A 71,637-nucleotide genomic window follows, 5' to 3' on the forward strand; every position below is an offset into this window, starting at 1 on the left:
CCATCTATTTGTAAATATACATTATGTGGTTATTTGCATCATATTTCCTTAAAAATGCCCTACCTTCAATTTCGTTAGTGCACTGGATCATAAAAGGTTCTGTGTGCGAACACTGATGGATCCGTTTTCTCATTAACCACAGAAGAGGAATCAGATATGCATGCATACGCACCGTGTTAAATAGAAGCAAACTTTACGCATTTCAGGTAAGAAATGTGTACTAGTATTTGATGCAACGACACTGTAAAGTGACAAAATGCACTTTTGTCTGTAATTATGCTTTCCAATGAAATAACTGTGATATGTATGCCAAAATATGTACGTATATTTTATACAATGCTGCTCGGAAATCCCATCTGAACTTGTGTTTTCTAAAGTAAATAGATTGATACCGAGATCAGCACTTTTAGGAGACATTTGCCTCACATGTCGTTATCAAGCCATCTTCAGCGTTTAAAGATTTCTAAAATTCAGGTTTTTATATTTTAATTCCAGTTAAAACGTTAAATAATACTTGCATGGCTAAATTACTTACTTTCCTTAAATCTTGCCTTTATATCTATGTAAAAAAGATCAAAACGCAACCAATGTGGTTAATATCTTTCAAGTTAATGAAAACAGTTTTGAATTTTGCTACATTCTTAGAATAATATAAGTAAATGACATTTCAAGAAAGACTTTTAGCGCCTTTTTATAAGTTTATAAGAAAAACGAGAGAGTCGATTAGAATATAATTGCCATACAGGAATAGAATTCCCTTCTTAAACATGGCTAGACGACTTTTTCATTATTGTTAATCAAAGCGCTGATAACGCTGCAAGAACAGGGTTTTACAGATGTGGACAGGAGTTGATGACAGCGAAAGAAAAATATAAATATGTTATATGTTATATAAATATGTTATAAATATAACATATAAACAGTTTATGTAGATTATTACGGAAAACACTTCTTACACTACATTGTTAGAAATAGGAAAGAATAGATTACAGACACCGAAATTTTTCTTAGTCCGTGGTCAGATCTTGCATAATAATTTCATTGAACTATTTTCCAGGAAACGAACGAAAAACACAAATAATAATAGGAAAAGAATTTGAAAAAAAAAAAATGAAAATATTGGGATTCGAACTCACGACCGGACGTTTGGAAAGCTAGCGCGTCTCTGCTTACTGAGCTACAAAGCCTGTTAGCTTAATGATCGTTTTTTTTTAAAGTTTTTATACATTAATTGTCCGGCGCAGTAATTATTAACATTTATAACCATAATTCCTTGAAATGATGCAACCGTAACCACAATATATGATTCAACGTAATACAAACTTGGCTTTGTTTGTTTCATTTTGATTTCCTACTTGCACAAACATGTGTAATGAAACACCGTCGCAGAACTATTTTCGTTGTTTGGCGCAAGTTTTTCTATTTTTAAAATTGTTGCAAGCAACCCTGTTCAAAAATTACCTTTATTCGAGGAGGAATTCTCTCAATTACGAATTCGAGACATTTATGTGATTTTGTATTTTAAGGTATTAGGTCCCTAATAGTAATGTCTAAAAGATGGCACTTGCTTGGTATATTCTTACAGTTGACCGTGCTTTGCACTGTGTTGTAATTTTTTTTAAACTTTTAACGTGCCGTTTTTTATAAATTTTGTGTAACTTATAGTATTTCCTCAAGCTCAAGTAAAGACAAATTTCAAAGTGATGGCCTTTATCTAAATGTTTGCAGAGAATTCATTATACCATTATTTCTTATGAAGGAAACATCAAACTATTGGTTAACAATTATAAAAGTTAAAATAAAACTGTCAATACCATTTTTTTCTAGGGTGCCTCAAATAAACGGATTTAATTAGATAGAATTTTAACTCCAATATTGAAAAATTAAGGTCGAATCCTGCTGGTCTGTTTTGAATTGTGCTCACTTCATTCAAAAATAACTTTGGGGAAGAAGTAAAACCTACCTACATTTCTTCCACAATGTGTAATCTAAAGAATGAAGGCAAAATAGAGAACTTTTACCGCATGTAACTCAGTATTTTTAAAGATGTCTAACGCTACCACTTCTGTTTAAGAGTTAAATTCACTTTGAACAGCAAGAAATCGCTTATCAAATGATTTTTTTCCAGGTTTTTACAATAAATCAATAACAAGTCTTGAAAGAAGTAAAAACTTACTAGAAAAAAGGAAATTAAGGAAGAATAAAAATGGTCCCAGTGGGGCTTGAACCTACGCACCCCCCCCCCCCCCCCCCCCCCCCCCCCCCCGAATACTCTTCAAAAAGAAGGTACTCTATTATGAGCCTAATACCTTAAAAGAATAGGTTTAGGTCTTTATCATATATTTATATGTACGATGATTTTTAAACAAAATCATTCTCTAAAAGTTTATTTTCTAAAAGTGTGCTTAATTTTAAAAAATTGCTTTCAGTGGCTATTTACATTTTGGCAAAATAAAAGATCTTGTGTTACAGCATCAACAGTGTACTCGCATATACTTACGTGCCATATCAGTCGAGTTGTCCGTTATCAGTTTGTGTATGTACTTGTAAAATTCTGCAATAAAAGAACCTGTGATAAACACAATAGCTCACCTCGAGTACTTCATGCTCGGGTGAGCTAAAATGAAAATATAGCTAGAAGCATGAATCCCTTAATAATTATTAATTAGCATATGACTTGGGTCATTTATGGACGATTTAGGTTAATTACATTGTTAGCTGGATCCAAGAAACACACATTATGCTATATACAATAGTAAAAGGGAACCAGCTATTTGTTAGAGCAAGTACTCGTTGTAAAATACTATGTTCGAATTTGAATCAAGTTCTAAAAATAGCATCAATGAAAGCTCACGTCTGCTAAGGTATAAATAGGTAGATGGATGACAGAGAGATCATTCTGTATCCAGCGGTAGAAAAAGCCACATCGAGGATTCGACTAAAAATTTATCCCAGTACCTTGATAAGGAAGTTATTGCAAGTACATTGTCAGGGCGGATAAAGTATTAACAAGAGCGCCACTAAGCGGGACAATATACGCCCGAACGGTTACATCAGAGGATGGGAGCAAAACTAAAGAACTGGGCTGTTGAAGTCCAAAGGACATGAAAATCAAAGGGAAGAAATTCAAAAGAAATTCTAAGTCCACAAAAATCCTAACCAGGTACAGGTATGTCAAAATACACCTACAAATTGGAGATACCAGCGATGTTGTAACCACAAAAAAGTGGCCTCGGTTTTTCCCTACTGCCAATAATAAAAGAAGTTCCATAATAAGCTATTTATAGTAAAATGAAAGGCAAGAAATTAAAAGAATATTGAATGTGAAAAAGGGATCTGCGAAATAAAAACAAGAGCACTGCAATGCAGAGCAATATACACAAAGCAGTCATTTGTGACCTTTGATCCCTAATTGTGACCTTGACATTGAAGCGAGTCATCCGAAACATGCGCTCAGTGTGGTGAACATTTGTGCCAAGTTTCTTTGAAATCCTTCAAACAGTTCAATAGTTATAGAGCGGACACGAAACAAACTGATATGACATTTGACCACTAAGTGTGACCTTGAACTTGAAGCGAGACATCCAAAACATACGCTCTGCACGTCGTCTCTGTGTGGTGCGCATTTGTGTCAAGTTTCATTGAAATCATTCAAGGGGTTCAAGAGTTACAGAGCGGACACGAAATTGCTAACGACGGACGGACGGACACCGGGGGTATAACATAATACGTCCCTTCAGGCGAATAAAAAGAAAACGTTTGAGGTTCATAGACTAAACAAGAGTTGCAGAATTTCAACATGGTTTCGAGCTATAGGGCCAGCGCATAGGAGTTTTGCCTTAATGGATCGGAAAGCTGAGGCAGAGACATAGATTTTGGTGATCTACTAACTTAAAGACAGTAGGAAAGTTGTTCCAGCTTATAGACGAGGTTCAGCTTTATTGGCAAAGTACAGCCAAGGCATCGGGGTTATACCTGTATGGTAGTTGAATGCTGTATGTGATAGCATATAGGCGCTGAGCATCCAGGAGTCAGGACAAACATTGAATTGCAGCTTAAATTAAAAGGACATAGGCTGAGCATCTATGCGATAGGACTCGTATGTTGTTGATTCAAAGACTTTGTCTCACGGGAACTTCATCAAAAAGACCAAGATTGTTAGTTTGAAATATTTAGCAATTTGCCTGATCCCTGAAATTCTTTAGCTCCTAATAAAAATCATTTACGAATCATTGGTACACGAATCTTTTAGGCAAGGTAGCCAGAGGAAAATTTTATATATGAGATTTATGGTCTTACCAGCTTTACGTTTTAACAAAGGACATTCTACATCGTTTGTCAGCTAGTCTAAGACATAGTCACCTTAGCGATTGGACCCATTTCATCGTTCAAGGCACTTCCCTTCATCGTTCAAGGCACTTCCCTGGGTCATATAAAACGTATCCTGACATGCTTATTGTATTTATTCCCTGCCTGTAGGAAATGTTTCAAGTAATTTTGGTATGTCATTCTTTTCGTTTTTGCCCTTATATGTCATACATCCTTAACTATACAAAAGGGTCACAAAATCGAAACATTGTCTTTTGATTTCTCCTATACGTCTGTGACTTGATTCCCAGAAGCATGGATTAATTTATGCAGTGCTGTAAAACGTTTGGGTATTGGGGTTACCTCTAGTTGTAACCGTTTCTCAAAACTTTGTTCCCAACCAGTTTAGTCATTAGTCATATGGTAAATTTTGTTTTGACTTTTCAAATCTAAAAGACCTTTACAAGGAGTATGTTAACATACCTTTTAAATGTAATGACAGATAAGCAGAGTTTATTTTTCTTTAAATATTAGCAGACATATACTGTTCAGCAGAACTGGGTGTCGATTTGACTTTATAAAACACAGTTTTGCTTAAAGTTTGGTTTCTTATTATATGTCGTCAAAGGTTAAATGAAAATTAACTGAAATTGGTAACTTCCGAACGCGATGTTAGTTTAGTTTAAAATTTAACATTTGCTTCAAAATTTAAAGTGAAATGTACAACCAGTAAAATTAGATGATGCTTTCGTAGAAAAGCACATGAATCCCCAAAGCATATAATAGTAGTAATAGGTAAGAAATCAATAGGGGACAGGAGCGAAAGTAAAAGAGACAATGATGGTTGGCTTAGTGTCTGAAATGCAATAGGGATTATCTATTTGGCATGTCCAATAATCACATTTCGTTTCAACGTTTTGAGTCAAGTGATTCTCAAGTTATGGATCGGAAATGGTTTTCCATGGTCTGGCCTATCGGAAACGCTTTTCCAAGTTCTGGTCCCTGTGAACTTGACCTTTGATCGAAAACAATATCGGAAACAACAGGGGTCATCTACTCTGTAAGTCCTATCACCCTATGGAGTTTTAAGGTTCAAGGTCAAATGATTCTCCAGTTATTGATCAAAAACGATTTTTCATATTCTGGCGCCTGTGACCTTGACCCTTGATCAAGTAGCTCAAAGATCAATAAGAGTTATTTACCTGCATGTCCAATCACCCTATATAGTTTCAACATTCTGAGTCAGGTGGTTCTCATCTTATTGATCGGAAATGAAATGTGACGGACGGACGGACGGATAGGGTAAAAACAATATGTATTCCCCATTGTGGGGATGGAGGGAGAGACATAATTAACTACATCTCGAAATGTAAGCTCTGTGAACACTTTCTCGGAGTATTTACTCTCATAAAATTTAACATATGTAATTGCAGTTCGACTTAAAGTTTGATGTTCCCTTTCGTCTCGTTTAAAACACTTCGACTCAATGGCGTCATTTTCAGCAGCATAAAATACATTAGAAACTAATTTATGAATTTTATCAGACGATCGTTGGTACTTCCGTTCAGCGGCTGCAGACCATGGCCAGTGCTACAAATTATTTCTTGTCTACCATGGTAGATATACAAAGTTATCTGGATAGGAGTTAACCTTATTTTTCCCTAGGGAAAGAATAAGCTACACATGCGTATATTGACATCATAGTGTATAACGATTTTAGTCTAAAATATCTTTGGAAATATTGCTATGATATCAACGAAACGACAGGCAAGAAAAATGATCCAGCATGACTGCGTTAGTAAGAAAGGTGTTTTCCCAACCCTCGGGACAGCATGGATAAAAAACAACGCTTGCGCACGGTTTTCCATTCCACGCCGCCTCTAGGATTTGGAAAAAAAACCTGTCTTACACAGGCAGTTACATTTCGATTCAAATAATTATACAGAGCGCCAACTCAGGTTTGCTAGCAATTCGTATAACTGGTCTTCATCATTCTCTGCAAACTGCCTTAAATATCAAATCTAATTCGTCACTTTCCATGCTTAACAAAATGTGTGTGTCTCTAGCGCGTATGTTGTTAACATGGGAGAAAGGGAACTGGTGACATTTTTTATCTACAGTGTCCAGTAAGGGCCATCGTGCAATCGCTGCCGCCACTGGTAGGCGAGATACCACGACATACGATGACGCGATGGTGATGACACGACAGTAGAATAGCACGATGGTAACGAAGCGAAAGCACGATGACGAAGACGCGAAGTAATATCGCGTCTTCGTCATCGTGATAACCCAAACGTAGCATCGCTTCTTCGCCACGAAAGCGATAACTCGATAGCGACGACACGAAGGCGATAACACGACAGCGATGGCACAATGATGATGACATGACAGTACGATAGCACGATGATGATGGAGCAAAGGCACGATGACGAAGACACAAAGCAATATCGCGTCTTCGGCATCGTGCTGTTGTAGCATATCTCCACCACCATCGTGTCATCGTAGTATCGCGTCTTTGTCATCGTGCTTTCGCTCCATAACATCGTACTGTCGTGTCATAACGGTCGTATCGATGGCCCTAAGAGACACAGTACTTATCATTACTGTTTCCAGATTTGCCACTTTTTCTTTAGGGTGCTACATGTTCAAAATCAGGAAACATGTTTTGTCTGTGTATTTGCATAACTAAATGCCCGCACATTTACGTATTATGTTAAATATTTCATTGGCTATGATACACTACAGGTAGAAAGAATACATGGGTATCTGATTTATTTTTTGGGGTTGGAGGAGCGGGGAGTGGGGGTACCCTTCTGTTTTCATTCTTTGTCTATAACTTAGAAACTAATTTGTCCGAAACTTCTGTGAAAGCTCTTCTTCACAGCTTATGTGATTTTATCACTTTGATTTAATCCCGCAAGCATCGTGTCTAATAATAGGAATTCTGTTTTTTTTACAATGTGCCGAACACATGCTCTCTGAAGCAAGTGTGGATAAATCCTGAAATCCCATTCATTTTTCGTTCTTTCATACTTTTAAGATACGTTGAAAGTACATACACCTATTATCTGTAATTTTGAAAGGTATTCTACATCATTCAACAGATAAAACAAAACTAATGACAGAACTTATTACAATTATAATGGTCTGTTAAAGATATGTAATGTCGTACAAATCATAAATTTTTGAACACAGTAAGGTGTAACCCCAAAACATTTGCAATTTATATAGTATTCTCTGCTTGAGTAAACCTTGTCACAGATTGAAAGTATTATGTTACAATAAGTCATTGTGCCCTTTTTCACTGCACATATACGAGCTTAATATGAAATTGAAGACAAATATCAAAATATGCAGTACAACATTTGAATATAATGAGTTATTTCCCTAGCTTTTTTATTTGACAGTTAATTCGCTAATGTTATCTTGATCTTCGTGTAGTCGTAAAGATTTTGATGTATCTGCTTATAGGTTGAAAAAAAACCTCTCCAGAAATTTTATATACTTTCCAACTATAATTTAAAAGATGCAAACTGATAAAGATCTTAACTCATTAAATTTCATACCGTGTCTTTTTTATATTTCATTTCCGTTTAGAACATTAGACGAATTAATATAAGTCGAGTAGTGTGTTTCCTTCTTCATCTTCGATGTAACTATAAATAGTTCATTCGCTAAATAACGCTTTTCATGAAGAAGATGGTGATATAAACATTGTGAACTTTTGAAAATATCTGGTTTGATTTCATTCAACTGTTTACTTTTTCTTATACACAGTTGCTTTTCATTCAGTGAATTCAACTCAGTTACCAGTCGGAAAAATTAAGTTCCATTTGGTACATTTAATACTAAATGCAACAAAAATAATGGCAACAAACATTGATAACATATATGTGAATAGTGTTGATGATTTTGAGATTTTCTGTCTTTGCAGTAAGTAACAATCACAACATGTGTCTAGCATTTTATTTTTCGGTTTTTAACAAAATGTCAATATATCTGAGAACTATTCATCCCTCCATTGAAATGCAGCAGTTTCGTTGGGAGAGGCGCTTTTTCGAAATACTTCCATACATTACACTCCCACAGTGGTCTGTGTATTTCGAAATTTCAACGTGCATATGACAGTAATGTGGGTCGTACAATATTTTCCAAAAACAAGCATAACACATTTTACCCTAAATATGACACTGACCCTTGAGATACAAGACTGTTTTCCCTGTTACGAAGAATATTTGTTATTTATATCCTAAGCCAGTTTAAATTAAATGCTTTAATGTGAAATTACACATTTTTATGTAGTATTTGTAGCAAGTAAAATCATCATTTGCATCATGAAGACTATTTTAAAGTACAACCACGTGGACCTCAAACTGAAAATAAAACAACATAAACAGACAAAAAAAAACCTTTTCTTTCGAACATCAAAACTGACTTAAAGTGATATTTGGTCCACCCTGGAGAAACAAACAACCCGGTTGCCATAAAAAATAATTAGATAGCAGCAAATCACCAGAAACACTCTTGCAAGCAATGTCTAACCATTCAAATAAGATTGTCATATCATAAAACGCAAGATTTCACAGCTTGATATCACATGAAATAAGTGAAAATCTTAAACAACGTTCTTGCATTAGTTTAAAATCGTCGTCAGTGTTGAAGGTTTAAACCAAAAACCTGTCTGCGAGAATGTGTTTTTACAAAGAAAAGTTTATTTTATCTATTTTATTTCAATTTCTGTCAATTTTCAATTTTGGGGAGGTCATATAAGAAGAAAAACAAAGAAAAACAATCAACGTCATCACTTTTAAAATCGAAATTTAAGCCAATTTTACGAAGACTCCAGCCGCTTTTTATATTTCTATGACCTCTTTTTTTTCGTGATTTTAAGTAGGGCTATGACCTTTGAGATGATTGCCTGATTACTTTAACTCGTCTCAATATCCACATCCGCTTTCAGAAGCAATAGACAGTACATGAAAAACTATCACTGTGATCTTGCACTTTAAGCTTACGGTCTAAGGTTGGTTTGTGTATGAAACATCATCTTAATGCAAATGTTTGTGCCAGGGAATATTTATCAATGTACACGGGCGTTATAAACCGCACAACAAAATATGACAACATAGCTTTCACCTCTATGTATGACATTCCTTTTGAGCTAAGGATCTGGGTCTTGCACTCAACACGACACTACTTCTTGTTATGTTTGCCAAAAATTGTAAAATGTTATTTTGAAATACCTTCTACCACTACAAAGGTGATGGTTGATTTCGAATTGACTTACAACACTGTATTTTCTTTTCAAATTTGTGTGTAGTATTAAATGCATGTATGTGTATGTTTTTTTTTTACAGAATTCGGGAGACGGCGGTACTGAAAATAGATTCTCCCACATTTTTGTATAATGTACACTTTAACCATTATTCGTATGCTCTTCAAATATGCCTTTTTACCTATACTTACATTTTCCTGTGTAAATAATGACTTGCAATAACGAGGTACAAATTTTAAACGTTTCATTTTGGGTGAAAAAAAGTGCGGGGGTGGGGAGAAGAGTACAGGTTGCCATCCCAAAAACATTTAAAGTGGGGATCCGACCTATTCCCCTTCTCCTACGCCTAGGACCTTTCATTGAAAAACTAAGATTTATTATATATTTTTTTAATTTCTACATTTTTTAGCAAAAATGCAAACTTCATATGGCACAGAAATTCTTCTCTGGAAATATTTAAGACCTTGTGTGAATCTTACTGTATGACGCTCTCCATATCCTGCCGAAAATATATACGCCGTCTGATGTTCACATAACAACGGCAAATGGACACGTGATTTTACATCAATCATACAACTGCCACAATATAATATCATAAACGCGATTGATGACAGATTTATTGGTCATTTAATACAAAAATGACTATATAATAAGTATCTATGTGTTGTGAAGAGTGATATACACTACAAAAATACATTTTAATCTAAGGCCACTCCAAATTGATAAGTTGTTCATCGGATTTTTTTCTGAAAAAATTGAGGCGGCAAGCGAAAAAATAATTTAAATATTTGTTTAGGTTTTTGAGAAAATCAGGAGCGAGCGAAGAGCGAAGAAATATATTTATCTTCATTTGGCTCTCGGCTGACTAATAAAAACCTTAAAATAGAATGCATAGCCCTTTTAAATTATAAAGTAAGTCCCCAGGGATTGAGAAAATCTGACCTGCAGACGCACAACAAAGCGAACTCGTGAAAAAAATGTATTAACAGTGTCATACAGTACACTGTAATCAAAAAATGCATGCGTCTGAAAATGCTGTTAGAAACTATGTAATAAACAACAATGCATAACCTTACACCATACTTATCACATACATATGTGACTTGAATATTTACTGCTATGAAAATGTAGCATTCTTAGCTGACTTTACAAAGTTTTTGATACATCAAATATTAAGTTTTATATAATGACCAATAGCTCTGTACTTTCAAAGCTTCTGACTATCATGCCCCTTTTACTGGCAAAGCCGTCTAATTCAGAAAAGTCGAGCATGATGTCTTATTGTACAGCTCTTTTTCTAACTTTAAACTTTCATAACATATTAAATTTGTTGAAACAAAGTCTCAATTAAAGTCTGAAATGGAGATTAACGTGCATTAGCATTAACATTAGTCAACTAAATGATTGGAAAATTTGAAAATCGAAACGGTTCTGAAAACAACTCACAATGTAAATTCCTTACCCCACCAACTTTCGTATGCAAATACTGATCATTTGGACAGGAAAAACAGAAAACAGATAAGTGACATGCATCAATAAGTATTTACCCTTCCCAAAATAATGTAGATTGATGTTATCAAATAAATTAGTAAGCTTTTCTTCATCCAGTTTTCAATGAAAGAAATCGATTTTTTAGCAAGTAAATTGGTAAACATTTGAAGAAAATGGCGTAACTGCATAAAGGGGAAACAACTTTAATGCAACTAAATATAAGTGTTATGATTTATTATAGACGATGTGTGCGTAGTATGTATTTATTTTAATTAAAATCCATTTGAGAACATTCTAGGACTGGAATTATAAGCATTTATACACTTTTACGTCCGTAAAAAGTAGCGCACCAAAAAAGTTTGGATTGATTTTTTTCAATGGGGCGAGCGCAAGCCAAAAACAAACAAAAAATATTTTTTTTTGTGTTTCTGAAAATATACGAGCGGCAGACCCGATGAACAACTTTTTAATTTGGTGAGGCCTAACAGAACACTTTCTATTTTACCAATATACCCACTTAAATTCAAGTATGAAACACTTTTTTATTCAAAAACAAATAAAAAAAACATATATTAATTAATAGAAAATTATGCTTTAATTTATTTGATAGAATGACAGCAAATTCATAAGAAGCAATCACATAATTTTAGCGGTTTAACACTTTAATCCATTTTTTAAAGTCGAAAAGTACGCATACATAAATTAATAACATTTATGTAGGTAACTGGAGCACAATGCTAGTATTTATTTAGATTGACGCAATACTGCGTATCATCTGTCTCTATTATATAACTACAAATGACATATGGCAAGTACAATAGGGTTATTATAACAGTAGCACCATCTGGGATGCTGTATTCGGCTCGAGATCGGATCTCACGAGGCGCGCAAGCGCCGAGTGTGATCCGACCTTGCAAAATCCACTAGAGCCGAATACTTTTATCATATACCTCTACCTTTTTGTTTGTTGTTTTGTTATTGAAGTAAACCTTCAATGTTGATCGATATTAAAATGAAACTTAGTGAAGTTTTTATGTGCGCTATTTAAAGAACTGTGTCAGGCCATGCATATTAATGAAAGTAGCCCGGCAGCATACAATACGTAAGGTACAATACAGAATTTAAAAGGTACAATACGGAACTTTTTTCTGCCTGTTCATATTTAATTGTGAAATACATGCCGATCTTTTTCAGAATTTATATAGATATATAATAAATATACATATACTAGAAATTGTAAACATATTAGTACAACGTCATTTATACCGTATAGTTTTACCCCTATCTCTTAGCTGAAATGCACTAACAAAATAATTTGAGAGTCGATGTAACAGTACTTTATTATTACTATTTATAAAGTTTAAAAACGTGAACCGTATAACGAGTGGTATATATCGGTTACTAACTGTCTGTATGCATCATATGCAGGAACAAAATGGTATTCGTCCTTAATCCTCTAAGTCATTTCTTAGGAAAATATGCAACCTTCTATCTTTTCTTGGAATGTGCGAAGGGAGTCCAAGTTTTATAAGTGATTATCCTATGTTTAAAATTGTAATTTGAGATGGTTATTCTGACACAACTTTTAGCAAACATAACCCCGTAAAGTTCAGAATGTTTGAAAGTAGCATCCCACGAAGCAGACAACACGCACATTTGTATTTGAATTTCTCGTTTTATGGTATTCTTTTAAGTTATTTTCCAATATCAGAGATACATTCTACATCAGACAATGAGTGTATAAAGATTTGAAAGTGTATTTGTGTATCTTTAAATAGGCGAATTGTTTTTATATATGGATTTTAAAGCGCATAAACTGACTTTTCTCAAATATATAATAACACACATTATTTTCTAGTTTTTACCGATAAACGGTGTTATTTGTTTGTGCGCCAAAATGGAATTTAGTTTTTACAGAACTGAACTGCAATATTATTTATGTATATATGACCTTTTGTTTTAATAAAAAAGTAAAAAAGTAAAAAAGAATTGGACTTTTCGTAAAACTGATAAAATTACATTGCGATATAAATTAACTTTGTTGAAAATTGTGTGTGACATAAGCAATTCTGTAAACATATGCCAAACTTCGGGATGCTTCTAAGACAACAGAAAAACTCGAGTAAGGAAATCTATTAATTGCCTATTTAAAAGAATAGTTATAAAATATTTAAATTGTACGTCACTGTAACATTGATTTTATAAAACAAGAGGGCCAAGATGGCCCTAGGTCGCTCACCTGAGAAACACACCATAACACAAAATAACAGTGTAAACATGTTTGACCTAGTGATTTCATGGAAATAAATATTCTGACCAATTATCATTACAATTGGAGCTAAAATCTTGAGTATAAGTGAGTATTTTCTGTGATTTGACCTAGTGATCTAGTATTTGACCCCACATGAAATTTGGTCAGAATAATTGCATTGATGAAATATAGGTCAAGTTCAAATATAGGTTATCTGGGATGAACATCAAATGAAAAGTACAGCCTCTATCGCATACACAAGGTTTTTCTTTGATTTGACCTAGTGACCTAATTTTTGACCCTAGATGACCCTTTTTCCAAATCGGTCTAGATTTCATCAAGGACATCATTCTGACCAAAATTCATGAAGATTAGTTGAAAAATACAGCTTCTATCGCATATACAAGCTTTTTCTTTGACCTGACGTAGTGACCTACTTTTTGAACCAAATGACCCATTTTCAAACTCGACCTAGATTTCATCAAGGCAATCATTCTGACTAAAATTCATGAAGATTAATTGAAAAATACAGCCTCTATGGCATACACAAGGTTTTCCTTTGATCTGACCTAGTGACCTAGTTTTTGACCCCATATGATGCATATTCAAACTTGACCTAGATTTCAATTAAGGCAATCATTCTGTCCAAAATTCATGAAGATTAATTGAAAAATACAGCCTCTAGCGCATACACAAGGTTTTTCTTTGATTTGACCTAGTGACCTAGTTTTTGACCCCAGCTGGCCCCTTTTCAAACTCGGCCTAGATTTCATTAAGGCAATCATCCTGACCAAAAATCATGAAGATTAATTGAAAAATACAGCCTCTAGCGCATACACAAGGTTTTTCTTTGAATTGACCTAGTGACCTAGTTTTTGACCCCAGCTGGCCCCTTTTCGAACTCGGCCTAGACTTTATCAAGGTAATCATTCTGACCAAAATTCATGAAGAATAGTTGGAAAATACAGCTTCTATCGCATACACAAGGGTTTTCTTTTATTTGACATAGTGACCTAGTTTTTGACCTCAGATAATCTTTTTTCGAACTCGGCCTAGATTTCATCAAGATAAACATTCTGACCAAAATTCATGAAGATTAATTGAAAAATACAGCCTCTATCGCATACACAAGGTTTTTCTTTGATTTGACCTAGTGACCTAATTTTTGACCCCAAAAAATCCACATTCAAACTCGACCTAGATTTCATTAAGGCAATCATTCTGACCAAAATTCATGAAGATTAATTGAAAAATGCAGCCTCTAGCGCATACACAAGGTTTTTCTTTGATTTGACATAGTGACCTACTTTTTGACCCCAAATGACCCATATTAGAACTCGACCTAGATTTCATCAAGGCAATCATCCTGACCAAAATTCATGAAAATTAATTGAAAAATACAGCCTCTATCGCATACACAAGGTTTTTCTTTTATTTGACCTAGTGACCTAGTTTTTGACCCCAGCTGGCCCCTTTTCGAACTCGGCCTAGATTTTATCAAGGTAATCATTTTGGCTAAAATGCATGAAGATTAATTGGAAAATACAGCCTCTATCGCATACACAAAGTTTTTCTTTGATTTGACCTAGTTTTTGACTCCAGATGACCTCTTTTCGAACTCAGCCTAGATTTCATCAAGATAATCATTCAGACCAAAATTTATGAAGATTAATTGAAAAATACAGCCTCTATCGCATACACAAGGTTTTTCTTTGATTTGAACTAGTGACCTAGTTTTTGACCCAGATGACCCCGTTTCGAACTCGGCCTAGATTTCATCAAGATAATCATTCTGACTAAGTTTCATGGAGATCAGTTGAAAAATACAGCCTCTATCGCATACACAAGCTAAATGTTGACAGACAGACGACAGACAGACGACAGACAGACGACGGACGCCGGACATCGAGCGATCAGAAAAACTCACCTGAGCATTGCTCAGGTAAGCTAAAAAAATCTGAAAAGTTATAGCGGCAAGAAAAAAGTAAATACGTAACCGAAGACATTACCATGTCAATTTGCATTTAACACAACTATTAACAGCAGACGACAAAATTGTTCAATCTTTAGTGCGACTGCAATAAGAATGCATTCTATGATGCTATCGTGGTTATAGAACACATAATAAATGCAAATAAAGGAATGGCATGCATGTACATTTTTTTGTATACGTTAGAAAATGGAAAAAAAACAGCAACAAATAGTATTATTAAACCAAATTGGAGGAAACTTGATTGAAAATGTAATATGTTCTATCCGATTATATGTATGGTTTGATATTTAACACTTGAAGAAAAATGGACTTATTTTCAGTGAAATATGCAATCTATGAATTTTACTTCCTGACAGTATGAGCTATATATATATTTATGAATAGATGGTAAAAGACAAGATATCAGTGTAAAACAGTTTTGATGCATGTCAAGATAGAATGATGATATATATATACGACTTTGATAAATGAGAAAATGGTCATCACATAATGATATATTTATGTGACTGGTCAGGAAGGATCTATAGAAGAATACTTGTGAACTTAGAATAGCTTACTCTACAAGGTCCCTATAAGCTCTCTAGCACACAATAAATGAAGTGTCAGATAAAGCAATATAGGATGTGATGTCTGTCAAATACATATTTCACATATAATAATGTAGCACACATGTATACAGCGTATCTAAAAAACGTGTCTTTTATGTTCCTCAGTCCTTCTGATATCCTGAATTTTCATAGATATTTTCTTCTTGCGCTCCGAATGATGTATTCACGTATAAATCTACAACAGAAAAATGTAGCAAGGTATAAAGAAACTAATACACATATTAAGTTTTCTTACATATTTTTACACATCACTGATAATATGGTTTTCGAACGTATGCAATTCTGTTCCAAAACGTGACATTTAATAACTGTGTAGATAAACTTCCGGCAAACAAGTTTGTTTTACTTATATAATTATGTATAATATAACTGAAGTTAAACAATCAAGGTAATCACTACTCTTTCTGAAAAATGTTCCATCCATAAACGTTTTTAAAAATGTTTTTAATGCATGTGTTTTCACAAAATTCTTTATTTAATGCAAATTTTAGATGTTACAGGAATTGTAGTAATTAAAGTGTAAGTTTGTATAGATTAAAAGCATCTAGCTCAGAACATGCCATCCTTTTACCAACCGATTTGAAATGACATAATTATTAGATTTTTGGCAGCTAGCTTTTGAATAAAAAGACGCATAACGTAAATATCTTTCTAAATTAAACCGTTTTCTCTGATCCTTCCGTTTTTTTAAAAGAATACACATGTACACAGTAACATCATTTTAGAACATATTTTGTTTGTTCGGCGACCTCTTATTTGTGTTATATCCCCGTTTCATGTTCTTTCTTTCAACTATTGACTGAATATTTATAAATTGCAGCTATAAACTGAGGAACTGACAATAAATAAGAAAGCAAAATAGAATCTGAAATTATCACAATATTTTTGTATCACCCATTGACCTAACGCTGTTTTAGAACAAGCTTTACCTTCAATTATTTCACTGATATGGAAAAAGCAACGTCAGATATTGCAAGTGTTATAATGGAATTTTCTGTCCAAAGTGTTCTTTATACGCAGCAGTTATTTTCACTCTTTATACATAATTTCATTTCACAATCCCACTTTGCACTAACGGATGCATAAGGCCAATAGTACTGACATATATCTTAACAGAATTCTATTTATTTTATAGACAAAGAGACTTGTGTACATATCCTGCATACACGTTACTGGACTTCATACATAAAAAAGAACTTGTCACTATGCAAACTGTGTCTTCATACAAACGTTTTACAACTCTTCGTTTATTATGACAAAAACGTTTAGAAGCATATCTCAATGAATAACTATAAATAGCTTACTTATTTAAGACAAATACATAATTGTAAAAATATCAGAATTTACATACGTTCATCTTCATTTTCGTCTTCTTCCTCTTCATCAGTTGTAATGAACGCTTTCAGGCACTCGTGGATGTAAACATACTGATCCTTCAAACATATAAGTTTAATTTTTTATAAAATTATCACTTTCTTGAGTCAATGCAAATGTACATAATGGTAAACAGACCATACAATAAATTACATGTAAGTGTGAGTTGATCACTTTAATAAAGTAAGTTTTGGAATATGGACCCATTCTTGTTAATATTTCAGACCCTATATGTCTGTGGAGTACAGTCAATGTTCTTTTAAAACAGAATTAGGATTCCGCTAAAGCCGGTGTTAGTGGGTGTGAAGGATGTTGCACATCATGAACAGAAATGAGTCTGCTATTATTTAGCTTGGTTGAGTTCTATGTTTTAAAAGGATCTTCTTTTATTTTATTATATCTAAATTCCGTGTGTAAGTTAAAATATTTTGGGTTGATTTATCATTCATTATTGTGGTGTTTTTGGTCAACAAATATATGTCTGCACGATCTAATAATGAACCCCTCTTCTCTAAAACGTACGTCGATGCCTTCCGGCAAATACATTTGTTCAGTACATTAAATAATTCAATGTTGTTCTCCCAAAACCGCCACAGTTAGTCATACATAAATATTGCTTTGCTTCCAAAGCTCACAAACTATACAAAACAATATGATACGTACTAGTACTTAAAACATTAACTTGCAGTGGTTATACAATGTTAATTCCATGACACTTCAATTCTAGGCAAAGACTTAATAACTTTGTAATGTTTAACATATATATTATATATGTCGTACATGGTCCTGAATCATATTCAGTTTGGTGGTCTAGAAATCAAAATTATCCTAATTTTTCGACAAGTAACATGTTGTTCTTACTGCGCATGATCTCTGTTATGTTGTAAAATTTTCTTACCTCTGTCAGTGTCATACTAAGTCTGTGGTTCCTCATTTCTACGGCAAAATATATATATATATATATCAACCTCGTTGTGAACTCTGACTGTAGCAATATATACTTAACACTGTCTGCACCATATTCGGTCTATGGTTCCATATTTCTTGGGTAAGACCGAACATGCCGTCTTCATCCCGACCACTGGAATATTGTTTCAAGTAAACCTTACCTTGGTGCCATATTCAGTCTAGTTCCAAATTTCTAGAACGATGTTGAACATACCAATCTCTTTAGTTGTGGTCTCGATATGCGGCTACACTATAAGTTATACTTACCACTGTTGGTACACTGTTCAGTTTGCGTCATGATCTCTGATACGTTGTTCCTCAGTGTACACCTGAATGTATTAACACCATTGTGATCTCTGATATATTGCTACAAGTAAATCTAACCATTGTCTATACCGTATTCAGTCAATGATTCGTCATTTCTAGGACCAGTTTGACATCTGGTATGATGTAACAATTGATCCTTACCTCAGTCTATATAACTAACCTCAAAGTGATCTCTGATTTGTTGTAACAAGTAATATAAATTGTACCTCTGTCTGTACCAAATTCAGCCTATGATTCTTCTTTTCTGTGACTAAGCTGTAATATCAACCTCATTGGGGTTTCTGATATGTTGCTAGCAGCAGTCCTTACCACTGTCTGCTTCATGTTTAGTGTGTGGTTAACGCATTTTTAGGACGAGGTTCTATAATCAACCTCATCCAAACATCTCACATGTTGTACTTTGATCTTTACCATTCTCAGACTATGATTTCACATTTGAAAGACAAGACTGAAAATATCAACCTAATCATAATCTCTGATATAATGAAACAAGCAGCCTTAGCTCTTTTTGTACCATGTTAATATAATGTGACAAGACTGAATATATCGACTTCGTAGCGATTACCTGAAATACTTAAACAAGAAATCTTTACCTCTGTCTGTACCTTATTGAGCCTATGGTTCCTCATTTCTATGACAATATTGAATATATCAGTCTCGCAAAAATATTTAATGTAATGTAAAAAAAGCGTTACCTCTGTCTGTACCATATTGAGTCTATGGTTCCTCATTTCTAGGACAAGACTGAATATGTCAACCTCGTCGTGATCTCTGATATGTTGTAACAAGTAATCAACAGCTATAAATGTCCCTGTACGACCTACACCGGCACTGTGATATACAACAAAACTGTTGAATTAGTAAACAAGAACTGGTTACACTATGACTTACTATTATGTCTTTCATGTATTGTTATATATTGTGTGCATTGCATTCAGTCAAAGTTTAGAACTTCTGTAGGCGTCACTGTAGAAACTTGAATGATCCTAAGGTAACATTTCCTACACTCATAATATTACCTTCTTTCATGAATATGCAAAAATTGATCGTGTACGATGGTCATTCATTATTTTAAAACCTATATTTTTTTTTAAAAATGGGTTCTTGTTTTGCCTCTATGGAATACCATTAGTTGATTTTACATATTTGCTACTTAATGACGAGTCTTCTTTTGTCAAACTAAAGAGAAAAGCGATGAGAATGACACACTATTCTCTGAGTGCAATTTCTCTTTTACATTGTTTTAACATATCCTACCTTTTTCCGATGAAACTATGAGGTCATTAGACTTTACAATATATTTCACACATTTAATCGGCTTTAACGTAAGCTCATGCTGATACAAAATCTATTATGTTTTTGCAAACTATAAACGTAATATGGGTTGCCTGTTGATGCAACAAAGTGAAAGAGACGTTGCGCAAGGAAGAATTATATCTTTAGTGTGGATACAATGCTGGCATGTTGCAATGATAATTATAAGCATCTATTAAACTATCTGCAATATCTTTCGTACGGCTACTTTATAGAAATAATTCATTTTTTTGCATACCATGGCCTAAAAAGTATCAGTTACCTGCAGTGCACTACTGTCGGCCCTGATGTTGTTCCCTTTTCTCGATCTGTGTACTGTCGCACAGCTTTTACAAATTCAAGCAATAATTCTGGGGTTTCGGGACAACCCATATCCGGCCATTTTAGGTAACTAAAATGCCTGACCATTTTCCGTTCCTCTTTCTAGAAAGCATGCAAAGATGAATGTACAAAGTTCAAAATAAAAGTACATGTAGTAACATGCACGAACACTTTAGAATAATGCTGTCATAACATGCCATGCGTTTCAAATACACCTACATGCTTGTCATGATACAAAACGGAAATATTAGGTAAATAATAGTCTATAGTTTATAATTCACGAAACTGGCATTCGATATCACGAGCTATAAAGTCTACGCAATTCTGGTAAAATTTTGTATTTATTGGAGGCCAATACAAAATAACCAAGAAGTATAAAAACAAATAAACTTCATGCATTTGAATGAAGGTTTTTACAATTTTCATCATGCAGTTTACCTGCAATGAACCAATAACGGTCCTTTAGGAAAAGGCGGTCTATACTGCCGAACAATTGAGATGAAGTTTATAACAGGCCAGTGTTTATCTGGGCACCCGAAGTCCGGCCATTGTAGAAAATGGAAATGTTTAATTTTCTTCATTTTAGTACCCTGTGAAATATATATCTAAATATTTGGACGGAAAAGACCTATAGTAGTCTAATTAAGTATCAATAGAATTAATTTGACATTGCACTGGAAGTCGATGTAGAATAATACTGAAGTAATCATTTATGTATTTAAGGTATTAGAAGCGTAATAGAGTACCTCCTTTTTGAAGAGTATTCAATTCCTACCACAAACCTACTTTTACTGCAATTCTCAGGTGGGGGGTGGGGGTTGGGGGGTGGTAGGGGGTAGGTTCAAGCCCTACTGGGACCAGTTTTTTTCTCCTTATTTTCCTTTCTTTCAAATAAGTTTTTACTTCTTTCAAGACTTATAATTGATTTATTATACAAAAATGGAAAAAATAATTTAATAAGCGATTTCTTGCTGTTTAAAGTGAATTTACTACTTAAACAGAAGGGGTAGAGTTACTCATCTTTAAAAATATTGAGCTACATGCAGTAAAAGCCCTCTATTTTGCTTTCACTTTTTAGATTACATATCGTGGAAGAAATTTAGGTAGGTTTTACGTCCGCCTCAAGGTTATTTTTGTATGAAGTAAGGAAAGTCCAAAAACAGAAACACAGGTTTCGACCTTATTTTTTCAATGTCGAAGTTAGAATTCTGTCTTATTAAATCTGTTTACTTGAGGAACCCTAGAAAAATGATATTAACATTTTTATTTTGGGTTTTATAATTGTTCACCAATAGTATTAAAATTAATGGTAAAATGAGTTCTCTGGAAACGTTTTGAATAGTGGCCATCACTTTGAAATTTGTCTCTACTTGAGCTTGAGGAGATACCATAAGTTATACAAAATTTATAAAAAACAGCACGGTAAAAGTTGTTTAAAAATTTAAGAAACAGTGTAACACGGTCACCTTTAAGAAAATACCAAGCAAATGTCATTTTGTAAACATTATTATTAGGCATCTAATACCTTAAGTTTAAAATTTACCTCTTTAGAATTTAGCCATACATAACACATCAGATGTAATATAAAACAGTTGCTATAGTGGGTGTAGTGCTTACAGGTAGCTTTAATTACAGTGCCAGTGTCAGTCAAATTTCAACATTTGTATGCCTAAGTTATATAAGTAAAATGTGTAAAATGCAAATTTCATTCAAGTACGATGAATAAAAAACAATTTTGACGGACAACTGTTGTCTAAAATACCATGTCATTTCAAAAATATTTGAACTAATAATTGAAAAACCTTTCTCTTTTGAAGAGCTAAGGCAAGGCAGTTTATCCTCACTTGTAACATACAGATTCAAGTGTCAAAGGTACGTAAGAGCGAATTTAATTTAATCAACAAATAATCACGTGGTGAACAAAAGACAGGTACATGCCTAAAGCTCTTGAACACTATTTAACTTATACTATAAATTTCTCATTACCCATTTTATGCATATTTTCAAAATTACATAGTACCTTTCACTGACTATAACTGAAGTTTACATGTTTTATATTTTGGCTTGTAATAAAACTTTTCTACATTGAAAAGATTTAAAATTCGTTTAACGTTTTCAATAATATGAAATATTAAATTTACATGGTACATCTTATCTCAGTCGTTGACAAATGACATGATATACATACATTACACGTTTGACGAAAGTTTGTGATGTTAATCATCAACCAAACACTACAAGAAAAAGCATAAAGAAACTACGTAAACTTACCATTTTTACTTCAAATATCTTGATTGTATAGTCTGACAGATTTGATTCCGATTGAAGAGACACGACCAAATCACCGTAGAACACAGGTTCCCCAAGGTCCGGCCAGTACTTGTCACACTTATGCTGAAATTATTTCAACATGTCCTTAAGAAGTAGAAGTACTTTCATTTTAAACACAAGGATCACTACCAACTTCACCAAGTTCAACAAATAGGTATTGTGACATTTAGTTAATGTGAAAATATTTTTGCTGATAGACAGTATCTTATTTCGATTAAAACGTGTGCATACTTTTTATTACAACTGTAATCGACGGCTTGCTGTTTCAACGTTCTTGCTTAAACATTTGAAATTTACATGATCAAAGAAAGTAAAAAAGTCTCACAAGTATGTGACAAATGGGCATGACGAGATTTGCCCATCCCTGTGGGTTCTATTTAGGTCCTGCATGTGACCTTGATCTTTTCTTTTGCGTGCGACATACTGTCTGGACATGCTGAATAGTTGTGCACAGTTTCATGAGAATACCTTAATACATATAACAGTTAAAGGCAAGACACAAAGTGGTTGATCGAATGAATAATGAAACAAACTAATACACAGATGGACAGCGCTGTTATTGCATGTCTCTCTTTGGGACCAGAACAATAATGAACAATACATCCCATTTTGTTCTTGTCAAAATTTAAACTTACCCGTCCTTTTTCCATAAGCTTTGTCAACATAACAATGGTATCTACATTCTGCTCCCAAATCATTCGCCAGAAATCATCAAATGTTGCCTGCATTGCACCTTGGGTCGCAATATATTCTCTTCGAGAAGTATACCCCTAAAATAAGAATTATTTCATGTTATGGATAAAAATGTTATAGCAAACGAAAATATATATTTAACAATCCCCTAGTAAAGGAATACTTGACTTTGATTTTTACAACTTGACATTATTCAGGGTTTTATACAAGTATCATTAATCCTTATCATGCTGAACATGATTCATTTTGCCTTTGCGACCAGTAGAGATCTGAACCAGCTTGCATATCGGTGCAGTCTGACCAAGATCTGCACTGTTCAACATTCAGTCAGTATGTTTTTGGTAAGTCCCCTTTTAACAGTCAATGGTACTGTTTGAAAGATGGATTATTATCTATATTTCATTACAGAAAGTTAGAAGGGTATGGGCTAAAGTAAGACTATATACAGGTATGTAGTTTGCGTTGATGTAGTCAGATCCCTCCATGTCATCAGATGGTCGTAGTTTTACCCTGGAGTGATCAACTGAAAGTGTACAAAGAAACGTAACGTAACTTTAAAAAGGAATTTAAATTATAACTTACCTAAAACAACTACGTACGTGTGGAAATCTTTGGCTGTGCATTTATAAAGGATCAGCTACGGGACATATTAACATTCTTTACGATATAGATGTATTACTTCGTAGTTTTACACATATAGAATTAATCTAAATAAGATAAGTTTTATGAACACATTCATGGAAAAGAAAACACAAAATATCCATGAGCTGTCTAAAAAGACATTTTGCTCGACTATTTTGATGTAAGTAATACCCCTGCAATATTGCATTTAAACTTTTCCTGTGCGAAGATTCTGAATTAACAAGACAAGTTTTAGTAAGTGAATAAAATTGAGGTAGTGGCGCATAACAGCTTCTTTGAATCCTAGAAAAAAAATGTTAGACACATCTATACTTCATGGATATTGTCATATATGATGTGGGCGGTTATGCAGAACAACTATGTCAAGTTAGTAATTATAGCAGACATACAGTGAGGATGTAGCAAAATCATAGTTCTAGTATAAAAGGCCATTTTCTATCAATATCCCAGAGTAATAATAATGTGTTATATGATGCGGGTTATTATGTGGAACAACTATTTTAAGTTTGAATCATACCGCATCTAGTAATAATGCAGATACAGTGAAAGTGCATCGAAACATAATCCAAGCTGTGGACCCGGACACGAAGGACAACGACGATACGAAGGCGAGTAGGATAGCTCTTGGCTCAATGTATTTTTCGTATAGTCGATATAAAACACATTAACACAAAAATCAACAGCAATTAGATCAACATAGTACGTACAAGGAAGAATATTTGTGTATCTGTTTTTCGGTCTGCAACACTGCTGCTCAGCTGCCGTCATCGGGTGATTAGGACTTTTTTCTTTCAGCATCTTAAATCGTAATCAATCTTTATTTAGACATGATAAAAGTAAGATATCATACGAAGAGAACCACATCGAAATTAAGATAATTCATAAAAGCTGATCCTATTGCAATCGAGAGGGCAATGATGGCCCTATATCGCTCATCTGAGTTTAGTTGCTTGCGTGAACAAATTTCTTTGCTTAAGCTTCAAAAACAAAAAACAAAAAAAATAGGTGAGTAGGTCATGGCCAGTTGTTACCCCAGGGCCATGATTTGAACAAATTTGATAGTTGTCCGCGAGACAGTCCATTCAACATATGTGTAATAGAGATTCGTTTAAGCCGGTGCTAGGGGGCGTGAGAGGTGTTGCACATTTCATTACCTCTCATGAACAATCAAACCGAGTCTGCTATTATTCCTTTTGGTTGCATTCTTTGCTTCCAAAGGACCTTTTTACAGATTTTATTAATACCATACATCTAAGGTCTGGGCCTTATGATTCTGGAGAAGAAGATTTTTGAAGATCATTCCTATACAAGTCAATGTAAGACAAGGGACCCCGGGCTTGGCATATATTGACCCCAGGGTCATGATCTGATCTTGATAGAGAACCACTAATGCCACATACTTAATATCTAAGCTCTGGGCCTTATGGTTTTAGACAAGATTTAAAAAAAGTTTTTCCCAGTACAAGTCTTTTTATCAATAAACGATTTTCCTCTAGGGCGGGGCCACTAAGGGAAATAATTTGAACAATCTTGGTAAAGAACTACTATACAGTGCTACATATCAAATATCAAAGCTCTAAGCTATTTGGTTTTAGTTAAAGAAGATTTTCAAGGTTTTCCCTATGGAAGTCTTTGTAAACCATGTGACGGGTAAATATTTGACCACAGGGGATGTTCTTCTCTGCGTCCACCGCCTACATCGTCACCCCTGATCTAGCAATGAAGGATTCCGTCTTCTTCAGGTCCTCAGTCTTGCCGTGCATTTTTTTTTATTGGGGGTTCTATTTGGCCACCCAATTTCCCTTTGGTTCTCCAGACGTGGACATCTCTGCAAAATGTGCTAAGCAGTTTGCTGTTCCAGGCCACAAGGGCACATCGAAGGAGACAATTTAAGCTTTGTGTACATGTGGGCATTTAACCTGTTATCTCCTGTGCGAAGCCGAAAGATGATGACTTGTTCCCATCTTTGTAGTAGTTTGTAGTCATCCTTGGCTGGCCTTGGTTTGTCAGTGTTTTAATCATGATCACCTTCTCCTCGTGAGTGATGGCATTTTGCGGCTGTTTTTCTATAGCTCTAAGCTTGGCTTATCGATCTGCATTCTCATTTTCAGATACACCACAGTGTGCAGGTAAGGACATAAATATAACCTAGGGGATGATTTGCACAATATTGTTAGAGGACCACCAGATGATGCTACTAGGCCCTGTGGGTTTGAACAAGAAGATTTTCAAAGTTTTTCCTATATAAGTCTGTCCATGTGGGGCCGTATTTGACCCTAGAGTTATATTTTGAACTAACTTAGTAGAGGACCATTACATGATGCTAGACACAACAAATATCAAAGCCTCAGGCCCTGCGGTTTTGGACAAGAAGATTTTCAAAGTAATTCATCCCGGTTACCTCGGCAACCAGAGTTCTGTACAGAATACAATTCTTTGAATAAATTTTAAAGAAGATCATCCAAGTAGCATCCCTGTGAAGTTTCATCACAATTGGCTTAGTGGTTTAGAAGGAAATGTTGTTTAAGGGAAAATGTTGACGGACGACGGACGAAGATGGAAGCCGGACAATCACTGGCCACAGTAGCTCACACATGAGCAATGCACCAATGGCAAGGACACCCAAAACGTTTCCAAACAAAATACTGTGGTTCAGGCAATAGCATTCCAGTTTCAGTTTGAATGATGAAAGCCCGGTACTGTGCTTTACACTTCACACACTTCAATCTCAGTAAAACTTTGTCAAGTTTAAATTATACTTGCGGCTCAATTCAACGGCCAAGACAAAACTAGAAAATAAAACAACTTATAACCTCCGTTCATTGACATTCAACAATGAAGGACACTAACTAGAGTTATCACTAAAAGCGATTAATACCCACGGCGTCGCTTTAATATAAGGAAAGTGGACTGTTGTGCTCAAGACATACCACCTGTATGTTTGAACTTGACCTTTGACCTCGTGACCTGGGTGATACACTGCATGTCGTCTTGTTAAAATTGCCAATCGATGCTGGTTTTATAAAATAAGAGGCGGATACATATTTAATCTAGTTTACTTTTCATCTCTAAGTGTGACCTTGACTCCGGATCTAGATCTTCTGACCTGGGTTACGCTCTCTGCATCGTGGTTGAGAGCGAACACAAAGTTAATCGTTTTGACCATAGACTTTGAAATGTATCAATCTGTTTGATTGTCTGCTGTGCATGAAGTCTAGATAAAGCTAAAATTCTATAAACGTTTTATGAAAATCGCTCCAGTTGATAAAACATACGGAGCGGACAAGAACTTGAGCTATGTGCCATTTTACCTCCGAGTATGACCTTGGGACTAGTGACCTGAGTTGCAAGCTCTGAACATCGTCTTGGCGGAGGAAACAACTGGTGTTAGTTTTATGAAAAATTTATAAATGGTATAGACAATATACAGCGGACATGAAATTACGGGTGACCGTGACCTTGGATATGGTAAATGATCAAGGTTGTATAATCTGCACGTCGTGATGAGGTTAAAACTGTTGTTAATCTGATGAAAATTTGACAAACAGTTACAAAGACATGCAGCGAACACTATGGACGAAAAGACGAACTGACAAACAAATATAAGTGACTCCAACATAGTCTCCATGTACCTGGGTATATAATGATCGCTTATATGTATTCTAATGTAGAAAGTATCTCTACTTCATACTAACATGTTTAGTATATGCATCACAAGGAAAAATGCTGTATAAAGTACGTAATAAAAATGAAAATTCTAAACAAACCTTATATGCGTCTGCGAAAAGCAGATCCGAGTCTTTATGCATTTTTTCGACAGCATCAGGAAAATCACTCAGCTTAATCGGACCTTGTCTGAGAAAAGTAATATTATTGCAATGACAATCAACAATGCACAATTAGGATACTTATGTTTGTGAACTTACAGACATCCATTGAAGCTGCAACGAAGTCCCTCGAAATATAAAAAATGAGTTTGTAAATAAGCGAAATTTAGAATCGACCTCCTGTGCTATTCTTTTATTTAAAAATCAACAACATAAAAACTCATCAATATACGTATTCAATACGAATGTACACGTTATTCATAATAAAAGTAAACCCTTAAAAGCATTCCACGTACTAGCCAAAAGATTATTACACCAAAATCAACTACAAATTAAATCATTAACAACGAGCATAAGATATTTGTATAAGTTAAAATGTTTGTACAGAACCCCTAGATAGACATCCGACACTAGACAAAATCTTACAGGCCCTTTATGTGTATTTTGACAGGGTCATTACTCTGGTCTTGCTTATTAAAATCCTCCGTAGCTAAACAACTTCACGTGCTGAATAATATTCCTAAAATGCTTCAAGACCTAGTTTCAAACTCTTTTCCAAATATGAGCAACACAAATTATGAATAGCATGAATATGTCAAGGACCATAAATCTGCCCTTATTTAATGAAATCCCACAAAAAGAGGACCATGATGATGCTAGACGGCTCGAATGAACTGAAGGCCAGCGGTTGCTTGAAGACTGGTTTGTTTGTTGTTTTAGCTCGTTTGGTTACGTTTCAAGAAAAACCTGAAACATTTTCAGTCTTGGTAAAAGGTTGCTCAAAAACATATAGATGAAATTATATCGAAACCGGTCAAGCAGTTTTTTGTCAAGAAGTATTTTTAAAGCTCCCAAAACAAACGTATAGAGAAAAGTGGTCATGCATTCTAGTTGCCATGTTTTCTTTTGTTTGAAGAAAACAAAACTCTGTAAGTAATCTTGGTAGTGCTACTGACTAGAAACATATGTCTGAAAATAAATCATAATCGGCCAAGCAGTTTCTTATAAACAAATGTTGGAATGTTCCAACTAAATACATATAGGAAAAAGAACCCATGCACCCTCATGACTATTTTTAACAATTGGAAAAATCTGAAATACGTTGGTAGAGGGTAAAATAAGGAATATTTCCGTCATTTGTTTTTTTTATAAAATCGATAGGCAAGTTCCCAATATACACTTATAGGAAAATGTGATCATGCCATCTAGAGCCTTGGTTTTTCATGGTAAAGGATCATTAAGAAATTAATTTTTTCAAATATTTTCAAATGCGTTAGGTGCTTTCTGAGAAAAATGGTCTTTAAGTTTTACTTTTCCTCTAGGTGCAACACTTCGTGAAATGTGCAAATTCAAACGGACGTACATACGTATGGAAAAAGTCAAATCTAAGTGCATCCCTCTAAAATAATACGAGACGCACAAAAAAGAAGAAACAATTATCAGAGTGGCAAGCATTAGTCGGCTTTTTAGTCGCAAAGGAATTCTTTACAAAATTTACTAAAATAAAGTTTGTGCATTTGTTTCTTTACAGGGGAAAATCCAGATAATGAGGGAGGGTTTGGGGTGGGGAAGAGGGAGGGGGTGAAAAAACAAACTGATTTGTTCAATTCATTTATTTAATGTACTCTTAACAGTGAATAACAGTGAAGGTTTTTATAGACAAGTGCAGCTTATTATAGTGTGAGATAGGACTTGTCGTGTAACTTTGACGCAAGTGTGTGCTCTGGCCTGTAATATGTAAAATTATGTCATTATTACTACTCATACCCTAGTACGCCGCTGAAATATCAAAATTAATGGATGATAAAAATATAAGCATTAATTGATATTACATACATGTTTGATAAAAGCAATAATGTTTTGTTGTTTTTTTTTTCATAAAAGTTTGAAAATACATTATTAATTATTAATTTCAAGCTTGGAAATATGACATGGAAGAAACCATGCAATTTAAGGACTATCATGTCGATATCGTTAAGGTAATGGACCCGTAATGACTTTCGGTAATTTTCGTTCGTTTACATATTCTCTTAATTCTCCGTTTGTAAATTCAGTCTATTCAACTAACTAGTATGATGATCCCCTCCGGTACCGCGGTACTTTATTTCGCCGGAAAAATATAATAATTAAAAGAACTTACTTTTATGTATTTCCTAGACCATGATGCACTTTTGTGTCTCAAGTATCTATCCACGAGGAATCAATAATTTAAAGCCATGTTTTAAAATAGTTTATCAAGCTCAATCGGCCATATTGCATAACAGGTGCTTCCAAGGGAGTCCACTCTGGTACCGCGGTAATACTATCATTAAAAGTATGGTGTCCATGAAGGCACAAAATTTTCAACAATGAACTGGAAAACGTTACTTAATACTGTTAAACCACAATATTTATGAAAATAACTCATTATACTTTTTTTGTTCTTATTTTTTGCAAATTTTATATAAAAAACATTTAACTTGCTGTTTCTTAGTCAATTTGCAAACAGTAAGGACATCTAAATACACTGTTCCTCCTTAACACTTTCACCTCTGAGCAGAACCTTTAGTGTGTCCAGTGTGGACAAAAGTCACATTTTCCCCAGGTCACAAAACAATAGTGTCAAATCCCCTAATCTCCTCGGGTTGCCAACCAGAGCAAACACAGCACAAATCTTCATTTTCCTGTTCAGAGACAATACTGTCTTCATCCTCTGACAGAAGAGGTATAGGTCCACCAGTTTTATTCAGTCCTGAGGTGCTTGGCCTAGGGTCTTTCTGATTTTGTGACAGTGGTTCTGATTTTTTTTTTGGCAGACTGTTCCATTATTTCAATGTTTTTTTCTTTCAATAAATTCCCAGTGAGGAAGGGAAAGAAACAAACTTTCGTATTTTTTTTTACAAGAGCTTTAGTGAAGTGATAGTTCTTTCAGCAAAGAATGACTGGTCATCTGTGTTGGAAGATACTTATTGTTGGTCGATGAAGGTTGCATTGGACTTTGAGTGCACTCCTGTGACAAATCAGAAGTTTTGCAAGATTCATAGATGACAGCTGGAGCAAGATCCACATCAGAAATGGTGGTTTTGTCAAATGGAAATATACCGGCTTTCCTAAATGCACCTTGTAGATTTTCTGTGGACAGAGCTTTCATGTATGGTTTGGCTGTCAATGCTGCCACATTGTACTTTAAAATGGTAAGACCAGGGTTCTATTGCATGTAAGAGTGATAAGCTATACTATACATCTTCTTGAATGGTCCAAATACCCCAACATCCAGTGGTTGTGTCAAATGGCTTGTATGTGGAGGAAGAACAAATGATATCACATTGTTTCTTTCAGCCCACTGAGTAAGAGTAAGGGAAATGTGTGATTTATGTCCATCATACAGTAATAAGGTTGGTATATCTGGTGACAGATTTGTATACTTCGCAAAATGGTTTGTGACATAGTTCTGGAATACCTGGGTGTTCGACCAACCATTCTTTGTCATTTCACCAGACGATCCAACACAGGCGTCCTGGATGAATTCAGGGTTCCAACGTTTCCCAGAAAAAACATGATAAGGTGGTATAGAATTACCAATGGAATTACCTCCTGCAATGATTGTAACCAAAGAAGACCTAGGTGATGTAACAGCTTGCGGAGTTGTGTCTTTACTACAAACAACCTTTGGTGGTTGGTGCTCTGTGGACACTCCGGTCTCATCTATGTTGAAAATCCGTTCAGGATTGTTTAGTAAATTGTGTTCTTTCAAGATAGATTTAAGTTCACAGTAATAGTTATCAATGGTTTCTCTTGATGCAGATTTAGCTCTAGATATGGCAAGTTTCTGTGGTTTTGCAATTTTTAAGTTAGGCCATCTCTTAACAAAGTCATAAAACCAACAATCACTGAGACTTTCACATTATATCCATAGCCTATGCCTGCCATGTAAGAAATGTGCTTGACAAGCTTTTCTTCCTCATCTAAAAATAACAAAGGCTTAAACCCCACAGTTACGTCAACAGGAACCAATCCCCGTGTTCTGTCACGTAGAGTTGATTCTAGAACATTATACTCTCTAGAAGCCCTGTACACTGACATGCCCTTCTGTGTGGCTTGAAATGCCCTCAAAAGATTTGCCCTGTCATATTTCATCTTGTTTTGCTTTGCATTCTGAAAATAAAATGTAAATCCTTTGAGCAAAATTGTGGAAAAAGAGAAATACAAACAAAAAAATTCATTATGATGGCACTCATCCGCTTCCGTAGATTTTTTTTCATTGGCAGTGTATGACGTCATAATGCCATTTTGCAGACGGCCTTGACTTGTCAAACTTTCAATCCAACTTTTTAAGGGTGATTAAAGGATAAAATGGGTGAATGGGGCAAATATGAACAGAAATGGTGATTTTTATTGTATTTTGTATGAATACTAGGGTTACTTACCAGTATTGAAGACATTTTTCGTCCCGATGAAAAAAGAAACACTTTCACTTTCAATTTCACGTGGTAAACAGTTGACAGAGGGCGCTTTGTATGCAAAATAGGTAATATACGGATCACCACGGTATCAGCGGGGACGCGGTACATTCAGATAGAAATATCGACTGTCATTACAAGTCCATAGCTTTAGAGGAGAGACACATAATTATAACGTATAGCTGAATTACCAGAACTGTGAAGACTTTTGACACTCACTCATTGCAATATTCGCTGAAGAAATCAATCAAGGCCTTAAACTAGACTGTAAATACTGCTCAGCACTTGAGCTTTAGACATAATCCATTTTTATTAGCACATCGCAGCATCTCGAAACGTTTAGCGAAGACATTTATATAACAAGAAAATGTTTTTGTAGAAAAAGCATGTATCTTCCAACTAAGTTTCAACATTCTGGGCCTAATAGTTCCCAAGTTATGAACTGGAAACCTTTTTCATATTCAGTCCCTGTGACCTTGACCTTTGTTTAAATGACCCCAAAATCAGTGGGGGTCATCTATTGTGCATCTCCAATCATCAAGTAGTTCTCAAGTTATTGATCGAAAGTGATTTCTATGTTCGGGACCCTGTGACCTTGACCTTTAACAGAGTGACCCAAAAATCTATAGGGAATAGGGGTCATCAACTCTGCATGACCAATAACTCTAAGTTATTGATCAGAAATTGTTTTCAATGGTCAGGCCCTTGAACTTTGATGGAGTGCCACCACCCTCCCCCCCCCCCCCCCCCCCCCCCCCCCCCCCCCCCCCCCCCCCCCCCACACACAAAAAAAAAATAAGTAGGGGTCGTCTACTCCATAAACCCTGCCAACCTGTAAAGTTTAGAGGCTTTAGGTCAAATGCATCTCTAGTTATTGATCGGAAATGAAGTGTGACGTATTGACGGACGGACAGGGCAAAAACAATATGTCTCACCCAATGGGTGTGACATAATGAGCACTTTTCAGAATAAAACCATCAGTTAGTGATTCCCTCAAATTCATGTAATCAATATTAGAATGAAATACAACCAGTTTGTATTCATTAGAGCTTTATACTGTCTAGAAATAGTTCTGGAGTAGTAATTTCGTATATTTCATATCTATAAAGTTAACAGTCGGTCATAAGTTTCAGAACTAATAAATACTAATCGAACATCATCATACGCAGCAAAATATCACCAATTTTCTTCAAAGTGTTAATATTTGATAACCATGTATCTATTATTGTGCCTTCAATTGTACACTTACAAAATTCCATTATTGCAGCATGTGTTTATTTACTATCAAATTATCAAGAAGAGAAAATTCTATTATTTCTTAATTTAACATTCAACAGGACCTTTCAGAATATATGTTATGTAACCCAAAGGCAGTATTTTTTATCATTTGATATGATGTCTTTCTTCTCAATTATTTTAGATAAAGAAACCCCAAATGCGGCTTAATGCAATACAACAAAATATCACATACTAGAATACACTATTTTAAATTTATAAAATATAAAATCATAAAACCTATACTTTATGTTTAATTGCATTTTATATCTCAAACACTCTAAACTTTGTTACAGACATTTAGTTAGTAATTCAGTAAAAATGAAATACAGAAAATTAAGAGAGTTGTTTCATCGTATGTCTTCCTACCTTACACAACTTAATAAAACTTAATATGTCAAATCAGTTGTGAACGATTCGTCCGTGATTTGCTTCTTAAGACTCTTTCTAGAAAAACCTGTTCCGTCTGTTTGCTTCTGTCACTACTATATTTTGGCAAACTGGACTAAAACAATAAAATTGTAAAATAAGTACCATACCTAAAAGCATTCTTTCGTGTGGGTTCAATTTTGTCCATATGAATACCTTCGCCAGGTGTATGCGTACGCAGACTTTCGTCATCTTTGGCAAAACATCTAGGAAAGAAGATAAAGATATAATATTGTGCAGCCTTCGTACTTATTAATTTTCAAATTCTCATGAAAGAAAACGCCCAATTATACATACAAGTGTTGTCGAACATGTTTGATTCACTATTTAGTCAATGAATACAACTCTAGTTATGATCAATGTTTTCTAGAAAAATTCTCATATAACATTGCAATTATACAATTATACAAAACTCATGCAGTACATTAGAATTCCTGGGAAAATTTAAAGTATGTCAATAAATGGTTTATACAATCATACAAAAATCACTGTAAAAATCTTTAAATTTGTTTACAAAAATAGGTACTTCAAAAATTGCTTACACAAGCTGTTTCCTTCTCAGGACGAAAACAACGACACCAACAACGGCTATGACTACTAATGCTGATGATATACCAGCCGCAATCGGTACTGTAAGGTCTGGAGCTGAGAAATAAATTCACATATTTAATTTTTCGGTTAGGTAATAGATACCATATTCAATTCAATTAAATGTTTTCTTGTATAATCTATTTCATTAGGATGACATTTAACTTTAAATTTACAGAAATTATAGATTACAATTATACACATTCTGTGTTATTCTTATTAAAAAAGTATCACTATTTTTTATGAGTTATAACTATTGATTTAAAGATAGAAAATGCTAGGCTGCCAATGACAAGGTAAAATGTATCTTAGATTATGAAAATCTGTTTAGGTTATTTTTTCCTTTTTTTTACAGTTTCTTCCGACAACATAATATTAGGTATATTTCATTCTGAATGTGTCTAAAATTGGTAGTAGTAATTGTTTTGTTTGCTTATTTCTTGAGTCAGGTATAAAAAAATCTGACAATTTCTATACTGTATGATATTTATTTTTAAAAGAATAAAATCGGTAAAAACGAGAAAAAAAACACGATCATTTGGAAGCAAAGAATGCAACCGTGAAGAATAATAGTGCAACCATGAAGAATAATAGAGAGGTAATGAAATGTGCAACACCTCTCACGCCCCATAGCACCGGCTTAAGCGGAACTCTGGTAAACAAATGTTGAATGGACTCTATGATCCAAAGAAAATATAACAATAAAGAAGTTTTTTTACCTCCATGTTTTCTATAGTAAACGACTTATTGAAAACATATATTGAAATAACATACATGCAGTAAAATAATTAAAAAGGCTGTTATAAAGGCTGTGTAAATTTGAGAGCGATTCAACAAAATATTTCTTCTGTAAGGAGTCGATGGATATTTGACGTTTTAAAATTTAAACATCACCAAATCATGAAAGGAAAGAGTTGTTTCACATATATATTAAACAGTATGTAAAACATGTGTATTATTCTTAACGAGTGTCAATTTACCGATGTATTTTTTTTAATTCAAAACAAAAAGGACTGCATGAAACGGCCAGACTTTAGGACAATTCAGCGCCGCCTTTCAAAATTCGCCATTTTCAATTTTTTTACAGTCTTCGTTTAGATGCATTTGTAACAATGCTCAAGAGCTGAAATTTATCGTAAACATCGTTTTAGCAATGCTAACATTCTTTTGTTGAGAATATTTTACGTATGGGGCACCACGTTAAAACATCTATTGCATATAGGTACATTGTTGGTTATATGTTGTTGTTCCTTTACCTACAATTATGAGAATTATTTTACGGTTTATGTTCTCTTTTTTTGGATAAATTATGCCAATTCTATGAAAGTCATTGTTTTATTTCTGTTTGCATTAGGTATTTGTCTTTGATTTTATTGTAAATGGTTGACAAATAGAAAATATGATTAAATCAACGAAAAACATAGTAATATATCATAAAAATATACTCGTCTTACAGTTCTAAGAATACAGCCCACAAATGAACAACTTTGAACTATGCGGAATTGAGAGATTCAAATACTGAAACTATGATAAAGCCGGATTTATGAAACTTCAGTACTGGAACGTTATTGTAAATGCATCATTACAAAGATATGTAACAGTTCTTTGAAAATGGCAAGGTTTCTTTAAGGTAATGAACTAACCAAAACCTGGCCCCTTCGAGCTGTCATTTTCATGGAATTAAATCATGCATCAGTAAATTGCCACTTTTTAAGAATAATATACATGCTTTATATGCTTTTGAATTTTCATCTGAAACATATTGCGGTGATGTTCTTTTTCAAAACAACATTCTATCGAATCATTAACACGAAGACTGATAAAAATTTTATAAAAGATCATTTATATACTTGACTTTTTAAAATAGAAAGTAATTCTAGTAGGAAATCAAATCTGCATCAAACAATGGAGATGAATAGAGAACCAAATAGAAGCTATTGTGGCGTCACATTGCCAACTAACGCCTAAATGGTTAAATTCCTGCACACCTTAACCCTGGTATAAAGATTATAACAGATGATAAACCATGCAAAGGCCTGGTCATACTCTAACTAATATCATTCATGCTAATAAATACTATTAATTAATTCATATGTTTGATGATATAAACATCTTGTAATGAGTTAAGTATCAGTTTTATCCGGTAAATGAAAACACAAGCATTCGACTTTTTAGAAACAAATAGTTAACCAGAATTTGATGATTTATACAAATACGATATTCGCAGACTTGTTTAATGTCATTTAAAGAAGTTTATTGATGGAAATTGCTGATGCATCAGACAAAAGATTTAGGAATATCGCTATTCTAGCCCGTCTCGACATGACTTTTGTTCAAAAACAACGAAATCGACCAAAGCTTTTGAATACCATAGATGCTTGTTTTGCCATACTTTCTGTGCAAATACAGTAGCAAGCACAGAATCATCTTTTACAATATACAAAACCGAAGAAAAAATTGTGTCCCGTTTCCATAACAAGTCGACAGCAAACCAGTTTATGTACTTCACAGATCAGGCTCAGTGGTGTTAAACATAAGCTTGCCTTTGACTAGCTTTTACAAAAAGTAGCCATATGACATATCATGTGTCGGTGACACGTTAAATAAGAAAAAAAGGCTTTTACAAAAAGCTAACATTTAACTTGTACTCGGATACCTCTTCTTTGATCTTGTTTTTTTATTGCCATAAGAATAAGTTCACTCAGAATACAAGCACGCAGTTTATTTTTCAAATATTCAATCAAATATAACTAGAGGTGTGTAGGACACGGATAGGTCAATATTTGATGCTATGATACAAAAGTTGAGTGTGTCCAGTTAATCCAACACGCATACTGAAACTACTGACTGAACGTAAATATTTATTTTATTATTAAATGATTATATGTCACATCCCCTTGTTACTGAGAAACTTTGTACCAAGTTATTAAAATATCCTTATATTTAAATTACAAAAATGACATCAAAGTGTGATCTTAATCCTTGAACTAGGGAACTAAGTATTATGCATTAAACATGATTTTATTTATGTTTTTGCCAAGTTAGTTGAATATCCATCAGATCTGGACAGAAAAATGAAAAGATGACCTCTTAGTTTCACCTTTAGCCAAGAGTGAAGGTCTTGCAAGCAATACATTTTCTACTTATGGTGAGTGTTTATATCAAGATACTTGAATATTTGTCCATTCATACAATGTATACATGATGTAAACAATAGAGGAAAACTGTCTGAGCAGACTAGTTTTCAATTTTTTCAATTTCGACTAATTCCAAGACAATAACTCCCAATCTTTTATTATGTTAAGATGAGTATATCTATTATTTTTGATATAACTGTGGCATTTGGTCGTTTTGAAAGTGATATGTATATAATAAAAGATACATCTGAGTTGTAAACATGCCAGTATGATTTATTTTTCGTTAACCAGCACCGTGCATGCAAAGATATTAGCAAGTTACAAGCAACAAACAATCGAAAACAAGAAACCAGAACACAAAATGCCCCCCACCCCCACTAACCCCCTGCACGAGTAACAGAAAATATTTGGTATTTGGTCACTGTGCACTGAATGTTTTTGACGTACTGACCTCAACATACTGATTATGGGCCATTTACCAATCAAAAGTGACCTCCATATCAAATGTGATCTCAGACCAAAGTATTCTCTAATTAATTGGCAAAAAAGTCAATGAGATCATGACCTTTGACCCACTGACCTAAAAATCAATAGGGCTCATATGTATTAGTCATGACAAACATACGTATCAAATTAAATAATCCTAGGCCAAATGAGTTATTGCCTGGAATATGTTTTATTATTTGGGTCACTGTGACTTTTTCCTTTTGACCTACAGATCTCAAAATAAAGAAGTTTTGTGGTCCTATACCTAAAGCGTTCTCAAGTTATCGTCCGGAAACCCTATAACTATTCCCGGTCAATTGACCCTTGACCAATTTATCTCAAAATATATCGATAAGTTTTATCTGCTGGTCATGATCAAGCTCCCTATTAAATTTCGTGATCATAGACCCAAGCGTTATCAAGTTATCGTCCGGAAAACGTTTAACTGTTCCGGGTCACTGTGACCTTGACCTTTGATCTACTGATCTCAAGATCATTACAGGTCATTTGCTGGTCATAACCAGCCTCCTTATCAACTTTCATGATCCTAGGTCCAAGCGTTCTTGGGTTTCATCCGGAAACCGATTGGTACCCGGACCGACAGACATCAGCAAAACAATATACCCGCCCCCACCCCCTTCTTCAAAGGGTGGGGGACATAACAAGCTTTTTTACCTTTTATCTCCAAATGAACTGCAAAAACATCAATCCACATACATATATATAAACACTAATAATTTGCCATAACTGAAGTCTAAACATTTGTAAGTTAAATTTGATATATCACTCTTCCTTGTAACACAATTTTGTGGAAAAACACAATTTGCAATAGAAATATCACTTCACGAAGTAAAGCGGTCGGTTTTGATATTCGCCATCGATGAACCTTACCTTTTAACAAATGTGGCGATTTAAACGTTATATATTAAATGATACTCTACACATAAGTCATGAAAATTTAACTGAATTGTATCATTATGTTTAATGTTTAGGAAGGAATGGACAAAATTTTATTCATTGTAGCACAAGATCTCTCCTGCCAACAGACAGGGCTGGGAAGTGTGTATACCTAAGGACTGTACCTGAAGAAGGACGACCTCAAGGACGTTTTATGAGCTATTTTTTTTTCAAAAATAAATTGTTTAACAGGACCATGTTCAAAGCCACCTTTAAGGAAAGTCATTTTTCATATCTGACACCAAATGGTATATCCTCGATGTGTTTAATACTTCATTTGTAGACAAAAGTCCGTTTTGGTTACGGGCCAGGTGCATTGCATGCTAGATCATTAAAGTGAACAAATGTAAGACGTTTATATTCATTTCAATTAGTGTATACTGATATCATACCAGCTTATGTTCAAAGTTAAATGATTGGAATGCGGACGCGGACACTGACACCGATGAACGGGCGACTGCAATAGATCTCTCTCTATATATATTGAATAGTCGTAAAGCACCTCTTAACATTTTAACTCTAAATAGATAATTACGGATTTATCTTCAACATTGATAAAACACATTTTATGTAGGCATCTTGACAAAATTGTTCAGCTTGGTAATCTTTTGGCATGACTTAGTTATCATTTACCTGTGTTTTGTACGATAAAGATCCTGAAAGGCATATAAAATAAGCACAAAAATGTTTTGATATATATTTTTTTAAAAAACTGCAATGTTGATTTGTTATACAGACGCTTTGCATTTGGTTTAGTATGTTCATTGGCAAAACAGGAAATGAGTCATGACTAAATCTTAAAGGAACCTTTTTTGTCAGTTTTAAAACATTTGCACCTATTAAAGAAATTAGATCGTAAAAGAGAAATGAACAATGAATTGGTACAATGGTCCCTTCAAACAATTGAGAAACAAACTGCATGGTATTCAAAACAAAGTTTTTATACTGGAGTAATCTTGCTTGAGTAGACAAATGACCGGCTGTTTTTATATATCACATGTAAATATATGCAGTTTTATGTCAAACATTTTCTATTATAATCCTTTTCGAGATTGTAACAGTCTTCTAGTGAAATAAAAATGAAATGAAAAATACTTTTGCTCTTAATAAAATAAAGATATGAAATTGAAATAGAACGTGTATTTTTTTTTTTGTAGCCGGTACCATGAAGAATATGTAGTGGAGCCCTGTCTCTAAAAATAAGCGTTCCCAAGAAACGGACAAAGTAAGTAAAATTGTTTTTTGTTCTTTCAAAGTTATTGTTGCTAAATGGAACTTGATAGATATATTTCCTATGAGAACGCATCCTCTGGTAATGAGTCTTTCCATCAAGGACATTGGTGTCAACATCTAGGTAAGAGCCGCAAATATTCCACAAAAGAGGATCGTTCCATTAATTTTGTATCTTACCCATCTTCTTAAGGTTAATTCCAAAGAGTTTGGTTTAATGCATTCCAAATGTTTACATGATTTTGAATATAAACCTTTTACATCCATACCGTACCTGTATTGATGTAACATCTCTTGTAAAGACATTGTTTTTCTATAAATTTTCCTATAGAAAATTCGGTTGTTTATGGATGCTTGAGTTGCAACTATTCAAAGTTTCTGCATTAAAAACAGTGGACATTTAAAAAGTCAGTACAATTAATAACAGTGGTTTCTTTTGAAGAAAGCACGGAAGATTGAACATTTTAAAGACATACTGCCTGTTTTTACAATTGTTTTTCCTCTGTGTTAACTCAATGTATTTCAACCCGCCCGCTTAGCTCAATAGGAGGAATAGCGCAGGTCTAAGGATCGCAGGGTCAGTAGTTCGATTCCTAGGCGTGGCGTATGATCTCCGTGAAAATGAAATAAGACATTTGTCTGAAATCACTCATCCTCCGCCTCTGATTCATGTAGGGAAGTTTTCATTTACTCCTAAATTATACACTTACATATATGAATCAGCATATTATTTATTTCAACGTTAAAACGAACACTTAATCGATTATACTTGCTTTAGTTTAATATACTTTATCTAGTGCAAAAATACCTGTTGATATAGCCTTCGAATACTCCGTCTCCGTACAACCGCCTTCTGTACATACAAATGACTTCACCCTGAAGTGCATAAAGGGTAAAAAGAACCACATTTATATCTATCTATCATCTTTATTTTCATACTGCTTAAGACTCTTTCGGGTAAACTAACAGGTGCGTGTCAAGAGCAGGAATAAAAATAGATTTCAAAGTAAAATAGTGAGATGAAATATAAGCGCGCTAGTGTTAATACAAGGCGAAGGTATTTATAGGTTAAAAGCTGGTAAAACTGATGGTCTCCGGTACTCAGGGTCGGTTTGAAATGAAATATCTAAACAAAGAACAGAAAAATGCCATTAACTAGGAATCTTGAATACCATTGTACATATATATTTTACAAGTCACGAAAGTTTGAAGGAAAATATATATATTTTGTTGATAAATCATCGTGTTATGATTCGTTTGTCATTGACCTTATCGTGAAAAAGAAATCAAAATCAAATACGGCCACACCACAATATAATGTTTTCATAAGGCATCGACAATGTATAAGCATGCGCACGGAAAAAGTCAGGAAATAAAAACCTGTAACTTCGTCCCGGCTGTAAATCACCATTGCAGTACTGGTTACTTTGTACGCCAGAACACTTGCCGTCCTCACCTACCACGAAATCTGTATAATTGTGCTCAGTGGTTGTAGCTTCACGCTTTCTTCGGTTACCTGAAAACATTTGTCCATTGTCAGAGAAGTGCAGTATCAGTTTTTCAAAATTACAGGCAAAGGAATTTTGATGTGTTTGAACAATCTTTAACATTGGGTTTAGTTATTGTTGGCAATTTATTGTTACCAACGAAATGTTTGTACTGTACCGTAGTTATCCGGCACATTTAAATACATTTTGTACTGCAACAAATAGTTTCCTTTGTGTTATTTTTTTCTTCAAAACATACCACCATAAAAAGTTAGACACTGCACTTTCCAATCCCTAGGTGTAGCTATGTAAGGTGGTATACGATCCATGTCTTTCACTTGAAACCAACTTTTATATGTGTTTGAAACTTTATAATCGAAAGCTGTTGTACTTCCTGAGAAAGGTTTATCTGAAAGTATCAATATTAATAATATACGTTTGCATTAGTGTTTCAAAAGTATTTCAAATAAAACAAATGTAATTAAGTATTAAAGTGGAAAATAAAAGCTTTCTATATTTTACGCTAAATGTGTGAAAGCTATTATGATGACATGAGGCTGGCTATAAACAATGAATCCTCTCTTTACACAAGTTGCGTCTCGAAACTTATACATTTACATCAATTTTTCCCCACATTTTTGTTAAGAGTATCATCTAAATTTTATTAAATATCTGATGAAGCATTATTATATTCACTAAATATTTACAGATAATCTATGAATAAATGAATTCAAAGCTTTAGTTCGGAATGATTACTAAACCTGTTGCTTGACTTTCCTGTGCAACAATTACTCCCCAGCGTGTTAGCTTGCCGTTACGTATATTACAAAGAAGGTCTTTTAATGGAAGTTTCACGGCAATTTGTCTCTCGTCATCCGCTGGTTTAACTTGACTCTGCTGCATAAGTAAATTGTTTTCTGTCTCTTCGACAAGTTTGAGCGGAGCTAAAGTTCAATTTAAAGTCTCGTTAATATGATATCTTTTCAGAAACACAGAGTAAAGAAAATATAAATGTCATGCTTTTTTGAAAGTAGTAGATAAAAGAACTCTTATGCTGTAGTGTTTAACCCCAAAATACCTCATAACTGCATCTTATAGGCAGAAAATAAACAAAGCACACACCAAAGGAAAGATCTATACGTATTGAAATCCTTTATCAATGAAGCTGCAATTTTTTTGGCTGTATACTTAATATAAAGTAATTAAATTCAGTTCTGATCAGTTAAAATGTTTCTGTAGGGGTGAAAACACGCGGGTAGTATGATTTAAAGATAATAAACAGTAAATAAATCCTAATGAAACAGATAAAGACTTACCACCAGGTAGTACAATTGCCGTCCTTGTTACCCGACTCCCGTAACCTTTAACTGTAGCTGCAAACACCTAAATCACATTGAAAACGAAACATTTTAACTATATGACATCTCAAAATCATAAAGAGTTTATTGTCCATTAAAAAATATACAACCGAAACAAATGTTAAGAACAAAAAATACAAAGATATTTTGACCACGTTTGCTGCAGATTGATCAAGTGATTCCTATAACATTTTTATGTCATGCTTTTTTAACTTTTAAATGCAGGCAAGGGAAGACATCAAAGTCTATCTTAAGGATGCATTAGACCCAGTTTGTGGAACACCTTTTTTCTGAAAGTTTAGAGTTACAGCGACACAATGTAGATCATATCGCGCTAGTTTTTCCGCTTTTGATGGTAAAAAAAGAACCCAGGTGCCGCTCTGGCAATTGTTTCATGCTTGGGACAGCATATGAGTAGAATCATTGCTCCTCCAAGTTCCAGCTTGACGACCACCACAAATGTTTGGAACACACAGTTTTGGCGTTAGAAGTGTTGATATGATTCAATTGTCATCAACACTATTTTCATTATATATTTTACAAAGTTGCTTAGTGTTTTTAAATTTTAGTTTTTAAGTTTTTAGTTTATTTCAATGAAGTTGAAATAATGACTTGCTAACTGCCACATCTTGCGGTAAGCAACATAACGTCTGACCCCCCCCCCCCCCCACACACACACACACACACCACCCCCATCTCCTCATGACATCAGGTTTTATACATTTATGAACTTTTTCCAACATTTTTAAAGACTGTGAAATGAATGGATGTTCTTTATTAAGGGAATAATTGCTTCTTTGTGCACTTTTGAAGTACATTTTCTTGTGTTCTTGTAAACGAAAACTAATATTCACAGAGCGTTTTGACATTTGAGTATTCAATATCTTTATCGACGATCTTTAATTTTATTTAGAATTTGCATGTAACGTCCAAATGTTTCCAAGCTGATGTAAGATGCTATAGAGTTTGGAATCATGGAACCTTTACTATTTCATAAATCCAAGATATTTACGTTCTTAAAACTGTTAAAAATAACGACAAGTGAAAAAGTGCCTTTCATGCTTCTAACCCATTTAGTGTCCGGCAAGAATAATGCATTTTACTCGTACTAGAGCATTATATGTCTTATTACACTTCTGAACTACTGGTGAATTTTACCTGCACATCGTAGTTTCCTGGCTGTATATCAGTCATGACACAAGAGTGAATATTACTGGCTGTTCTATTGCTGTACACGACACTTTTATCCTTCAATGACAAATGTGATATGAGGGTTTTTTTTCTCATTAAAAAGTACAAAAATAAAGTGAAATTATTTAGTTCAGCTGCCTCTGAAAGTTAAAATGTGGCGAAAAAACATGGTTTGGAATTTGATCAAGGCTATTTATAATGCATGATTCTATTTGGCTGGTTGTTAGAAAAATGTTAATATTTAAAATACGGATATAATTATATTTTTGTTGTGCATAATCGATTAACTATCTCATAATTTTGTAATACTCTGAAATATTATTCAAACTTATAACATACAAAAAGTATATATTACAAAGAAATAGTTCATTTATAAAAATAATGACCTATATGACCAAATGTGACAAAAAAGTGTTAAAACAATAGTAAACTGTATATAACTATATGTGACTTAGAGCTTAAACCTTGAATATAAACGCAAGGTGTAACAAGAACACACTCGGAAAGGGGTGGCGGCTTTTGAGGGTGTAATGTTTGGTGGGTTGGGTTTGGGGCGATGAGTAAGAAACAGAACTGAGAAAGGCATTAAAGAAAAAAATAAAGACATAGTAATGTAAAAGCTGTGTTGGTGGGGGTTTGTGGAAGGAGGAGAGCGTTTAATGTGGAAAGGGGTATAAAGGTATACTATGAAACAAACAACATCAAGAACCTCTTTCAAACTGAAGGACGAAGGTATACTACCAAATATAACACTAATCAAGAAATACGACAAGCGCAAACAAAAACATGTATTTGGTTTAGGGGGATGTGGGGTAGGTTGAAGTACTATGAGATACTAGGAGGTAATGTCCAGAAACTAAAAGTAAAAAGGAAATACTAAACTTTTGAAAGAGGAGAAAACTTACATCAATTTTAGTACATCTTATGTGATATTCTCTGAGAATGCCATTTAAATCTCGTTTCTTTGGTTCTTCCCATGATACAGTGAGCGTTCTTGGTTTTGTCACTTCCTCCTCAGGTTTTAATTGCACGTTTGTGACATTACCAGGTGCTAAAAACATGACAATGGTTTCACTGACATTTTTTTTTATAAAACATACAAATGAACATGAGTGAACAGTGGTGTAATATAGGAAATTGAGCAGTGCAGATACCTGATAAATTGAGAGGTTCTATTCTAACTTGTCATTGTTTCATTAAAGCCCTTTCCTGAGTGCGACGCATGTCACTCGACGTGATACTGGACACGATACACGAAAATGCAACACTTGATTAGACTGTCGAAATGGCGACGCGGTTCACGCCAAAGCGACACACGACACGACAACAGAACACTATGTGTCACGCCTGTAATAGCACGAAAACATATCGTGTGTCGGATCGTGATATCATGTGTAGCATAGTGTCGGATCGAATGTCATCTGTCGCCTTTAAAAGGTGACACGAATCGTTAAAAATTGAAACCCGACACGATACACAACATTGCAATGCAACACATCACAAAAGGAGAAATGACACACGGCTTTTAATGTGACTGTTCACATGTCATGTGATGTGACACTTGAATAGCTCAAGACAGTTCTGCGAGATTAGCGCGATTGAATGTTGTATGACACTTTGTGTTTTCATGTGTCGCGTCGCGTGTCGCATTGTCGTAAGTCTTGTCGGATGTTGTGTTTAGTTTCTTGTAGCGAACATAGAAAATGACGCTCGGCGTGCCACTAGATACGAATCACGAAAATATGATAGGAGTTATGATACGGCACACAATAATTTGACACGACCATTGTCGTATATAAGAATTCCGTGTGGTACTAACCGGATTAAGAAACAAAAATGCAGAGTATTTTGCCATACTTTTTGGCAGAAATATTGAAAACAAACCTGTTTTTCAAACAGAGAAAAGGAACAATAGGCATAAAATAGGACAAAAGTACATGCATATCGATGTACTTAACCGTTTTTGTAAAGAATATATTATCAAATTATACTTTACTTTCTCAATTCGAATTCAAGTACCTCACGATATGATCGTATCTATACTTATAATAATGTTTATTAAAGGCAGCATACTTGATTCAGCGGTTGTTCCTGGTACAGTATCTGATCCATTCACTCCAGCAGTCGTTTCTGCAGTAACTTGTATGGTATAATTCCAGAAGGCATCTAGGTTATCAAGCAGACAGTTTGTAGCATTGAAATCTGTAAGAGTAAAGACACAAACATAGATTCTGGTCCATCAAAGCATGTTCAAACTTAAAATCTCATACACTTGCCGTGCTCCAAGCATTTAAAGAAAGATTTTTTTTGTTGGATTTAACGTCGCACCGACACATGATAGGTTATATGGCGACTTTCCAGTTTTTAATGGTGGAGGAAGACCCCAGGTGCCCTTCTGTTCATTATTTCATCACGAGCGGGCACCTGAGTAGAACCACCGACCTTCCGTAAGCCAGCTGGATGGCTTCCTCATATGAAGAATTCAATGCCCCGAGTGAGGCTCGAACCCACATCGATGAGGGGCAAGTGATTTGAAGTCAGCGACCTTAACCACTCGGCCACGGAGGCCCCTTAAAGAAAGATACATATAAGACAAAGGTATCTCATAAGTCAAAATGTATGTCAAAATGATATGAAAACAAAAACATCACATTATATTTCCCCCACACCATGTGCCTAATTACATAATAAACAAAAGCATTACTTACATTAAATATATTAACATTCATGTCCTAGCGGACATACAGGATGTTAAAAAGAACTTATACAACAACTGTTTCACTATAATATACACCTGCTGAATGGTTTTCCGGTCAATAGTCAGACTTTTTTCATAATATCATTAATATGTTTTCATATTTTTTTGCCATCAAGATTTTTCCAGCAAGAGTCGAACTACGAACTATAGATATGCCGATAGCACTTATAGTCAACCGGCGATTAATACCTCACACTTACCCTATTTTCTAAGTTAAACAACACAATGTAAATGAAATTATTTCTCGCTGAGAGAGGCTCTAACATAAGTGAAAAAATACCTGATCATATTAAGTAAAACAAAAAAATATGGTAAAACCAAGGTATAATTACACCAATATTTAACTCAACAACTTGTCTGAAGTCAAAGCACCAAAAGTCGAACTAAATCTGAGACAAAGTTCCACTCCCTCCGTCCGTTATATAGGACTTAGGACAAAAGCAACAAGGAGTAATAAAAAATCGAAATAAAACCGAGTCTGCAATTTTCACTGTTTGCCTTGATCCCGGTGCTTCTGAGGGATCTACTTTCCATATTTTATTTACTTCAACACAGCGGGTGTTGAGTGCTGTGCGGCAGCCGTAAAATATGTCCCCGACTTCATCTCAGTGTTGTTTTATTTTCTAGTCCTTCGGGATCATCGATTTCAACTTATTTAGATTTGAAGATTGAATACTGTTAGGGGCGTTGACAGTGTTGCATTTTCCACTACTGCTCACGAACAGACTCAATCAAATTGAGTCTGCAATTTTCACTGTTTGCCTCATTCTCGGTGCTTCCGAGGGATCTACTTTCCAGATTTTATTTTACACTTTATTAGACATCGCATCAAGCGTAGCGATTAACTGTAGAGGTGTCAATCACCAAACATGCACTGTGCTTCAGGATTTTTTGCATCGTATCCTCCTTTTTAACACATTTTACAAATATCTGATTGAAATAAGGACAATCTTTAATTTTCCGAATTTTATAAACTACATCTCCATAGTATTCCGAGTGTATAAGACAAAGTTTTTAAAAGTGTTTTAAAGTTAGTCTCATATTTCTTTAACAGTTCGGACGACGTATAGTTAAATTTACTGAAAATTTCCGTAGCTTATGATATCGGCAACGCTGTTAGAATAAATTTTTGGGTGATATGAAGATTTCTATTATAAAAATCCTCTATGTTTAATCAAGCTCTTGCAAAACGAATAAATTGTGAAATAAAGACACCGTATCATGTTGCTCGAGCGACATCTCCATCAAGGTGGGGGAAGATGACAATTTCAAAATTAAAAGCGCATCTTTTGTCATATATTTTCGTTTCTAGGTTATTATACAAAATTGTTAAATTTAAGTCCAGATATGACGGTATTAGCCTTGTTAAGTTGTTATATACTCTTTTGGGTAAATGTGTTCACCATTTCTGAAAATATAGGCTGTCCATATCTAAAATAACATCAAGAAACCTCGAGGTTCCATTAAAACCTTCAATAATTTCAAATTGTGTCTCAGCGGACAAAATTAAGCATGAGGATAGAAGTAGAAAGGGAAATAGGGAACGGATAACATTTACATGATTAACAAACATAATATAGAATAAAACAATAAGCATCAATAAATACTATTTTATGCAAAAGACAACTATGACATGCTCCGAATACCAAGGATAACACAAGGTCCTTAGCATTAGTGCCATGACATAGGCAACTATTAAAATGTATTATTTAAATGAAAAATTACACGAATTGAAATGATCACAGTCAGGCTGTCACACATTTTCAGATCTTAAAGTATAAAATACTTGATCATATATCTTTAATAATCCATCAAACGAAACGAAACATGGTAAAATAATTATAAGTTACTATATAACATGTAAAAAAGGACAGAACTCCTGAGTCGAAACTTAAACATTAAACAATTTAAAATGCATTAAAACACGTTAAAACATCTGGCAATCACTGAACACTTTGCATTAAATGACTATTCGTAGCTGCCTTTAATGACTGATAATTGTTCATTTTAGTGATATCCACTGTTCCAAAGTTTAGAACCAATGAAACTTAATAGAATTCGAACCTGGGCCTTTGACCTTTGGAAGACAGTAGCCATTTTTCTGATTAAGCTTTTTACTATGTGTAAGTATAGAATGTTGTAGAACAAACTATTTATCTAAATAATCTTGGGCTGGTTTGTTTTTAACCTTGAAAATATAACACAGCATAATTGTTTCAACTCTCTTGCTAACTGGTAACCGATTTATGGATTTAAAATGTTCAAGACCTACTTGGGCTCTGGAATCAAGCACAAACCTCAATAACTTATTTTCAGTTGTTTGTAATTTGTTTTTTAAGACGTGAGTTAAACCATTATACTAGACAGAACAAGTGTAATATATAGACACTGAATTAAGGACCTAAAAAGCAGGTTTTTGGGTATGTTGAGTAGACAAACTTTCTTATGGTGTAGACATTTTACCTTAGCATTGTCTTATTTAATAACTGAGTCGACCATTGCACAAAAGGCTAATATTTGCTGATCTGTGGTAACCCTAAGACACTTCACAGCTATGGTTACTTCAATAGCTGTACCATAACAAGTTACATTTAACTATGATTTAGACCTGTTTTTTTTCGTTGAAATCTCGTTCATAACGTTAAAAGAATAAATTAGGAATGAGTGGGGCGCAGTTGGTTCTCATCCGGATACCAATTATTTGTCTGTAAGTTCTATTGCCAAATCTGATAAATATGTTATCTAATAAAAACTTTAGAGCTTCACAAACCTGATCACAACTCCGTATGGTGTATCTCTTGAATTTATTGTTAGAAAAGAATGTTCTTGTTTCATTGCATGCTAGATAATTAACATTTTCCTCTTGCAAATGTTTTCTCAATTAAAGATACCAGTTTTTTAATAATGTGGTAATTTAGTAGAAAGAGTAGAAAAGTCATAAGTACGTATAGTCGAACATTATAAGCGTTTGTTTATTTGCTTTTTGATAACATGTCAGAGTTCTTGATGGACCAAAACAAATTAACCCCCGAGTTGTCATATACGTTGGAGCAATACCTCTGTACGTGGTCTTTTATTGCATTAAGACAAGAAGTCAAAAGTAGATAAATATTTTTGTAGTGCATAAGGTTAAATTTTAATCGACCTTTTTATGGAGTTTTGTGTAGTTTAGAGATCCATTATAGAGTAGGGAGTTTCATCTGATTGTCGTCAAGTGCGACATCAAAATTTATGCATTGATCTAAATGACATTTTACAATACTATTCTCATTTTGTAGCGATAACTGATAAGTTTTCGCATGTTTCAGTACATTTTAAAATATTTCTGTGTAGTAAATGCGTCATATTATAATATTACTAATTAAAGCTTTGTCTGCAGAAGTTAAAGCAAACTTTTAGTGTAACTTAGTTAAAGCTTTTGTTAAATTTCGAAGTGAAAACCTAGGTTTAGAGGTAATAAGGAAAGGTTTGATTTTATGATTTCAAAAATATTCTTTTTCCATTCAGTAAGAGCTTGCGGGTCTGCATTTTCTTTCCGACACCATTTTTTTAGCAAAGTCATCGATAGACTCTGTTATTTCAGAGAGACATTTTTTCAAAGTTAATAGACGAAGGAATTTTATAATTTGGACCTTTGGAAAAAATATTTCTGATTCTTTTATAAAAAAAAAATCTTTAATTTACCCATTATGATATGGTCGGCTGGTTGCAATTGGTAACAGTATTTAGATTCTTTACAGTTACAACTGTCTGGAACATAAGCTCTATTGTGTCTAAATCTAACACAATTTTATTGTAATTAATTATAACGTTTCTAACTGGTTTATTATATTTGTATCAGATAATAGCTGTTTCCAGATTTTTGAATTATTTAGGAATAGTAAAAAGTACTAGAACATCAATTAACTCGATTACATTATTTATGAAAGATAATGTTAGAAAGTTGCGTTTATGATCTGATTCAGAATCAATAAGAAAATGATGCGTATAGCGCTGAATCAAATACGCAGCTTCGTTACATGAATGTGTACGTATTAAGAAATATTAGCTCAAATATTTTGATAAATGCTATTATTTAAAGTATTAGACCCCTAATAGTAATATTTTTAAAAATGCATTTGCTTGGTATATTCTTAAAGTTGACCAAGTTTCGCACTGTGTTGCAATTTTAAACAAATTTTACCGTACCGTTTTATATAAATTTTGCATAATTCATAATATTTTCTCATGCTAAAGTAGAGACAAATTTCAAAGTGATGGCCACTATCCAAAACGTTGACAGAGAATTCATTATACCATGAATTTTGATAAAAGAAACATAAAACTGTTGGTAGCAATTACAAAACACAATATAAAACTGTCAACATAATTTTTTTCATAGGGTACCTCAAGTAAACAAATATAATGAGACAGAATTCTGACTTCAATATTGAATATATAATATTCGATTCCTGCGGGTCTGTTTTGAATGTTGCTCACTTCATTCAAAAATAACCTTGAGGCCGAAGTAAAACCTACCTATATTTCTTCCACAATATGTAGTGAAGGCAAAAAAGAGAACTTTAACCGCATGTAACTCAGTATTTTAAAGATGTATAACTATACCCCTTCTGTTTCAGTGGTAAATGTACTTTGAACAACAAGAAATCACTAATCAAATGAAACTTTTCCACTTTTGTACAATAAATCAATATAACTCTTGAAAGAAGTAAAATCTTTCTAGAAAAAAAGGTAAATAAAGAAGAAAATGTTGGTCCGAGTGGGGTTTGAACCTACGCCCCACTGACAATTGCAGTCAAAGTAGGTTTATGGTTGGAATTAAATACTCTTCAGAAAAAAAGGTTCTCTATTACGGGTCTTATACCTTAAACCTAATCGAAAGGGTATTTGTAGAAATTTAATCCATTTAAGTTAAGAGACATGTCTACGTTTAGCCTTGAAATCAGAAGTCATGATAACTTTATATTTTAATTGTTCAACAGCTTGACAGTATTTAGATTCTTTACAGTTACAACTGTCTGGAACATAAGCTCTTTATCTAAATCTGACATTATTTTATTGTAATTAATTATAACGTTTCTAACTGGTTTCATCAACTTCCACTAATTTTTTTCAAAGGAGATGTTGTTTAAAGGAAATTGTGGATTTGTTTTGTTTGTTTGCGGGCAGTTAACCTAATCAGTGTTCCTGGATTCTGTACCAGTACAAACCTGTTCTCCGCAAGTAACTGCCAACTTGCCCACATGAATCAAAGGTGAAGGACTAATGATTTCAATGACGTTCATGAAACAGTCACAGGAAATTGTGGACGGACGGACGTCGGACGGACGGACGTATTTGCCAACATATGGTGTTTATGTGGCATTTTCTGTGATCTTTAGGGGCTATTTTCCACATAAATTAGGTGGTTTTTCTTCCAATTTCATATAAAACATGGACGGAATGAAGCTCATAGACCCCAGGACGTTGACCCGGACAGACGGTCGCCAGACGGTGAGCTAAAATACGTCACAGGAGACACAAATATAGAATAATTTAGGGAATGTAACTCAACAATAACCCCTTATATAGAATACTAATTATGAAATCTTTTTCAAGCAAAACACTACAAACATGCGGACAGTTCAGAAAAGTACAGCCAAAACCTCAAGCCTTACAAATAGAGGATGAAATTTATCATTATTGAATATATCATTATTTATTGAAATGTGTAAGCCAACAAGAAATCCAACATCCGGTCAATGCATAATATGCATAATTTTCAACATGTCTAGGATAAAACTGGTATATAAGAGAAGCAAGGCGCCCAAATATAATTTCCTGTAGGCGTAGAAAGTCAAATAAAGGACCGAAAGGTTGTACCAGTCGACAAACCATGGGTCACCAGCAGCGCATATAAATGCTCAATGATTCCAAGGAATCAGTAAATCTATAACAACACTGAGACATAGTACGGGGCAACCTTCTACAGCTACCACACGGCACTTAATGTCCGATGTTGTGACTACAAAAGATAATAAGTAAGGGTAGATTTCTCAAGCCAACGAGTGGATTGTTGTCCGTTCTAACTAGCATGCGGTTTCCAAAAGAATACTCATGGAACTTGGTACAAACTGTCCACTTCAGAGCTTTTGAGTTGGATAATGACGCTCACTGTGGCGCAGGTCACGGCTAGCATACGCTTTAACACGCTCCTGTCCTAAACTGCTTTTAAACCATTTTGACTAGCGTCGATGTTAAGTATTAATGATTTAGAGCAATCTGCATAAGCATGAACGTGTCGGGTGGTTAATTTTCTCCTTTAAGATGTCAAAAGACTCCTTTTGTTGTCTCCCAGAAATCCAGGGTGTTACTTTTGTCTTGGAATTTTTCACCTTCTTGTTGTTTTGATGGCCTTCAAGTAAATCGTTCAAAGTCTTGGCTAGCAAATACCTGAAGAATCAGTATCCAGTTAGACCTAACAATCTACATATATCATTAAAATGCTACAACCCTAGCAGTTGGTGGGTAACTCTAGTTGTATTGGGACGTTTATTTTCTTGCATCAGTACTATACCACTTTGCATCTGAATGTGAGGTATTAGTACTGAACGACATCAGTCTTGTTCTGCAGTTAAACACTGCCCCATATCATGACTGATCTCAAACTGCCTTCCATATTTCTGGATTCGTCTGTAAAGACTACATTCGTCGACTCAGTCTTTAACCATTTCAGAGGCTGCAATGCACAATGGTAACGCTACTAGCGCTGTCTCGATGTTAGCAATATACGACATGATGTGATGCCTATGGATAAGAACCGTGCGTCGTCAGGTCGCTGTAGAAATTGTATGTCACTTACGAAGATGTGATATAACGATGAAGTGATTTTGTAGCATCCATGTAACTTTGCATCTATGTTGTGAATTTTATCCATAATTGTAAAGTAATAATGTATTTTCACCAAAAATGTTTAATTTTGTAATAGTGTTTATTCATTGCAGCCGCGACCTGAAACCATGAATATCATATCATTATTTAATGAAATGTACAGGTCAAAATGTTTATTACTATTACGTGTGTGAGCACCTTTTAAAATCGTAAAACTGGCCAGGTATTTTTTTCTTTTTGTTGGAATATAGGCCATAAGAAGACATTCCAGCATTGATACTGGTGGCCCGCTATGCATTATTTCATCACAAGCCAGCACCTGGGTAAAACCAACCGCTTTCCGTAAGCCAGCTGAATGGCTTCCTCACATGAAGAGTCACGTGAGGCTGCAACACACATCGGTGAGAGGCAAGTGATTGATTTGAAATCAGCGTCCTTAACCACTCGGTCACGGAAGTCCCTTCTTAGATAATAAAACAATTCGTCTAAACACTTAATATTGCAGAAAAACTACCGCATGTACGCTTCTATTTGCAATTAAATTGTACATTCTTTTCGCTTACGAGATCTTTTGTGAAATTTTATTCGTCTGATTTGTTTTTACCATTTGCTCGCTAATAATTTCAACACTTGACCTTTTAGCTTGAGATAGATAAATGACGTCCTAACTTTATAAACCAAAAAACGATGAAAATTCTACAAACACAATTAGATATAATTGTTTTATATTTGAACGAAAAGTCAAAAGAAAGATGAGATGAAAAATCATTTCCAAGCAATTTCACTTACCTTACGGAATGATATATTCCTTGAGGAATACCATCAGCCCTTCGTCTCCCACCAGCCAAAATGTGCGCGACAGTTGCAGATATTATTATTGTTTTCCTTGATAAAACTCTTTGCCGCCTCAATCCTGAACACAAAACCGCGTAGTAGAGCACAAGATTAAACTAAGCACTAAACTGACGCTTTTTAGTGATTAATGGTACTGAGCGATCAATTTGCTTTAAGCAATGTACGTGAATGTAGATCTTAGTCCTGTATGTATTTTAATAACACAAAGCATAACGTTTGAGAAAATGAAAATAATGGGTTAGCTGTTTTGTTCAGTACATAATTGTTAGACGTTGAAAACCAGCTTGAAAGTACTTGGAAATGAAGAAACTAGCTTATAGTGTCTGAACATATTCTCAAAAAAACTAAATTTGACTTGACTGCTTTAAAGTCCGTTTCTCCGTGATCCCGACCTTTATCTATAGACCACTAAAATTATAGAAGTTATATATCGACTACAGGCAACCATTCTATGATTTTATCGACTGTAGGTCAAACACGGCCTGCGCCATTGGGCAATCAACCTATAAAACAATAGTGTTCATCCGTCTGTCACGTCAAGTCTACCCTCTGGGCTCGAAGTTACTGCGCCAAAGCATTCTACGTTTGTCAGTCGAAATCCAAGGGGATGGACAGTCTTATTACTACATGCCAACCCTTCGGTGGCATAATTAGCATGTGATACGAAATATTGAAAAGAAGTCGTTACAGAATAAAACATACTAGATTCATGCACCTCTTTACTTTTAGTCGTGAATTGCTACAAATACCTAAAAAGCGTATAATTTGCTAATACAAATTCAACTATGATTAAGTCTTATGGTTTACAAACATATTTTTGCAAATTTGCATATTAACACACGTGGGTAATATCAAACGTAAGTTTTCATACATATTGTAATTTAATGCCTGATAGCTAGATCTCATAAAAGAACTTACTGTATCCAGTTTCACATGTTTCTGTTGTAAGTGATTCTGTATCAGTAGCTGTAACAGTATATTTTGTTGGACCAGTATACAGCTCAGGAGCTTTCCAAGTAACTAAAAGCGTTGAAAAATTATCTGATTCCGTTTTAACACTTCTTGGCTGTTTTGGCACTGCAAAGTAATTCACCTACGTAATCTAAAGAAGACTTTATTATCTATACAAATCGACAATTTCAAAATGTAAAAACTTAATTGAGATCAAAATGTCTCTAAATAGAGTTTTGTTGACTTGTACTTGATAAGAACATCAGTTTGTACATTTAGGTAGTGTCTCTACATTTTGTACAAGTATAAACACAGAATGTTATTTCTTTAAAGTAATAATAAGATACGAATATTCTAATACAAAACTGATAGATCAGGTGGTATCTAAAAAATGACAAACAAATATTATAACAAGTCCAATGTTTAAGTAAATGCATTATTTTCATCTAAAAGTTTATATTGCATGCCCTTTATATTATATCTACAGTTTTTCACATGTTAAACTACAAAACATGATAAAATAAAGTAAGATATAACCAATTCAAATGTTACTATATATGTAGTCATTTTTCTTACCTTTTAGAAAGTGAAAGTCTTCGACCGTTGCAGGAAATGTATGCATTAAATGTATTACGGTATTCATTCTCTATCACGTGCTCACATGGTGTGAGGTCGCCAAATGAATAAAATCTAAACTTGCATTTTTTTGATTTAGTGAAATTTCAACATAACCACTCTTGAAAGTACAGTGTAAAAATGAGAAATTTCAAAATATTTACTTTAGCAAATTTCAAGGCATTGACATTAACTATTGCTTTAGGATGAGCTTATCGAGGCAGTGTAAATGTTTGTAAATGAACGACATAACAAGGAAAACGACACTAAGGAAATGCGAGATAATTGTAAATGGTTAGACTTTTAACAAGAAAGAAGAACATACTGCCAACTTCCGTCCTAAATGGTTTTCCAACATTGAACTTCCCGGGTCCAACTGATGTAAATGCTCTCACTTTCAATGTATAATTGCTGTACGGATCAAGCTTTGTTATAGATGCACTTGTAGTGTTGACAGTGGAGTTGACAATGTTGTTATAATCCTTATCAATGCTGATGACATTCACTTCATATCCGGTGATGATTCCATTTTGTGGACAAGGCGGTAACCAATTAAACTGTGCTTCTGTTGCATTTGTTGTGTTTGTTATATCCAATTCGTTAATCTGGCCTGGATCTTATAAAAAGAAAAATTGGGATTCCCATACTTGCAAACAAAATTAATGTATATATTAAACAAATCGGGTCATATGCATTTATTTCAATAAATATGCTTCAATGGTAAAATATTTGTTTTTCTTTTCGGTAAAAACTCAAGGTTTAATGCCACTTACTTGACTGCTGCGTTCTGTAGGTTTTTTCTTCAGACAAAGGTCCTTCGCCTGCTTCTGTAGACGCACTTATTTGTATAGAGTAGTTCCAGTACGGTCTTAAGTTTTCCAGTTTAATGGTATTTGCAGAGGCAATGTTCGTTCGATTTTCTTGTTTACTACTAGCATCTGAGCAATCATGTTTAAAATAAGTTGTAATTAACGTATACTTGGTAATTGGTCCATTTCCTTCCACTTTTTCGTTCAAGGACTTCCAATAGAGTTCTATCGAAGATTCGGTTGAATTCACATTTTCCAGAATTGGAGATGAAATTGGAACTAAAGAATAAAGATGCTGCAAATCAGATCACTGCGCCATTCAAGTATTGGTCCGAGAGCTCACGGACTTTTATTGCAACAATTGAGGCCAAAAAAAGTTTATACATTTTTGGAAACAATATTCCATATCCTACATGAAAACCCATTTCTTAAGTGTCAAAGCCGTGCCTATCTATATTTTGTTCACTTATGTTTGTGATAGGGGAGGTAAAACTCACTTGTTAAAATTTAGGGGGTAGGGTAAAGTTTACGTCTACTAGTTTTTTCACTGTTTAATTACAGTAGCTATATGATTGTCAGTAAATGTATATATGTCAACCAATGTCAGCAGAAAGAAATTCATCAAAAAGGAATGAAGGGCAAACTTGATATTTAAGGTCAAAGGTCAAATTTATGTACAAATCACAAAAATTGGCATATTTGAAATTTATTTTTATTCTTAAAAATTAGTTTGTTATCAAAAATCACTCAGCTTTATGTATGTAATGTGTATATATCAGTCAAAGTCAGAAATGCAAATCTTATTGCAAAACGTCAAAGTCAACCCTGATAACTGAAGGTCAAAGTTCATTTTCATGCAAAAATATATAAAATTGTTACATTTACCAAACTAACGTTTTTAATATGTATTCACATTGTAAGTCACTGGAGTTATTTTGTTTTAATGTCTGTATATCAGGCAAAGTCAGCAGTGCAAAGGTAACCCTAAAACTGCCAAGGTTATATCAAAGGTCAAATTTGTGTGAAAAATTGCATGAATAGTTTCCTGTTTGAAATATAACAGCTATTTCTGGTCATTATTTGTAATTGCTCGTGATTTATTTTAATGTATATATGTCCCACAATGTCAGTTATAAAGATATTGTCTAAAATCAGACAAGTTCAAATGTGATATTATGGGTCAAAGGTCATTTTTAAGTAACTTTATCATTACTTTGTTAAAAAAATAAAAGCGCTTGTTAGAATTTTCTATTAGCAATTTATTTTAATGTATACATGTCAAGCAAGGTCAGGTATGTAGGTCTTGTCCAAATAAGGCAAAGCCAAACCTATTATCAAAGGTCAAAGGTCAAATCTGCGTAAAAATTAGCCAAAAAAGAGTATTTTGCAATGATTTTTCATTATTTTGGGGGGTATTTCAAAAGTATTAACTAATAATTATTCATTTTAAAGTATATAAAACAGATGATATCATTCTTGAAATAATAATGAAAAATTAGTCAAGGTCAAATCTGACATTAAAGGTCAAAGGAGGCCTTCAAAAAAACTCATTCATACCATTATGATAACATCTGGCTGGAACATGTTGGGGAGTAAATGCAAGTCTACACAGGCAACGTACGGTCCATAGCAGAGTACGCATCAACCTCATGGGTAACTGCTTCCAAAACCAGTAAAGATAAACTGGACAAGGTTAAATTTCAGGTCTGAGGATAATCCCGGGGCAATGAGACAACTCCAGTTAAATAAATGGAAAAGACAGCCAACCCTGGGTCATAAGAGACAGGACGAGAGTACAAAGCTTTTGTGCGTGCAGAAAAGGCAAAGAGACTACCACTCCACTCAAAACTCGACAGCAGAACCATGAGCAAACTGAAAAGACAGAGTCTTAACCATATCGTCAAAGAACTGAAAAAATGGAAAGCAGCAGCACTGGACACAGAGGCAGGGCCGGTCGAGCCCAATGAACGAGTTCCCAGACAATGTGCTCCTAAGATCAGATTGGAGGTGCCAGGAGTAGAAGAAAAGGGAAAAGCAACATCGGGCTTACTAACAATCTCTTACGCTAGAAATGATCAATAACCGCTATCCAGCACACTCTTTGATCCAAGCATATACCGATTGATCAGTGGAAAGGGCAGTTCAGAAAGCTGGGAGTTGTGCCTACATCACATTTTCAGACAGCTCCTCCTTCATTCTCTCTCATCCAGTCGGCAAGAGATGCTCCAACAACAGATCCAGATGCAAGCCCTCACATCGGCGACACTCGAACTGTATGAGCGAGGAGAAAAGGGACAATATATTCCTCACATACCCCAAGTCAGCTCTTCAGGCTCTTTCAGCAGGTCCATCAGACAACTTAATCAGATAGATGTTGAAAAACATCAGTCTCCTGCCTGTGAGCAACAATGTAGCATTTCGATGGTTTCCTGCACATGTGGATATAGCTAGAAATGAAGCTGCGCACAAACTTGCAAAGACAGCAACCAGGCAAATACAGCCCCAACCTCCAACTTCATACAGAGAAGCTCAGACTCTGTGGAAGAACAGCTTTGCGTCAGACTGGAAGAACATAAATGGAGGCTACCTGCCCAATCAGGACTGTCTACACAAGCTAAACAGACAATTAACTGTCTTCCGTCTGCGCACTGAAGACTGTGGCCTGAGAAAACATATGAAGAAGCTGGAAGTTGCAGAGAAAGCTAAATGTCAGTGCGGATCAGTGGAAAAAACACTGTTTCACATTCTGCAGAACTGTTCCTATCTGGATGAAACACGCCAGAAAGTTTGGCCAACAGACATCCCATTTGAGACCAAGCCGTGGAGAGATGCCAGCGACCTGCAGAATACGGTGCAGTTCATTGCCGCATCCAATCATAAAATATAAAACGGCCATAGGATGATGAAAGGCAATAAGGAAGTAAGTAAGTAAGCAAAGGCTAACATTAAAATGAATTAACATCAAGTTATAACAAGATATGTTTGAATAAAGAAATAAAATAACAGTGCTATCTTTTGAATTTATTTCCCAAAAATGAATTTTAAACTTTAACATCAGGGCTGATCTAGACTCATGTCTTATGATATCTTCATTGTTGGCATTGACCCATATATACATATATAAAACTTCAAGGAATAACCATAAGATATTTATAATGACAAAATACCTTTAAACAATGAAAAGTATTGCAAAAATGCTTTTTTGCGATCTTTCACGCAAATTTCACCTTTTACCTCAACATCAGACAAAATTATTTTCAATGAACAAAATGACAAGATAATTTGTAACGAAGAAGAAGTTAAAAATGCTGCATTTTGAATTTTTACATGAAAATGACTTTTGACCTTTAATCTTAGGTTTGACCTTGACTTATTTTTCATTATTATTTCAACAGTAATATTATCAGTTGAATATACTTTAAAATGAATACTGATCAGTTTTACTAGTAGTGACAAAAATAGCCTACACAATAAAAAAAAATCATTGCAAAATCCTTGTTATTTTGCGAATTCTTACACAAATTTGACCTTTGACCTTAGTTAATAGGTTTGCCTTTGACTTATAAGAATAAGACCTACATTGCTGACCTTGCTTGACATGTATACATTAAAGTAAATTGCTAACAGTGATTTATAACAACAAGCTATTTTGATCAAAGTAATGAGGAAGTATGGTAAATTTTGTGATTTTTTATACAAAAGTGACCCCTGATCTCAAATACCAGGTTTGACCTTGACTTATTTTCTCTTCCATGACATCGTCTGACATATATACAGTAAAATGAACACAATCAGTTACTAAAATGAAAAACAAATACTTGTAAACAATAAAAATTATTACAAACAGGTGATATTATTGCAACATTTTACTCACTTTTTTGACCTTTGACCTTTGATATTATGGTTGACCTTAAACGAAATTATATGTGCATACTAGACATCGCCTAACATTTATACATTAAAATGAACTGATATCGTTGACTAATATCGACGAAATATTATCAACAAGAAGAAAAGTTAAAGAGCCATTTTTTCATTCTTTTACATGAAAATGACCTTTGACCCATAATATCACATCTTTAACTTGTCTGATTTCAGACGAAATCTTGTTTACTGACATGGTGGGACATATATGCATTAAAATAAATCACGAGCAATTACTAATAATGATTAGAAATAGCATTTATATGTCAAACAGGAAGCTATTCATGCAAATGTTCACACAACTTTGACCTTTGACCTTTAATATAAGCTTTACCCTTGGCAGTATTAGGGTTACATCTGCACTGCTGACTTTGCCTGGCATACAGGCATTAAAAAAATTAACTTCAGAGACTAATAATGTGAATACATATTAAACAGATTAAAAAAGTAAAGGTAATGTTTTTCACATTTTTGCATGAAAATGAACTTTGACCTTCAATCAGGGTTGACTTTGACGTTTTGCAATAAGATTTACATTTCTGACTTTGGCTGATATATACACATTACATAAGTAAAACTAAGTGACTTATGATAACAAACTATTTTTTAAGAATAATTTCAAATATGTCATTTTTTTTATTTGTACATAAATTTGACCTTTGACCTTAAATATCAAGTTTGCCCTTCATTCCTTTTTGATGAATTTCTTTTTGCTGACATTGGTTTACATATATACATTTTCTGACAATAAGATAGTTACTGTAATTAAACAGTGAAAAAACTGGTAGTCGTAAACTTTACCCTACCCCCTAAATTTTAACAAGTGAGTTTTACCACCCCTATCACAAACATTAGTGAACAAAATATAGATAGGCACGGCTTTGACACTTAAGAAATGGGTTTTCATGGAGGATATGAGATATTGTTTTCAAAAATGTATAAACTTCTTTTGGCCTCAATTGTTGCAATAGAAGTCCGTGAGCTCTCGGACCATATAAAGCGTATATAATGTTTTACATATCCATAATCAAGTGAATACTAAAATGAACTGTATATAACAGAGGTATCGTATAATTCTACTGATGCTCCCATTGTCAAAACATACACCTAGTGATTGTTTCCTATTTCTGTTTTGATATGGTACATAAGTGATATAAATGAGACTTCAGAGCATGAAACGGTGACTTAGGTTTGCGTTTATTTAGGCTGAGACTGAAAATCGTTTTACAAACATATTTGAGGCTAAAATTAAAAACTATTGTAATATGCTTGTTGTCTCTGTTAAAACACGCTTACGCTAGAATGACGTCACGTTCGCGTGCGGTGACGTCAATGTTTTTCTTGCGACCAAGAAAGAGCGCTACTATATTTTATCTACTGTTTCAGATTAAAGGCATATTAGAATCGAAATAATTTATATCAAAACCGTGTTTTATCACTATTTTTTTTTGCTATTTAGGTCAGTCAAAAATGTATGTTATTCATTTTCTTAAATTAAACGATGAAAAAGTGTGTGCGTTTAGCGTAATGAGCGCATATGTTAGCACAGAATGCAACTTGTGTCTTTATTCCATATCACACATACAATAGTAAAAGTAAAAAGATTTACGTAAATATCTAATACTGTCAATTATCACACAGCAACGCCATTGTAGATTTAATAGCCAATCTTTTTCGTAATATTACAGGTACAGTCAAAGTTTACTCGTAGGAGGCAGTGCTCGGCTGTATAAATTTGGTGATTGCAAAGAGTGTGTCGCTTCGATACAGATTAAGTACATTGAGTGGTGAGGATATCTAAAACTTAAATGATCGGAAGCTTAAATTTATCTGTGCGTAACGTCTGATGAGCATAAAAGTGGATTCCTCGCTGCTTGATAACTCAACACCTTATAACGTTTATCTGAGTTTTAAGGTATCCTAGCCATAAATAAGCAAATTCTATATTAAGAGTGCTCTTTTATTATATCGAATATTGGTGACTGGTAAGCTCATAACAATTTGGGTATCATTTGAAAGTGTACAGTTTACTGAAAAGAGAAAATATAAATTGCATTAAAATATGTTAAATTTTTTTTACTTTATAGTTTTCAATGATACTTCAACAGATATTCAGTAATTTCTGTTTACAATTTATTATTTCGCAGTCAAACAAGTGAATTAAGTATTGCCATGCGATACAAAGTCCCCTACTGGAAGGCACCTAATTTTCTCTACTTCTGTATAACATAATGAACTGATATCTGTCAATAATGTATAAACAATATTTCACTATAATACATACGATATGTTATAACAAAACACTTGGATTAAAATTTGTATATATAAAAACCATAACATAAATTCTATATAAGTACATACAAAACTCTTTACCAGGTAGAGACAGGTCAAAATATACCTAAAAAATGGATGTAACATGCATGTTGTACCACAGAAAACTGGTCTCGATTTTTCCCTACGTCCTGTAATAAATCAGTTACAATAAAAGCTATTTATAGTAACAACAAAGGGACATAATTCTAAAAACAAGGGTGCCTCAAAATCCCTCCATGCATGAAGAAGAAATGCTCAGGACAAAGTCTGAGTGTGACCTTGACATTAGACCTAGGGACCTGGTTCTTGCGCACAACAATCCATCTCATGGTAGTGAACATTAATGCCAAGTTACATAACAAAGCTGTCGGAGGACAACAACGCTTGACTATTCAACAGCTTCGTCAATTGAATGAAAACAAAAGTCGAAAAAGGGGCATAATTTTGTAACAAGAGATCACAGAGTGTCCACCAATGAGCCATTTTTGAATGTTCCAAATTTCAAGACTTGCTCAATGTCAAAATCAAGGTCAAATTTCATTTTGGTACACAACACTGTGCATGTGATCTATGCATGTGGTCCAAATTTGAAAACTGTAGGTTGAGTAATGTGAAAGTAGGTCACTAGATCAATTTCAAAGTCAAATTCCAATTCAGAACTTAAAAAAACAAAACTACGCATGTGGTCCAAATTTGAAGACATTAGCTTCAGAAATGTGAAAGTAGGTCACCAGGTCAATCTCATGATCAAAGTTCATTTTGGAACACAAAACTATGCATGTGGTCCAAATTTGAAGGCAGTAGCTTGAGAATTGTGAAAGTAGGTCACTAGGTCAATGTCAAGGTCAAAGTTTCTTTCGGTACACAAACCTTTGCATGTGATCCAAATTTGAAGACTTTAGCTACAGAAATGTGAAAGTAGGTCACTAGGTAAAGATCAAGGTCAACTCATGTCAAGGTTCATCTTGCCACTAAATAAACTATACATGTGTCTCCAAATTTGAATGTTGTAGGCTATGGACAAGAGCATTTTAAACGTTTTTCCCTATACAAGTCTTTATGAACCATGTGACCCCGGGGCAGGGCCATATTTGACCCTAGGGGTGTATAATTTGAGTGGTAGAGAACCACTAGATGATGTTACATAGCATGTATCAAAGCCTTAGGGTATGTTGTTTGGACAAGAAGATTTTCAAAGTTTTTCCCATATAAGTCTATGTAAACCATGTGACCCCCAGGGCGGGGCCATAATTGACCCTTGGGAATAATTTGAACAATCTAAGTAGAGGACCACTAGATGATGTCACATACAAAATATCAAAGCCCTAGGCCCTGTGGTTTTGGACAAGAAGTTTTTCAAAGATTTTCCCTATATAAGTCTACATAAACCATGTGACCTTTGGGGCGGGGCCATATTTGACCCCAGAGAAATAATTTGAAGAAACTTGGTAGAAGACCACGAGATGATGCTACATTACCAATATCAAAGCTCTAGGCCCTGTGGTTTTGGACAAGAAGATTTTCAAAGTTTCCCCCTTTATAAATCTGTGTAAATTATAAAAATAAACAGAGGACCATAACTCACTCAAAAAATGTTGAACCAATCTGATTTTCAGGGGGACACAACAAGGGCACCAATACATCATTCTGAAGTTTGGTTAAAATCCCCCCCCCCCCCCCAGTAGTTTCTGAGGAGATGACATAACGAGAAATTGTTAACAGACGGAAGGACGACGGACCACGGACGAAGAGTTATTTGAATAGCCCATTATCTGATGATGATGGCCTAAAAATGAGAATCTGGATTATGGAACCTGCACAGTGCTTATCAAGTATTGATAGTGGACAAGTGTGTGAAGTTTGAATCTATTCTCATTAGTTACCAGCTTACATACAGAAACTTAACCAAAAAGTCGAAAAGGGGGCATATTGCAAAAAATGCAGAGTAGAGTTATGGGACCTGCACAGGGCATGTCAGATCATGACAGTGACCGAGTTTGTGAAGTTTCAACCCATTCCCATCAGTGGATACTGAGATACCAGCTAACATACAAAAACTTAATCAAAAACTGCTAAGTCGCAAAAGGTTATAATTTTGAAAAAAAATTGCAAAGTAGAGTTATGGGACCTGCACAGTGCATGTAAGATCATGATAGTGAATAAGTGTGTGAAGTTTCAACCCATTCCCATTTGTGGGTACTGAGATACCAGCTTACATACAAAAACCTAACCAAAAACTGCTAAGTCGAAAAAGGGGCATAATTTTGAAAAACTGCAAAGTAGAGCATTTAGACCTACTCAGTGCATGTCATATAATGGCAGTGAAAGAGTGTGTGAAGTTTCAATCCACTCCCATTAGTGAGTACTGAGATACCAGGTTACATACAAAACCTTAACCAAAATTTCTAAGTCAAAAAGAGGCATAATTTTGTAATATAAATAAGCAAAACAGAGTTATAAAACCTGTGTAATTTAAGTCAGTTTATCACATTGAATAAGTGTGTGAAGTTTCAATCCATTCCCACAAGTGGTTACTGAGATACTAGCTTACATACAAAAACTTTACCAAAATCGGGACGCTGACGCCGACGTATACGCCGACGCGTACGCCGACGCATGGGCGAGTCCAATAACTCTACTTTTCTTGAATCGTCGAGCTCAAAATCCCTCCATGCATGAAGAAGACATGTTCCAGACAAAGTCATTCTTCTGACCTTAGGCCTCAATGTGTGACTTTGATCTTCGACCTAGGGACCAGGTTCATGCGCATGACACTCCGTCTCATAGTGGTGAATATTTGTGCGAAGTAATATCCTGTTTTGCATGACAAAGTTATGCACCAGACAGGAAAAATGTCTCATTGATCTTTTATCTCCAAGTGCGACCGCGACCTTTAAGCTAGGATTCTGGGTGTTGCGCATGACATGTCGACTCATCATATGGAACATTTATGTCAAGTAATATTAAAATCCCTTGATGGATGAAAGAGTTCTGGACCGGACGGGAAAAAACTATTGACCTTTGACCTTCAACTGTGACCTTGACCTCTGAGTTGGGGGTCCAGGATTTACATCGTCTCATCATGGGGAACATTTGTTATATTAAAATACTTTCATGGATGGCAGAATTATGGACCGGACAGGAAAATGCCCTGTTGACCTTTGACCTCCAATTGTGACCTTGACTTTTAAGCCAAGGGTCCGGGATTTCTGCATTTCTCTTGGGGAACTTCTGTGCCAAGTGGGTTTAATATCCCTTAATGAATGACAGAGTTATGGACCGGACACGAAACAGACCAGGTTCATGCCATGTAAACATTTGATTGCCAAAAGTGACCTTGACCTTTGAGCTAGAGGTCTGAAAGTGGGCGTGACACATCGTCTTATTATGAGGTATATTTGTGCCAAGTTATATTAAAATACCTTCATGGATGGCAGAATTATAGACCAGACAGGAATAAAGCCCTGTTGACCTTTGACCTCAAATTGTGACCTTGACCTTTAAGTTAGGGGTTCGACTTTTGCGCGTGACACGTCGACTCATCATGAGAAACATTTTTGCCAAGTAATATCAAAATCCAGATGGATGACAGAGTTATGGACCGGACACGAAATTGCGGACGGACGGAAGGACGGACGTTCTAACGAAACGGTATTTATGTGACACCCCCATTGTTCTCTCTATTGTTCTAACAGTCACATAAAAAGAAAAAGGTCACATAAACAGAACGGAATAAATGACATCAAAGAGAAAGTAACGTTTTGCAGTCACTTGACCATCATTTCGCGGGCACGGACGGACGGAATGATGGAATGACGGACGGACGGACGGACGAAAAAGCGAATTCCTATAGTCCCCGAAACTGGTTTTAACCAGTAGGGGACAAATAAATACATGTTGCCTATTTTCGGACATCTTAAGGCAAATACAACTGAACAATTGCACGACAGTGAAAAACAACAGGCAAAATAGGATGCAGTGTTTCCAGATGCATAATTGTTATGTGTAAATAGATATCGTTGGTAGCTTACTGGTAAAAAATGTGTTGAATTTTCAGGCGAATCGACACAAAAAAGGTTATACATCACCAAGACAAAAAATAAATTGAATACGGACATACATTATGATAATACAACTTGGCTCACTCCCACATGGGCCTAAATTATCTAGAATAATAAAAAAAACACGTTTTGCTAGCTGTCACGACAAATTAAATGCAGTATGTTATTATAGAAATGTTTTAAATGGCGTATCTGTTGTATAAATAATTCATGTTTGACATTTATTGTTGCTCGGTACTGAGTACTCTTGTTTCGAAAATGACTGCAATCTGAAATTTAGTCTGAATATTATAACGATGTATTATATATTAAGTGACTGAACGCAGATGTAAGAATAACTATTGTTATGTAGTAAAAAGCAAATGTTTACAACGTCCTAACAATTGTAAAATAATCGGGTGTTGTTTAATTGTTAGGGTTATAAGCTTATAGAAACACAATTAGAAACAAAACAACTTTACCACTGATATTAGTTTGCAATCGGGTGCTCAAAACTTCTCCCCAGCACTTGGTGAAGCCTTGGATTTTGATGGAATAGTTACGATACGGATGTAGACCAGAAGTGTTCTGTTCCAAAACCGAAGTATTTATACTTGATGACGTATTGACAGTATCTTCACATACATTTGGTTCTTGTAATTCATCACTCTGTCAAAGAAAGCTTATTAATATGTTGTTTGCGCTCACAACATTAATGAGATACTTAATACGAAATTAACCTCAGTCATTGAAAACATATTAAACCTTTGCAAAAACAACACCATTTATCCACAAAAAATGCAGAAATGTAACATGTATATTTAGTGAACTTATATACCCGCCTAAAAGGTTATTTCTGTGAATGGATCGGACTATATTTTGAGAGATATTAAATTTCTGAATCAACACAAGTTGTGTATAATGGAACTGATTTTGCCATGTTTTGTTGGTTACTATTTTTATATCAAAAACAACTCTGTCCTACAGTAAATATATGTTTATATCAAGGTTTATGAAGATTCAGGAATGTGTTCCTTTTTGGTGGTAACTGATGAATTTTAAGACAATTCATGTGTAATAACTCCACAGTAGTTGAAGACTGATCAAAATGAAAGATGTACTTGCGCCACTGCCGTAAAGTAATCTTGCTTCTTTTATACTTCATGACGATAATATAACAGAAGTAAGATTGCTAGTATATTGATATGCGAAAAAGTATGGACTATATTAAACAACTGAATGGCTAAAACTATGGTTACTGAAGTGATCTAATGTTGCGAATGCTTCACGGCTCTGCAGTGATCTACATGTTCGTAACTTTTATAAAAGATCATTGATTTTTAAAAAAGTAACATTTTAGTCAAACATTCTTACATTTTACAAAATCAAGACAACAGTTCTGTTTTCCTAGGTAAAGAGGAATAATACTAAAAGTGAAAAAGGCCATGGGCTATAATTATGCGAGGTTTGGTGATCCTAGCTAAAAAAATATTTAAATAAATAAGCATTTTAGATCGTTTTACCAAACGAATAGGAAAACGCTGCTTTCACTCGGTCGAGGGGAATATTGATACATGTGAGCAAATGTCATGTGCTAGTTAATAACTGAGGTTTGGTAATTCTAGCCAACATACTTTTTGAAGTAAAATCATTTTAAATATCGGACACACGATCGCACGAACATACAGAAAGACAATGCCAAAACGAGTTCTTTCCGTCTTTTGCGGAGGATTATAAATGTTAACTGTAACCTTACTGCCTAGGTTATAAACTACAATATATATATTTCAAAACATACAATATTCAAAACAAAATTAAAAACATTTGACTGAAATTTAACCGATGAAGATCCACTGGCAACACAAAACGCAAACAAACAAAAAATTATTATTTCATAGCAGACTCGGCTTGACCGAGTCTACTGCGAAGTTATGAATTGTGTAACAAAGCTCACGCCAACCCCACATTCAACTCCAAAACAGGCCTATGTGGATTTCTATAGATTAAATAGTCAAACGTTTTCTATGATCCAAAAAAATATAACAACACTGGCACTTCAAATTTAACAGAGATGTTTCTTATGTTAGCTACCTAAACAAAAATGACATAATTTCATACCTCACAAGAGTAATCATAGTTATCAGTGCATCTTTCACCGTCACAAGTATACACAATTATAGCCTTTAAACATTGTAAATATTCATCAATAATGAGCGTCTTGTATTTTCGTATAATGCCGTTTGGATTTGGCGGTTCACTCCAAGTAAGAAGTATAGCATCTTTAAACGTAACTTGACGAACAAGTTCAACCTTTTGGGGTGCTGAAAGGAAATGACTCTGTTATTAACATTTAAACGTTTACTCTTGACTTAAACAATAACGAAAATTGAAAAAAGAAATTTTTACTTCAATTTGTTGTTTAGTTCCAGATATTGTTTATTACCTTCATTTGTACGTCTATCAAGTATTGCTCTTGCTACTTTCAAAAAACAAAAAGAACGTTAACATGTCATATTATAGTTTTACACGGCTAAACATAAATTTTATACGGTACCCGATTCTTTAGTGCTAATAGGCAATTCTTGAAATACATCTTCACTATGCAAAGGCCCGCGACCTTTCACATTGTTTATCACGACAACAATGGTGACATTGCAAAAGGTTCCAGGATCCAAAGGTGACAATGTTGTTGATGTTGTGTCAACTGTTTCGTCCAGTGTAGAGTTTATTTCTGTGTCATTATTAGGACTTCTGCAAGTTGCATTTATAAGAAACTTGTGAAATTCGCCAGTCATCGGTTTATCCCATTGAATTCTAAGTGCGGTTGCATTGCTAGCTAAAAAGTTTGCCGTAATGTTTGAAACATTCCCAGGTCCTGTATATGAAAAGAAATAAAACGTATTGATAGCTTTTGTTCAGTTTTATAAACAATATTTTCTATCTAATATCTGGAAAAAAGTATTTTTCTTACTCAATAAATGGTTTTTGTTGTTGCCTCTTCCAAATAATTACAGCTTTCAATGAAAGTCAGACACATCATTATCATTATATTTTCAAAAAGAAAATGGAACACTGTTTCCAACGATCCCCACCTACATACACTTTCTTCAAAAACATATTGCCAGCTAATACTACACCATCTTTATAGTAAGAGGGCAACAAAGTAAAATATCTGTCAATCACAATCATATATATTATATAATTTTTGAAGAGGTATATATTTTGAAAATGTCTGGGAATCTATAATTGTGAATGCTTTCAAATGTTAATATCTGTAATTTAGATATTAAATACGGGTAAAATTTATACTTATTTTTGAAATCCCTTGTAAAATGGTAGTTATGGATCGGACAATAAACACTCTTAAAATTTGACCTACAACTGTGACTTTGGACCCTGGGCTAGATGTCTTTGTCTTAAATTAGGTACGCTGTGTTATTTGTGCAAAGACATTTTAAAATCTCCTACCGTAATGGCTTAGTGAAGTTTCATTTCAATAAAATCTTCATCAAAATGTAATATGAAATACAATTTATGACAATGTTTGACAGAAATAACTGTGAATTTATAAAATTTGTTAAGTGTATTATAACAAGGACAGTGAAAAGCATCATAAAGGCTTTCCAGAATAAAAAAGGAAATTCCATTTGTCCTTTTTTTGGGGTGATATTGAAAAATAATTATACAGATATATAACACATACAGAAGAGCTATAAATAGGGTAACATCCCCCCACGTCCCTTTTAACAAAATCAATTTTCAATTTTTCAAATACAGTAGAGCCATAGATAGGGTAACATCCCCCCACGTCCCTTTTAACAAAATCAATTTTCAATTTTTCAAATACAGTAGAGCCATAGATAGGGTAACATCCCCCTACGTCCCTTTTAACAAAATCAATTTTCATTTTTTCAAATACAGTAGAGCCATAGATAGGGTAACATCCCCCACGTCCCTTTTAACAAAATCAATTTTCAATTTTTCAAATACAGTAGAGCCATAGATAGGGTAACATCCCCCCACGTCCCTTTTAACAAAATCACTTTTCATTTTTCACATACAATAGAGGCATAGATAGGGTAACATCCCCCGCGTCCTTTTTTAAAAAAATCACTTTTCATTCTTCTTTAAATAATAAACTTTGTCGTGGCAGGCATAACAAACTAACAACTCGAGTTTTTAAATGACACATACGCTAAAGCCATAACATAGATATAGTCGT

The 71,637-nt window shown here is 34.4% G+C and overlaps 1 protein-coding gene across 1 annotated transcript; it reads right to left on the reverse strand.

The window, feature by feature from the left end:
• Nucleotides 1–15,198: 15,198 nt before the first annotated feature.
• Nucleotides 15,199–56,939, reverse strand: LOC128554884 (tyrosine-protein phosphatase 10D-like). Its single transcript, XM_053536203.1, has 22 exons — nt 56,655–56,939; nt 55,682–55,840; nt 46,354–46,482; nt 45,186–45,331; nt 44,248–44,337; nt 43,048–43,114; nt 42,493–42,675; nt 41,991–42,140; nt 41,625–41,760; nt 41,053–41,120; nt 38,733–38,750; nt 34,389–34,491; nt 33,957–34,052; nt 27,644–27,731; nt 24,584–24,674; nt 23,681–23,757; nt 23,177–23,311; nt 22,482–22,604; nt 20,152–20,312; nt 19,271–19,406; nt 17,278–17,359; nt 15,199–16,101 (listed from the first exon to the last, which is right to left on the reverse strand). Coding segments are annotated over exons 1-22 (2,313 nt in total). The 5' UTR covers nt 56,656–56,939; the 3' UTR covers nt 15,199–16,027.
• Nucleotides 56,940–71,637: the final 14,698 nt, after the last annotated feature.

Source organism: Mercenaria mercenaria, unplaced genomic scaffold (genome assembly GCF_021730395.1).
Source record: "Mercenaria mercenaria strain notata unplaced genomic scaffold, MADL_Memer_1 contig_836, whole genome shotgun sequence".
Lineage (NCBI taxonomy): Eukaryota > Metazoa > Mollusca > Bivalvia > Venerida > Veneridae > Mercenaria > Mercenaria mercenaria.

What these genes read in the sequence shown, in the direction of transcription:
- LOC128554884 (XM_053536203.1), bottom strand. An exon ending in TAAGATGTACTAAAATTGAT is followed by an intron (nt 44,338 to 45,185) that starts GTAAGTTTTCTC and finishes TTGTCATTGAAG; the next exon opens with GATAAAAGTGTCGTGTACAG. An exon ending in AGACGAAAATGAAGATGAAC is followed by an intron (nt 16,102 to 17,277) that starts GTATGTAAATTC and finishes TTTCTGTTGTAG; the next exon opens with ATTTATACGTGAATACATCA.